This window comes from Bufo gargarizans, chromosome 2, assembly GCF_014858855.1.
Source record: "Bufo gargarizans isolate SCDJY-AF-19 chromosome 2, ASM1485885v1, whole genome shotgun sequence".
NCBI lineage: Eukaryota > Metazoa > Chordata > Amphibia > Anura > Bufonidae > Bufo > Bufo gargarizans.
Genome location: NC_058081.1, coordinates 387,758,230 through 387,809,471, shown reverse-complemented (window position 1 = coordinate 387,809,471; position 51,242 = coordinate 387,758,230). Strand labels below are relative to the sequence as shown.

Sequence of the window (51,242 nt, the reverse complement as noted above, 5' to 3'; positions counted from 1 at the left end):
TCCTGGGGGTCCTGTTAGATTCAGAAAAACTAACAACCTTTCTCCCAGCAGAAAGAATCCAGAACCTGCAGTCGGCTATCAGAGCCTTCCTAGGACGTCGATCCTTCTCGTGCAGAGAAGCGATAAGTCTCTTAGGTCAGATGACAGCCTGCATAGTAGCAGTCCCTTGGTGCCAGGCCCATTACAGTACCCTTCAGTCCTGGCTTCTCAGGAAGTGGGACAGGAACCTATCTTCTTTGGACAAGAAAATCCTGATCCCGGGCTACATAAAATCCTCAGTACGGTGGTGGCTTCAAACAAAAAACCTAACGAAGGGCATGGCCTGGTTCAGAACCCCAGCAGTGCTTATCCATACCGACGCCAGCGTAAAGGGGTGGGGCGCAAAAATTGCTTTCGACCTCTACCAGGGAGACTGGCCTCAAAGTATTGCAGCCCAGTCTTCAAACTACAGGGAGCTCAGGGCAGTTTGGGAGACAATACAGGTAGCCGCTCCAAAATTAAGAAACCAACATATAAAGGTCTATTCAGACAATGTAACGACCGTGTCCTACCTCAAACATCAGGGGGGCACACGATCTCAGAAGCTAGAAGGTCTGTCCAAAAAGATCTTCCTCTGGGGGGAAAAGAACGTAAAGTCGATATCTGCAATTCATTTAAAAGGAAGCCTAAACTGTGCAGCAGACTTCCTCAGTAGGACTACCATAGACCAGGGGGAATGGTCTTTAAACAGGGACGTCTTCAATCTGATTGTCCAGAGGTGGGGCCTCCCTCTGGTAGACCTATTTGCTACAAGAATAAACGCAAAGGTATCAACCTTTTGCTCCCTAAACCCAAGGGACAGGCCCCTAGCGATCGACGCCTTCTCCCTACACTGGAACTGGGACATTGCATATGCCTTCCGTTCCCATTAATCCCAAAAGTCCTCCAGAAAATCATCAGGGACAGAGCCAGAGTAATCTTGGTCACTCCGTACTGGCCCAAGAGGAGCTGGTTCTCAATTCTAACCAAACTCTCCTCTCAGGAAGCTTTTATTCTCCCAAGGAGGAAGGATATCCTGATCCAGGGGCCGGTTCTCCATCCCCATCCGGAAATCTTCAGTCTCTCGGCTTGGATCCTGAGTCCAACCTTCTAAGACGTAGAGGTCTCTCTGAGGGGGTTATTTCTACCTTGAAAGCCAGCAGAAAGAAGGTGACAAACGCCATTTATTTAAAGATCTGGAAGAGGTTCTGCACCTGGTCGGGCGACAAAGCCCCAGATCAAACCAGACCGAATATACTGATGATTTTGGATTTCCTGCAGAAGGGCCTAGAGTCGGGGTTAAGTCCTTCTACCCTTAGAGTCCAGGTCTCAGCACTTAGTGCATATTTTGATTCCGAACTAGCCAACCATAGATGGATCCAAAGATTCCTGAGATCTGCAGCCAGACTAAGACCTTCTCTCAAATCAAAGGTGCCTACCTGGGACTTAAACACCGTCCTTAACGGACTCACAGGTCCGCCTTACGAACCCCTGGACTCAAGTTCTCTGAAGCATCTTTCCCAGAAGGCGGCCTTTCTTATTGCTATAACATCAGCAAAAAGATTGAGCGAGATCCAAGCATTGTCAATAAGACAACCATACCTCACAATTCAGGACGACCGTGTCACCTTGAGGCTAGACCCGACGTTTTTACCAAAAGTAGTAACCGACTTCCATAGGAACCAGGAGCTCATTCTTCCCTCCTTCTGTGAAAACCCTAAGAATTCTGGAGAAGAACGCTTCCATACCCTGGACGTTAAACGAACAGTGCTAAAGTACCTAGAGGTCACTAGAAACCTGAGGAAAGTGGACAACTTACTAGTGCTATTTTGCGGTAAAAATAAGGGGAAGGCAGCTTCCAGATCTACCATTGCCCGGTGGGTAAAACAGACTATTACAGACTGCTACAGGATCGAGGGCATCAGTTGTCCAGAAGTCATTCGGGCTCACTCTACGAGAGCCATGTCGGCCTCTTTTGCTGAAAGAGCAGGAGCTTCCCTAGACCAAATATGCCGGGCTGCAACCTGGTCTAGTGTAAATACCTTCACTAAACATTACAGACTTGACTTATCCAGGTCCTCTGACCTGGCTTTTGGTCGCAAGGTCCTTCAGGCCGTTGCCCCACCCTAAGACGTATATAATTTGTTATGTCTCTCTGGGCCGTCATGGTGGTGAAGTGGAAAGCCGGAATTAGACTTACCGGTAATTCATTTTCCACGAATCCACCATGACGGCATGATATCCCACCCCGAAAATACATTTTACTCCAAAATTTGGTATGAACTGAATACCAAAAAAAAGAAGAAAAAAAAACACTTTGATTTTTCACTCATTAACTGGTGATTGTGGCACTATAATCTGGAACTCACTGGTGAATGGTGGTGGGAGGGGTCCTTTTAAACCTATCTCTGTTCCTGCCCCTACAGAGGTCAGGGGTCAATCTCTCTGGGCCGTCATGGTGGATTCGTGGAAAATGAATTACCGGTAAGTCTAATTCCGGCTTTTTAGTACCATAGTTTGTAAACGCTATAACTTTTACCCAAACCATTTTTTTTTTTTATATTTTTTTACCCAAACATTTTTTTTTATCAGAGACATGTAGAACAATAAATTTAGAGAAAAATGTATATATAGATGTCGTTTAAAAAATAAAAATAAAATTCCAACTGAAAGTGAAAAATGACATTTCGGTTAAGTGAAAAATTTCAGTAAATTTCGATTAATAACAAAAAAAGTAAAGATGTCGGCAGCAATGAAATACCACCAAATGAAAGCTCTATTAGTGAGAAGAAAAGGAGGTAAAATTCATTTGGGTGGTAAGTTGCATGACCGAGCAATAAACGGTGAAAGTAGTGTAGTGCAGAATTGTAAAAAGTGGTCTGGTCATTAAGGGGGTTTAAGCTAGGGGGGCTGAGGTGGTTAAACACGGACCGTAATTCTCGCAATGGACTTTCTGGTATAGATTGACACAAAACACATGGTATTTAATAGATGTTCACTTGTAGCAGAAAGGTGAGTCACAAAGTGTTCAGTTATTTGTTGAGGACTCGCACCCTTTCAAGAACTGCAGTCTCCATTTATGTTACCTGGTTATGGTTGCTAGATATGCGCAGCTTCAAACTGCTTATAACTTCACACAGAAGAAAGAGTTTTTTTAGGATCACCTCACTATTGAAATTAGAATATATTTTAGCATTTGGGAATAAGAAAGGCCTAGTGTCTGGAACGGATGGGGATCACTAGATAAGTCAAATCTGTCCTTCTCTTCCCAGTATAGATGGGGAAGATGATTAACTTTAGTGGGTCTGCAAAAAAACTGTGTGCATTCCATGTGTGTATGACAGTTCCGCAAAAAAAAACACGTCCTGTTATTGTTTACATTATGGACTAACATTGGACTGTTCTATTAGGGGTCGGCTGTTGCATTCTCCAAAATGCACACAGCTGGTATCCGTGTTTTGCTGATCTGCATTTTGCAGACCACAAAACATCCACTGGTCGTGTGCATGAGCCCCTAAAGTGGTTGTCCCACAGGATAGGGGTTAAGTGTCTGATCAGTGAGTTTCAAAAATCTGATTGTCCTGCAAAATACAAGCCCTCATATCGCTGCATTGACAAAAAAATAAAAGCCTAAATGGCTCTTTCCTTATGGGGTTAAACGCCGAAGCATTGTTTGACAACAGAAAAGCATACAGCTTTCCCTCATTGGTGGTTTCCATTTTAGGGTTCATGCAAAAATGCTCCATAGGAGTTCTGAAATGTGAAAGGTGGAATCTGGTTGCTATAGACAACTGAACCTGGTTTTGTTTGCACTAGTTGTGATAAATCGCCCCTGTCATCTGTATGGCCAGAGTTAAAGGGGTTGTGCCACTAAATTCCCTATCCACAGGAGAGAAGTGTTTGATCATTGAGTCTAACTGACCCAGTGTTCTCTAGAATGGGGGACTTGATCTAGATAACACCAGACTGGCATCTTGCCCACAGCCGGTCCGTGAGCGGGCCATATGTCCTAGAGCGGCATTGATCGTGCACACAGGAGCGCACAGCATCATAGATTACAATGATGCTGTGCACATCGGGCCGCCCGCAGGGATATTTTCCTGCACTCATATGATCATTTCATCCATTGTTCTTTTCAAAAGTCTTCCAGTTCTGTGAGATTTCTGGGCCGTCTTGCATGCACTGATCTTTTGAGGTCTATCCACAGATTGTCAATAATGTTCAGATCAGGGGCCTGTGAGGGCCATGGTAATACCTTCAGCTTGGGCTTTTTGAGGTGGTCTATTGTGGACTTTGAGGTGTGTTTAGTATCATTATCCATTTTAGAACCCATCCTCTTTTCAACTTCAGCTTTTTTTTTTTTTTTACTTGTGTGCTTCCAGAATTTGCTGGAATTTCATTGAATCCATTCTCCCCTCTACCCGTGAAATGTTCCCAGTGCCATTGGCTGCAACACAACTTCAAAGCATGATTGAGCTATCCCCAGGTGTGTTTTCCTCCAAACATTGGCCAAAGAGTTCTATTGTAACCTCATCGGTCCACAGGACATGTTTCCAAAATGCATCAGGGTTGTTTAGATGTTCTTTTTCAAATCTCTGTCGCAGAATTTTGTAGTGAGAAAATAAGTGAGATTTTCTTCTGATGAATCTTTCATAATGGCCATGTTTGTGCAGGTGTCACTGATCAGTAGATCTACCACAACTCGAGTCTGCTAAATCTTCCTGAAGGTCTTTTCTAGTCAAGTGGGGATTCTGATTTGACTTTCTAGCAATCCTACCAGCAGCTGTCTCTGGAAATTTGTATTGGTCTTCCAGACCTTCTCTTGACCTCCACTGTTCCTGCTAACTGCCATTTCTTAACCCTTAGGATACCGGAGGTTTTTTCGGTTTTCCCTATTTTTCTTGAGCCATAACTTTTTTTCTTTTTTTTTTTTCCGGTCACATAGCTGTATGAGGGCTTATTTTTTGTGGGACTGGTTGTACTTTTTCTAATGCCACCATTAATTATGGCATAAAATGTAGTGAGGTTTACGAGTTTTGTTCCCAGTGTTTCGTTTATGGCAAAACTGACCCATGCCCTTCATGATCTGGGTCAGTACGATTACACTGATACCCCATATGTATAGGTTATTTGTCGAAATGGTGTGAAAAAATAAAATTTAACTCCTGATAATTTTTTAAACACCATATTCTGACACCCATAACTTTTTTTATACTTATGTCTACTGAGCTGTTTAGGGGCTAATTTTTTGTGGAACAATCTGTAGTTTTTATTGATACCATTTTGGAGTGTTTGACTTTTTGATCACTTTTTTTATTACATTTTTTTGTGTAAGAGAAGAAATGAAAAAATGTCAAATGGGCCGTTTTTTCCCTTTTTTCCATTACGCCATTCGCCGCATTGGAATTTTTTTTTTCTAATTCGCGGTGATACCCATGATGTTTATATTGTTTAGTTTTTATTATTTATTATTATACAGAAATGGGGGCGATTTTAAACTTATACTAAATTTTTATATATTTTTTTGTGATGACTTTGTGGCTCATATGAGCCTATAAATTGTTTTTTAATTTTTTATTTTTTTTATTTTGGTCTATCAGGGATTTTTAAAATACCATTTAAACTCTATAGTTGTTGTTATTATTATTATTATTATATTTTTTTTTATTTTTTTATATCTTGGCCTACCATCTGGTGGCCAAAATAAGAATTGCAGCAGACGGGGCATCAGTAGGAAGCCCGGAAACACGAGCTTCCGGGTTTTTGGTACCAGGAAAAAAGGGCACCTTACATAATAAGTTTAATAGCAAGCGATCAAAAAGTCATATAGCCCCCAAAATAGTGCTAATAAAACCGTCCTCTCATCCCGCAAAAAAAATGAGCCTCCACATAAGATAATCGGATTAAAAAAAAACGGACTCTTAGACTTTAGAGATACAAAAATAAATTTTTTGTATCAAAACAGAAAATATTGTCAAAAACCTAAATAATTGTAAAAATTATTTAAAAAGTAGACTTATTAGGTATCGCCGCGTCTGTAAGAATCTCCTTTCTAAAAATACCCCATGACCCAACCCCCCCAGATTAACACGGTCCAAAAAAACTAACAAAAAAACTGCAAAAAAATCATTTTTTGTCACCTTACATAACAAAAAGTTTAATAGCAAGCGATCAAAAAGTCATATAGCCCCCAAAATAGTGCCAATAAAACTGTCCGCTCATCCCGCAAAAAATTTGCCCCCAAATAAGATATTCGGATAAAAAAAGACACTCTTATTTTTGTATCAAAAAGGAAAATAGTCAAAAACCTAAATAATTGTAACTTATATTGTATTTAATTGTAGACTTATTAGGTATCGCCGCGTCCGTAAGAATTTTCGCTATAAAAATATCCCATGACCTAACCCCCCAGATTAACACTGTCAAAAAAAAAAAATATATATATATATATATATATATATTGGGCACTTTTCCATTTCAATCCGTTTTTTCTGGTAACAAAACAAAGGTTAACAACCAAATAAAAGTTAATATATATTACCCTGATACTGCAGTTTACAGAAATGCCACATTTGTGGTCGTAAACTGCTGTATCAGTAAAAGGCAGGCAGCAAAAGGAAAGGATCGACATGGTTTCTGGAAGGCCGATTTTGATGGCCTTTTTTTTTTATTGACACCATGTCCCTTTTGAAGCCCCCCTGATGCCCCCTAGAGTAACAACTCCCTAAAAGTGACCCCATCTAAGAAACTACACCCCTCAAGGTATTCAAAACTGATTATACAAACTTTATTAACCCTTTAGGTGTTCCTCAACAGTTAATGGCAAATGGAGATGAAATTTCAGAATTTCAATTTTTGGTAACCTTGCCTCACAAAAATGTAATATAGAGCAACCAAAAATCATATGTACCCTAAAAATAGTCCCCCAAAAAATGCCACCTTATCCTGTTGTTTCCAAAATGGGGTCACTTTTAGGGAGTTTCTATTCCAGGGGTGCATCAGGGGGGTTGAAACAGGACACGGTGTAAATCGGTCCATAAAAATCAGCCCTCCAAAAAGCAAACGGCGCACCTTTCCCTCTACGCCCCGCTGTGTGGCCGTACAGTAGTTTACGGCCACATATTGGGTGTTTCTGTAAACGGCAGAGTCGGGGAAATAAAGATACAGTCTTGTTGGCTATTAACCCTTGCTTTGTTAGTGGAAAAAATGGGTTAAAATTGAAAATTAGGCAAAACAATTAAATTCTCTAATTTCATCCCCATTTGCCAATAACTCTTGTGCAACACCTAAAGGATTAACGACGTATGTAAAATCAGTTTTGAATACCTTGAGGGGTGTAGTTTCTTAGATGGGGTCACTTTTTTGGAGTTTCTACTCTAGGGGTGCATCAGGGGGGCTTCAAATGGGACACGGTGTAAATAAACCAGTCCAGTAAAATCTGCCTTCAAAAAAACAAACGGCGCACCTTTCACTCTACGCCCACATATGGGGTGTTTCTGTAAACGGCAGAGTCAGGGCAATAAAGATGGTCTTGTTTGGCTATGTAAGCCTCGCAAAGTGACTTCAGACCTGTAGTGGTCCCTAAAAATTGGGTTTTTGTAAATTTCAGAAAAATTTCAAGATTTGCTTCTAAACTTCTAAGCCTTGTAACATCCCCAAAATAATTCAAACATGAAGTAGACATATGGGGAATGTAAAGTCATCACAATTTTCGGGGGTATTACTATGTATTACAGAAGTAGAGAAATTGAAACTTGGAAATTTGCTAATTTTTAAAATTTTGGTAAATTAGGTATTTTTTTATGCAAAAAAAATATATTTTTTTTACTTCATTTTACCAGTGTCATGAAGTACAATATGTGACGAAAAAACATTCTCGGAATGGCCTGGATAAGTCAAAGCGTTTTATAGTTATCAGCACTTAAAGTGACACTAGTCAGATTTGCAAAAAATGGCCTGGTCCTTAAGGTGAAATAAGGCTATGTCCCTAAGGGGTTAAGGCTAGGGCTACACAGTGACGTGTCACGTGACAAAAAGGGTACAACTACATTGCAATGTGTTGCTCAACATTTTTTGTAATGATAGTCAAAGGTGTTGTACTGCGACATGCTGTGACGCAACAGTCGCACAAAAATCCAACTTGGATGGATTTAGTGAGATTCTTTTGACTATCATTATAAAAAATATTGCACTACTTTTCTGTGACAAGAGGTTGCCATGTAGCCCTAGCCTAAGCATCTAAGACCTCAGACAAAGTTATTTGAGCGCTTAAAGGCACCAAGTTTTGGGCTATAGAGCTGCGGACATGCACGGCTCGATCGCCGCTAGCATGTCCGCAATATATCTGTCCTATAGGGCTGTGTGGTTTTAATTTCTTAAAAAAGGATTGTTATAGATATGTAAATGAGTCTTGTATGTGTCCAAGGGGCTGTACTAACCTTTCTGGAGCCCAGCCACGCCCGCCTGTGAAGGGGCCCAGCACCGCACATGTCCTCCGAATCTCCTCCTTTCATCAATTATAGATTGCCCGTAATCTCGCAATGCGCAGTTCTTTCCCTGAGGCTGATGCCAGCACAGGGAAGGAACACTATACCGGCACTGCGAGCTCGCGCATAGCGAGATTACGGCAATCTATAGTTGATGAAAGGAGGAGATTTGGAGGACATAGGCGGTGCTGGGCCCCTTCACAGGCGGGCACGGCTGGGCGCCAGGAAGGTTAGTACAGCCCCTTGGACACATACAAGACTCCTTTACATATCTATAAAATCCTTTTTTAAAGAAATTATAACCATACAGCCCAATAGGACAGATATATTGCGGACATGCTAGTGGCGATCTAGCTGTGCATGTCCGCAGCTCTATAGCCCAAAACTTGGTGACAGAATCCCTTTAAATCTCCTTGGGTTCCCATACTTTTACAAGGTATTCCTTTCCTTTTTTCATTCTAAAATTGTACAAAACCAAAATAATACACTGATATTACTTAAAATGTTGAATAGTGTGTTTCATCTTCAAAGGTATGCCTTTTGGAGATCATTTAATCTTCAACTTGCTTAAAGGGAACCTGTCACCGGGATTTTGTGTATAAAGCTGAGGACATGGGCTGCTAGATGTCCGCTAGCACATACGCAATATCCAGTCCACGTAGCTCTGCGCTTTTATTGTGTCAAAAAACCTGATTTGATACATACCGGTATGCAAATTAACCTGAGATGACTCCTGTACATGAGATGAGTCAGGGAAAGGACTCATCTCAAGTTAATTTGCATATGTATCAAATCGGGTTTTTTGACACAATAAAAGCGCACAGAGCTATGGGGACTGGGTATTGCGGATGTGCTAGCGGCCATCTAGCAACCCATGTCCTCAGCTCTATACCCAAAATCCCGGTGACAGGTTCCCTTTAACTGTTCACAGTAACTTAATTTATGCTGGTGCCTCTTCATAAATGAAGTACATCCTCCAGCAGAGCAATGGGATATCAAGCCCAGTGTAGAAATGCCCCACATTGTGATTTAAAAAAAAGTCATCTGTTTTTTTACATTTTGGAAAAAAAATAGTTTGTGAAAATATCTTCCCTTGAAAGAATGGCCCAGACTTACTCATGTGTCTACGTCAAAAATCTCTACAAAAGTGGTGCAGGTTGACACAGCTAGGGTTTCTACACTTTTTTTTTTTTTTTTTTTCTAATGTGCTTAACATGTGGGCAGGCTTAACAGAAAGCCACAATTCTTGTGTAAATGTGTCAATAGTAAGCCAAGCAAAAGTTAGTACGGAGTCAAAGATCTGTCTGCCTAAGACCCTGTCATAAATCTGGTGCAGGCACTGGAAAAAACGAAAAGTGATTCCTATGGTGTAAGTGGGTCCAAATTGCAAACACAAGTAGATGGGGCCAGTAATACCGTAGTACAGAACAAAATACTATCACAGCTAAACCAATTACCACAGTGTGTGACACAATACTGCCTCCATAGAACCAAATACCACGAGCTGGACACAATACTGCCTCTGCAGAACCATATACCATGGTGTGGCACAAAATATTTCCTCAGAAGCTGCCCCTCTGTCCTGGCCATCAATATCTTCCACATTCTATCCTTTCTCTAATTGTCTCTAATGGCCTAGTCACACAACCGTATGGGCATTGGCCATGTGAACTGTTTCTCATCCGTGTCATTGGGGGACACAGGCTTGACCATGGGTATAGCTGTTGTCACTAGGAGGCGGACACTAAGCATGAAGGTGTGAGCTCTTTCCTTCAGCTATACCCTTCCTACAGGGACTAAGCCAAATCAGTTTTAGCTTAGTGTCTGTAGGAGGCAGACTTCTAGTGGGATTTCAGGCAGTCCTAGCTGCTTACATTCCCTCCCAGGAGCCGGGAGACCATGGGGTCCCCAAGCCCGCTGCTCCTTCCCGGTCCTTTGTGTCTTCTGACGCTTCTCTGGGGCATAGTTTTGCAGATGGCGGTTCTCTGATTGGCTAGAGGGTTATTTTTTTATGACCACCCTTGGGACTGCTCTGTAACATCCCATGGTCAAGCATGTGTCCCCCAATGATACGGATGAGAATACTAGATTTTTGTACTTACCGTAAAATCTGTTTCTCTTCTGTTCATTGGGACACACGGTTCCCCCCAACTGTTCTCTTGTTTAGGGGCCTTGTCTGGTCTGCGTGGTTCTGGGTTTGTACATAGTTTTGGTTTTCCTGTTTTTGTCTTGCTTCTCCTACTGCTTTTACAGTAACTGATTTAGCTTAGTGCCTGTACAAAGGGTATAGCTGAAGGAAGGAGCTCACACCTTTTGTGCTTAGTGTCTGCCTCCTAGCAGCAACAGTTATACCCATGGTCAAGCCCGTGTCCCTCTAAGATATGGCTTAGGAGTTCAGATGTGGACACAGCACCAAGCCAGTCCTATCTTCAGCATGCTGCCTGGACTTTCCTACTGATGACCCATATAGTATCTAATTAATTCCATTGCAGTCTGGCATCTTTTAATAGGTTCCTCTTCCAGCCTGTGTCCATGCACTATTTGTAAACTGCCTCATATAGTGGCCTGTGTTCTATGAGGGTGAACAGGCAGGCAGAGAGCCAAGGGCTCCCATGCCCTTCCACAATCTACAACTCTATCATCGGCCTGAGGGCAGCGGTACAATTGAATTCAGGAGAGTATCTGTGGCTGCTGGCCAAGTACTTAAGTACCTGATGCTCCCATTGCTAATTAATACTGAATGCTTCTGCTTATTATGTAGCGGGAGCGAGGAGGGCTCAGGCAGCCTCTTTGGCATCGGCCCACTGCTAAATTTCCCTCTAGGGGCTTTGTCTGTGAAACCATCAATCATTCAACTGATGTTCAAGAACCCAGTTTGAACAAGTTTTCCCCTATGAACAGGATAGGATAGGGGATAACTATCAGATTGGAGGGGGTCTTACCCGTGTAGCCCCCTGAAATGGATGGAGCAGATGTTCAGAAAAGTGTGCCGCTGCTCCATTAATTTCTATGGGAGAGCTGAGTACAGCACTCGGAAAGAATGGTCCGGTAGCGCACATTTCTGACCAGCAGCACAATGCATTTCAGGGTACGGAGCCCCCATTCTTGTGATCAGTGGGCCCCCCACCTAATCTAATGTGTACACATGTATGGGAAACCTGCAGCTTTTGCATCCCGATTTGTGTGGCGCTAACAGGAGTATCTCTTGTAACAGCAAAATTAATAAGTTTTTAACAAATCTAATCTACACACTATGGAAAAAAAACTTCCGAAACGGATGTGCAAGTGCAGATTTTAAATCCAAGTTTTTAGGGTACATCCACATAGCGATTTTGGGCTCAACATTTGTCACGCCCAAATATTGCAGTGTGTTGCAAGCCATAAATAGGGTTGAATCACAAAAAAATCCACCATTGTGCAGAACAACCTGAGGTGGAAATCTGGTGCGTGCAGTTACTGGTCTACGGTATTAAGGTACCTCTACATGATTGGTATGACTGAGCGATGAACAAGTCATTGCTAGGTGTAGTGAACATTTCAAAAATGACCCTTTAGATGCGCCAATTATTGTTGACAAAATTGTAATTTTGAATAAATGGTAATGGCATGTCTCACTCTCTATATACACGGATAGGTGACAATGTCCAAAATGAATCACCCCTTCAAAAACTGTAAAATTGAATTGAATTGGACCGGCACTCAAACATAAGGGTTAACTCAAAGAACCAATAAAGTAAAAGTGCAATTTATTAAAACCTAAAAACATACAAACACGTATTAGTGGGGATGGATGAGATAATGAATGGACTATCTCATGTACCAAGTCCGTAAGGTGCAGGTATATCTGTTAGGTTGGATCAAGCCTAGCTCGATGGAAAAAGTGGATAAAGTCCTGTTCTTATGCTAATAATTCCTATTGGGCAAAATCCATAGAAAACAGTCTCATAGCATGATAAGTAGAGTAAATACACAAATGCAATGGCACTCTGCAACCAGCACTCTGCCCTGCCCTGCCTCTATGCTGGATATTGAATGAGGCATTAGTGTACATTTTGGCCAAAGCGTAATAAGCCACTCACCACGTCAAGGTCGCCTCTATGAGTGGTTCCTAACACTAGTTCCTACCTGTTATGGGCCATGACAGCCACACAAAGTCCAGGGAACGCAGGTACAGCATGCATGCCAGGCACACTATGCTTTTAACCCTGTCCGGTGCCATAACAGCTTCCATTGGATCCAGGGATGCAAGTACCAACATGCATGCTGAGCCCACTATATATTTCTGCTGGAGCCAAATGGCTACTGCTAGGCGCTATAAAGCAGACTGAGTTTTATACTGGCTCCAGGGCAGACTAACTGGTCAGGTGTGCATGACTGCATGGAGATCGCTACGCCTCCAATATATACTACAAATAAAAAAAATGTGGGGGGTTCAGTCAGCACAACCCTGTATGCAGGTGCACATTGCTATGGCTAAATACACATACAAATGCAATCGCACTCTGCCCTGCCTCTATGCTGGATGTTAAATGAGGCATTAGTGTACATTTTGGCCAAAGCGTAAGAAGCCACTCACCACGTCAAGGTCGCCTCTATGAGTGGTCCCTAACACTAGTTCCTACCTGTTATGGGCCATGTCAGCCACACAAAGTCCAGGGAGTGCAGGCACACTATGCTTTTAACCCTGTCCGGTGCCATAACAGCTTCCATTGGATCCAGGGATGCAAGTACCAACATGCATGCTGAGCCCACTATATACTTCTCCTGGAGCCTCATTCCTCATTCAACATCCAGCATAGAGGCAGGGCAGAGTGCTGGTTGCAGAGTAGCATTGCATTTGTGTATTTGCTCTACTTATCATGCTATGAGACTGTTTGCTATGGATTTTGCCCAATAGGAATTATTAGCATAAGAACGGGACTTTATCCACTTTTTCCATCGAGCTAGGCTTGATCCAACCTAACAGATATACCTGCACCTTACGGACTTGGTACATGAGATAGTCCATTCATTATCTCATCCATCCCACTAATACGTGTTTGTATGTTTTAATAAATTGCACTATTTTATTTTATTGGTTCTTTGCGTTAACCCTTATGTTTGAGTGTTTGAATTGCGCATGCACTGACCGAGTCCTGTTTAAACGTATGAAATTGTTAACGTCCAGTTATTATTTTTATGCCCACACAAACGATTGAAGCAACGAGAAATCTACCGATTGTCGCTCTATCGTTCATTGCTTTTACACTCGATGGAACGATAATTTACACGATAATCGCCTCATGTAAAGGTAGCTTTAGTCCACAAGGGTTAGACCAGTAAACTGTGGATGTGCAAAGCCTGTGGTCCATGAGCCCCGATGCCACACAGGGTCACTGCACTAATCTATACAATAAGTGATGGCTGGAGGGGGCACACACACATATAGTAAAATGGTCTACATTTGTACTTGTAAAAACCTGTGTTCAGTCATAGAACTGTCATATATATGGCTGCCGTGTAATAGAGTGCAGGATACAATGGCTAGTGTATAACGCAGGCTCATAAACGCCGCTCGGCTCAGCTTGTCACCATTGTCCCTGAAATGGTAGATTTTGAAATTTGAAAGATTTCTTCGTTCCCGCCCAAATCTCTTTCTATCCCTAGTGACATCACACGTCAGTCCTCACCCACTGTTCCCTCAGCCAATCGCCGTCGCCATCCTGAATTCTCCGCCCTTTTCAGGAAGCTCCGTGTTAACGGAGTATATAGGGCCTTAAAAACCGAACAAAGCTGGGAGCGGGCCCGGGATTAGCCGGGCCTAAAGAACTACACAGAGTAGGCAGGCGGGCACGGGCAGGGGTCGCAAGCAGCGGGCATTTCTGGGGTGGGTGTGTGACTTGTGGGCGTGTTTAGGGTGGAGCCAGCTGACTGCTTGGTCTTAGTTACATTGTGTAGGAAAATAGTGTCTAGGTCTCTGGTAGAATCCGAACGAGCCCAGTTTCTCCAGGTCGCAGAGTGTCCCTGACTGGGCCTAGTGAGGTCAGAGCTTGGGATCACTCCGTGCAAAGGACGCGTCCATAGAGCAGTAAGAAGCTGGGTAGGCCAGGGCCCTTACGTGACAGCCAGAGTCTCTAGTGCCAGATCCCAGCCAGCCAGCTATGGAACAGCTGCCCACCAACCTGCAGGTCCTGCTCCAGGCCGCTGAGTATGTGGAGCGGAGGGAGAGAGGTAAGGAACAGGGGCCAAATCTGGTCCCCTCCCCCTCCCGTGTTTACTTCGCTATGGAGGCTTGCTGTCACCCAGTGCTGTGTCACATTACACACAGCTGATGCTCCACGGAAGGTGACTGCGCCTGGCAGGAGGTTACCCAGCTATGGCATCACTACCTGTTGTCCTATGCGGGTTCTGGAGGCCTTTGTCATTACCAGGCGCTCTCCCAGCTGCTACATCTTCATTGTCTAGGCCACATACCATGCATTTACCAGTGTATTATGTATATGTCGTTACAAGATGCATAAATAGACTTGACATAAGGCCGTGTTCACATCTGCATCGTTGGGGGCCTCCATAGTTGATTCTGTCAAAACATGGGATAACATAGCACCCTGCACGATATGGGAATTTTGTGCGATTGCGATTAGGGCCCTAAAAATTGCGATAACGATATGCGATATTTTAAGGGAATTGTGCTAGAGGTCTATTTGCTTGGATTTTCAAGGCAAAAGCACACAGAAATTACTGATAATGCTGAAATGTAGTTATGCTTAACTCAAGAACTGAAATGCACAGTGTTTTTCAAAATAAAACCTCTTTTGCTAAATTAAATAACATATTTGCATTACTGCAAAAGTACAAAATACAAAACTTGACATTTTCTTAATAGCACTGCACAGAACAGATAAACAGCATAAATAGGAGAACATTTGTTCATTAAAATAACAACTTGCCTCCAGCCCCTGCTCCCTCCCCGCACTGTAACTTATGTATCGCCGGCTGCGCTGTGCAACATAACGGCCGGCGATACATCCGTGTCAGCCACGTAAAAAGTCAAGACACTGCCATTTTCCCCTCACTTTTGGGGGGAAAAAAGTTTCTTATTTAGCGAAAACGATGGTAATACAATTGCAGTATTTTGGGGTCAGCCAATTGGCGATTGCTTTGGCGATATATTGTGCAGACCTAATAGCACAGATTGCTGGGCTATTTGTTAAATTGCAGAGCCATATGATTGGTCGCTTTGGGTAACTAACGCGGTTTTCCCTTACACCAGATTGATAAATCTTCCCCAGTGATTCCCAGTGTTCATAGTCCATATTTATGTTCTGCTGGAGGAGCCCTTCACCCACTGGGAGGCTTGATCAAAGATAGTTTCTCTCTTTTCAACACCCTTGGTCAACGATTCTAGCGCTGAATTCTAAAAAGCACCCCAAGACCAGGTTTCAGTAGGATAAAGTGAGAGCTTTGCGCTCTCATTTTTGGTTGGCACACCATTTTGGTTTCTCCACAAGAGAAGATGCTCTACGATGTTCACCTGTCATCTACAAGATATGCCGTGAATATCCAACAGATGCTGGTCAACCCTGCTGCTTCTGCAGCTATTTCCTTAACTCCCACAGAAGTGAATAGAAAGAGCTGTGCATGTGCCGCCACCTTGCCATTCACAACGGAGTCCCATTCTTGAGATAGGCGTCCCAGAAGTGGAACCCATGCCGATTGGACGTTTTATAGCATAGTCCATTTCCAGGACTGACAGGCTCCTCTGAGCCAGAATTGATCTGTGATGCTACGTGTTCCAGCCTGACCCCAGCTCTCATGACGCTGGGTGTACAGGACAGCAGACCTGCATTTGAGCTGTAACTCGCAGCATCATAACCTTGGGTGGTTGGGGAAATTTGGCAGCTTTCCTGACAACACACTAAGGCCTCATGCACACGACCGTTGTGTGCATCCGTGTCCGTTGTTCTGTTTTCTGTGATTTTCTGCGGACCCATTGACTTTCAATGGGTCCATTGAAAACTCGGAAAATGCACTGTTGTTCATCCGCGTCCGTGATCCGTGTTTCCTGTCCGTCAAAAAAATAGGACCTGTCCTATTTTTTTTGACGGTCAACGGTTCACGGACCCATTCAAGTCAATGGGTCCGTGAAAAAACACGGCTGCACACAAGATTGTCATCCGCGTCACTGATCCGTGTCCGTAGGCTACTTTCATACAGACGGATCCGAAGATCCGTCTGCATAAAAGCTTTTTCAGATCTAAGTTTTCACTTCGTGAAAACTCAGATCCGACAGTATATTCTACAATTGCTGTACTTCCCCTTTAAGAGCAGGGATATGGTGTGTTAACCAACATTCACTACTACTGATGTCCTTTTGGACTAAATTACACCCATTTTTCCTGCACCTACCTACTTAACTAAGACTTAACTTTTAATCACTATTATTTAATATTACTGGTGTAAATAGCTGGTTAGTTAAAACTTCCAGTGATCACTGGCCTTTATATGTCACTTAAACCACCTTGTCAGGATTGTCACCTGACTAGGTTAACCTTCTGCTGGGTTTGTACACACTTGTGCCAACCAGGCTGCGCGCTGCCTGTATGTTATATATGCACTGTGTGATTCATTTTTCATGTACTGCTAGGCCACAGTGATTAACTGTTTTAAAAATCAGAGCTTCACGCTGCCCCCCGAGATGTTTCGCCGTATCACAACGTCTTCAGGGGTTAGGGCAGAGTCTGCCGCACACTGCCACCAATGTATTAAAACAATAGAGGGAGGGCAGGGGGGCACACACTGCCACCAATGTATTAAAACAATAGAGGGAGAAGAAGGGGGGGCGCACACTGCCACCAATGTATTAAAACAATAGAGGGAGAAGGAGGGGGGGGGCGCACACTGCCACCAATGTTAATGCAATAGAGGGGGGGCCCGCACACTGGCCACCAATGATATTCAAACTGGGGATATTCAAACTGGGGAGGGGGGGGTCTGCCCCCTGCTGCCTGGCAGCCCTGATCTCTTACAGGGGGCTATGATACGCACAATTAACCCCTTTAGGAGCGGCACCTGACGGGTTAATTGTGCTGATCACGGCCCCCTGTAAGAGATTGGGTGCTGCCAGGCAGCAGGGGGCAGTCATGTACACAGTTTGTAGTATATTCTAACTAGAAGCGTCCCCATCACCATGGGAACGCCTCTGTGTTAGAATATACTGTCGGATATGAGTTGTCACGATGTAACTCATATCCGACAGTATATTCTAACATAGAGGCGTTCCCATGGTGATGGGGACGCTTCAAGTTAAAATATACCATCGGATTGGAGAAAACTCAGATCAGATGGTATAAAGGGACTCCAGACTTTACATTGAAAGTCAATGGGGGACGGATCCGTTTGCAATTGCACCATATTGTGTCAACGTCAAACAGATCCGTCCCCATTGACTTGCATTGTAATTCAGGACGGATCCGTTTGGCTCCGCACGGCCAGGCGGACACCAAAACGACTTTTTTTTCATGTCCGTGGATCCTCCAAAAATCAAGGAAGACCCACGGACGAAAAAACGGTCACGGACCAACGGAACCCCGTTTTGTGGACAGTGAAAAAATACTGTTGTGTGCATGAGGCCTTAAAGTTAAGTCTTAGTTAAGTAGGTAGGTGCAGGAAAAATTGGTGTAATTTAGACAGTATATTCTAACACAGAGGCGTTCCCATGGTGATGGGGACGCTTCAAGTTAGAATATACTATGAACTGTGTACATGACTCCTGCCTGGCAGCACCCGATCTCCTCTTACAGGGGGCTGTGATCAGCACGATTAACCCCCCACCCTCCCCAGTTTTAATTTCACTGGTGGCCAGTGGGACCCCCCCTCCCCTGTATTAATTTCATTGGTGGCCAGTGGGACCCCCCCCCCCCCCTCCCCTGTATTAATTTCACTGGTGGCCAGTGCGGCCCCCCTCCCTCCTACTGTATTAATTTCATTGGTGGCCAGTGCAGTCCCCCACCCGGCCCCCCCTCCCCTTTATTAATTTCATTGGTGGCCAGTGCGGCCTCCCCCCCCCCTCATCATTGGTGGCAGCAGAGAGTTCCGATCGGAGTCCCAGTTTAATCGCTGGGGCTCCGATCGGTAACCAGGACACTACTGCAGTCCTGGTTGCCATGGTTACTTAGAAATATTAGAAGCATTATACTTACCTGCTGCGATGTCTGTGATCGGCCGGGAGCTCCTCCTACTGGTAAGTGACAGGTCTGTGCTTTAAGCAATTTTAAGCAATGCGCCGCACAGACCTGTCACTTACCAGTAGGAGGAGCTCCCGGCCGGTCACAGACAGCGCAGCAGGTAAGTATAATGCTTCTAATATTGCTAAGTAACCATGGCAACCAGGACTGCAGTAGCGTCCTGGTTGCCATGGTTACCGATCAGAGCCCCAGCGATTAAAATGGGACTCCGATCGGAACTCTCCGCTGCCACCAATGATGGGGAGAGGGGGGCCGCACTGACCACCAATGAAATTAATACAGCGGAGGGAGGGAGGGGGTCTCTTACAGGGGGCTGTGATCCGCACAATTGACCCCTCAGGTGCCGCACCTGAGGGGTTAATTGTGCGGATCACAGCCCCCTGTAGGAGATTGGGTGCTGCCAGGCAGCAGGGGGCAGTCATGTACACAGTTCTTAGTATATTCTAACTTGTAGCGTCCCCATCACCATGGGAACGCCTCTGTGTTAGAATATACTGTCGGATCTGAGTTATCACAATCTAACTCAAATCCGATGGTATATTCTAACATAGAGCGTCCCGCTTCAAGTTAAAATATACCCTGACTTTACATTGAAAGTCAAGGGGGCCGGATCCGTTTGCAATTGCACCATATTGTGTCAACGTCAAACGGATCCGTCCCCATTGACTTGCATTGTAAGTCAGGACGGATCAGTTTGGCTCCACACGGCCAGGCGGACACCAAAACGACTTTTTCCTTCATGTCCGTGGATCCTCCAAAAATCAAGGAAGACCGACGGAAGAAAAAACGGACACTAATCACGGAACTATGGAACCCGTTTTTGCGGACCGCAAAAAAAAACGGTCGTGTGCATGAGGCCTAACTGTATGAAGCAGCAACAGAGTTTAAAGGGAACCTGACATCACCATAATGCCTCCTCAACCCCCCGCAGTACCTCCTAGCTATAGTCGTCAATGACAACTCGTCAGGTCTCCAATAATGTTTTTGCCAGTTTCATCCGATGAAAACCTTTGGCAAAAAACAACTTTATTCCTCCAGGTGGCGTATTCAAATTGGATGCTTAAAGTCAAAGGGGCAGCGTTCTTGGCTCTCAAAATCAAGCTAGCTGCGCCCCCGCCCTGGCTCTTTCGTCCTGATTGGGGGCTCAGTGTGTTTTTTTTTTTTTTTTTTTTTTTTTTTTTTTTTTTTTGTTTTTTTTTCTCTCTCCATCAGACGCGATATGCCTGAGATCCCACACACGTGCCATTCTGTTTCATTTTCAGTGTCTGCATGCTGAGCTGATCTTCCGTTTACCTGGCTTCAGAGGCTCACTGCGCAGGTGCCAGCTCCCCGGAGTGATCCTCTGAAGCCAAGTACACTGAAGATTGGCTCACCTCACAAATAAGGGGAAATAATTCTAAGCCATTATAAAGGAGTATGGCTGTCGGTCACCACCAGACTTCTACCATGATTGCACAGCTTGTACATATAAGCTTTCTATGACGTATGTGTGTGTGTCAGTTGGCACCAGGAGATTGAAATATAATTTTGGGGTGTACACTGTTACTTTCAATTATCTTTATTTACAAAGAGGACACCAATTGTACATGCAGGTTTGGACTGCAATAGAGGCTATAGCTCGGAATCAGTACAAGATAAAAAAAATATGATGGGTAGAATTGGGGCAGCTTACTTTCACATATACGTTATGTGCGGATCCGTCTGGTATCTGCACAGATGGATCCGCACCTATAAATGCCACAGATGGATCCGTCTGCATACACTTAGTTAAAAAAAATTCTAAGTCTAAGTGTATGCAGATGGATCCGTCCTGACTTTACATGGGATCCGTTTACAATTGCACCAATATTGTCAATGTAAACAGATCCATCCCCATTGACTTCCATTGTAACCCAGGACGGATCCGTTTGGCTCCGCACCGCCAGGCGGACACCAAAACGCTTCAGGCAGCGTTTTGGTGTCCTCCAGAGCGGAATGGAGGCGGAACGGAGCCAAACTGATACATTCTGAATGGATCCGCATCCATTCAGAATGCATTGGGGCTAAACTGATCCGTTTGGGGCCGCTTGTGAGATCCTTGAAACGGATCTCACAGGCGGACCACTAAATGGCAGTGTGAAAGTAGCCTTAATAGATGTTAGACCTTTTTACTATTTATTACCCCACCTCATGGCTGCTTTGTTCCTAAAAAATAAATAGTGCAAACAATAAATTTGTGTAATGTGTAACTCCATAGCTGATATATCATTTTCTAGTCACTTTTAAAAACTGTCAAAGGTGCAAGAATGATCAAAACACGTAATAAATATGGTGCAGGGATCCATTCTTCTGGTGTGGTGTTACAGAGTAATTCTGTATATAAATGGTAGTCATGTGTGGGCATCCAGTTATACACGTGCCCACCATGCACCATATTGTATGGTGGGTAAATAAATAGAAATGAGTTACTGTTTCTTTCATTACAGAAGCAGAACATGGCTATGCTTCAATACTGCCCTGTGACACTGCTACCCCCGGTAGGAGAAAACGCCAGAGGACCACCAGCAACCCTGACAGTGTTAGGTAAGAGTCGGATGACAGGGCAGTATCTATTGGCACACAGTGTTAAAGTGTACACTGATTTGCTCATTGAGGGGCATTTACTAATGTATTTACACCACAATAGTGGCGCATGTCACATGTGCACAATCATGTGTGACTTTTGAACCTTCTTGCTCCTTTTCTAAAGTGGCGAGAAAGGAGGCAGAGCTAAGCGCAGCCCTACGGATTTACTATAACTTGTGCCAGAAACTGGCGGAGACTTTAATTTATGATGCATCTAATTAATAAAGCTGCCTCTTAATAAATTAGGCGCATCTCACTCTATTGCAGAGAGATCAAGACTGACATATGGGAACACTGGGCTTGATAAGTGTCCCGGAGTCTACAGTTTAGTCATTGTCTCTTCTCAAGCTCAAGTGTCAGTCCCACATGGATGTGGGGTACATCCACAGGCTGCACTGTGTGAGCAAGGATGGATGGATAGATGCATGCAATGGATGGATAGTTTTCCTCCCATCCCGCTTTGCAAGGAACAGACCTGAAGTTTTTACTTTTTGGACTTCAGTACAGAAGTCCTGAAATGGAGGGAGTCATATGAATTTCACTGATGGAATCATCCGCCTGCCCGCTCTCTCAGGATGGCCGAGCGGTTTTTAGCAGAGTATCATCACATTGCATCATCACACAGATGTCAGCCGTTTAACCCCTGTATGGAAGAGGTTAACAGGGAGGGAGCTCCCTCCCTCTCCCATCAGAGGCTGCTGTACCTTTTCAGCCCCCGATTCTTGACGGGATCACAGAGGGAGGGGGTCCCCCTACCTCCTCATCACCCGCTGCTCTGTTGTGGCAGCGGGTGATGGTTACCCTGGCAACCGTACGCCTTCACAGACTTCCAGCTGTCCATGGTGCTGATCAGACTTCTGCTAAAGGCAGAAGTCTGATCAGACTAAGTAAAGTGAAAATACAGTACAGTACACTATATAGTGTACTGTATTATACAGACATCAGACGCACTGGATCTTCAAGAACCAAGTGGGTCTGGGTAAAAAAAAACAAAAAAAACCCCATTTATCACTGTTTTAAAAAATAAATAAAATCCCTACACATATTTGATATCACCACGTCCGTAACGACCTGATCTATAAAACGGTCATGTTACTTTTCCCGTACGGTGAACACCATAAAATAAAAATGCAAACTATGATGAAATAGAAATTTTGCCCACCTTCCCAAAAAAGGAAAAAAAAAAGTTGTATGTATGCCAAAATAGTACCAATCAAACCGTCACCTCATCCCACAAAAATTAGCCCCTACATGAGACAATGACCGTAAAAAAGAACTGTCAAAAAAGCCATTTTTTTATCCCCTTACATCACAAAAAGTGTAATAGCAAGCGATCAAAAAGTCGTATGCCCCCAAAAATAGTGCCAATCTAACCGTCATCTCATCCCAGAAAAATGATACCCTACCTAAGACAATCGCCCAAAAACTGAAAAAACTGACTCTCAGACTAAGGAGACACTAAAACATGATTATTATTTTTTTGTTTCAAAAATGATTATTGTGTAAAACTAAAAAAATAAAAGAAAGTATACGTATTAGGTATTGCCACGTCCGTAAGAACCTTCTCTATAAAAATACCACATGACCTAACCCCTCAGGTGAACCCAAAAAAATTATAATATAAACTGTGTCAAAAAAGCTATTTATTTTTTTTGTTACCTTACAACACAGAAAGTGTAATAGCAAGCGATCAAAATAGTGCTAATCTAACCGTCCTCTCGGTTCTGAAATTTCCTCTCCATTTGCCAATAACTCTTGTGGAACACCTCTAAAGGGTTAACAAAGATTGTAAAATCAGTTTTGAATACCTTGAGGGGTGAAGTTTCACTTTTATGGAGTTTCTACTCTAGGGGTGCATCGGGGGGCTTCCTATGGGACATGGTGTAAATAAACCAGTCCAGCAAAATCTACCTTGCAAAAACCATATGGATTTTCTTTCCTTTTGCGCCTTGCCGTATGCCCGTACAACAGTTTACGACCACATATGGGGTGTTTCTGCAAACTACAGAATCGGGGCAATAAATATTGAGTTTTATTTGGCTGTTAACCCTTGCTTTGTTACTGGAGAAAATTTATTAAAATGAAAATTCTGAAATTTCATCTCTATTTGCCATTAACTCTAGTGGAACGCCTAAAGGGTTAAAAACGTTTGTAAAATCAGTGTTGAATACGTTGAGGGGTGTAGTTTCTAGAATGGGGTCATTTTTGGGTGGTTTCTACTATGTAAGCCTCACAAAGTGACTTCAGACCTGAATTGGTCCTTTTTAACCCCTTAAGGACTTTAAATAGGCATTCCGGCGCCGCGGGGGTTAATCTCAACGGGATGCCGGCTGAAATCATTCAGCCGGCATCCTGTCACAATGCCCCTCCCCCCCCCCCCCCGTATCGGCGATCGCCGCAAACCGCAGGTCAATTCAGACCTGCGGTTTGCTGCGATTTCTGCAGTTTCTGATCGCTGGGATCAGAAACTTTAAAAATGCCAATTTGCACCCCTGCATGATTTATGTGGGCCGGTGGTGCAGGAGGGGGGCGTAGCGGGATCGTGATCCCCCGCCCGCCTCCCCTTGAAAATTTGTTGGCTTCTAGTGGTTATACCAAGGTGTCAGCACATTGCTGACACCCTGGTATAAACGGCTGACATCTGTGCAGATGTCAGCCGTTTAACCCTTTCCATACTGCGGTCCGTACGGACCGCGTTATGGAAAAGGTTAACTGTCATCGGTCAGGGAGCTCCCTCCCTCTCCCATCGGGGGGCTGCTGTGCCTTTGCAGCCCCTCGATGGAGAGGGAGAGAGCCCCCCGCAGCCCCGTGCTCACCCTTCCCCGTCTGCGAAGTTGTGGCAGACGGGGAATGTTCCCATGGCAACAGGACGCCTTCTCAGGCGTCCTGCTGTCCATGGTGCTGTACAGATCTATGCTAAAAGCATAGATCTGTTCAGTGTAATTAAAATACAGTACAGAACCCTATATAGTGTTCTGTACTGTATTATACAGACATCAGACCCACTGGATCTTCAAGAACCAAGTGGGTCTGGGTCAAAAAATTTTTTAAAAAAAAGTTAGGATTTTTTTTATTTTATAACTGAATAAAAATACACTACACATATTTGGTATCGCCGCGTCCGTAACGACCTGATCTATAAAACGGTCATGTTACTTTCCCCACACGGTGAACGCCATAAAAATAAAAACTATGAGAAAATTGAAATTTTGCCCACCTTACTTCCCAAAAAAGGTAATAAAAGTGATCAAAAAAGTCGCATGTACGCCAAAATAGTACCAATCAAACCATCATCTCATCGCGCAAAAATCGTACCCTACCCAAGTTATTCGCCTAAAAACTGAATAAACGATGGCTCTTAGACTATGGAAACACTAAAACATGATTTATTTATTTTTGTTTCAAAAATGAAATCATTGTGTAAAACTTACATAAATAAGAATAAAGTATGCATATTGGGTATCGCCGCGTCCGTATCGACCGGCTCTATAAAAAATATCACATGACCTAACCCCTCAGGTGACCACCGTAAAAAAATAAAAATAAAAACGGTGTAAAAAAGGCATTTTTTTGTCATCTTGCGTCACAAAAAGTGTAATAGCAAGCGATCAAAAAGTCATATGCACCCCAATGAAACCGTCAACTCATCACGCAAAAAATTAGACCCTACGTAAGATAATCGCCCAAAAACTGAAAAAACTGTGGCTCTTAGACTATGGAGACACTAAAACATTTTTTGGGTTTTAAAAATAAAGTCATTGTATAAAACTTACATAAATAAAAAAATTTGTATACATATTAGGTATCACTGCGTCCGTGACAACCTGCTCTATAAAATTACCACATGATCTAACCTGTCAGATGAATGTTGTAAATAACAAAAAAAAAAGTGCCAAAACATCTATTTCTTGTTACCTTGCCGCACTAAAAGTGTTATATAGAGCAACCGAAAATCATATGTATCCTAAACTAGTACCAAAAAAACTGCCGCCCTATCCCGTAGTTTCTGAAATGGGGTCACTTTTTTTGAGTTTCTACTCTAGGGGTGGATCAGGGGGGCTTCAAATGGTGTATAAAAAAAAAAAAAAAAAAAAAAAAAAACAGTCCAGCAAAATCTGCCTTCCAAAAACCGTATGGCATTCCTTTCCTTCTGCGCTCTGCTGTGTGCCCGTATAGCGGTTTACGACCACATATGGGGTGTTTCTGTAAACTACAGAATTAGTCCCATAAATAATGAGTTTTGTTTCGCTGTTAACCCTTGCTTTGTAACTGGAAAAAAAAATATTAAAATGGAAAATCTGCCAAAAAAGTGAAATTTTGAAATTGTATCTCTATTTTCCATTAAATCTTGTGCAACACCTAAAGGGTTAACAAAGTTTGTAAAATCTGTTTTGTATACCTTGAGGGGTGTAGTTTCTTAGATGGGGTCACTTTTTATGGAGTTTCTACTCTAGGGGTGCATCAGGGGGCTTCAAATGGGACATGGTGTCAAAAAACCAGTCCAGCAAAACCTGCCTTCCAAAAACCAAACGGCGCACCTTTCACTCTACGCCCCGCTGTGTGGCCGTACAGTAGTTTACGGCCACATATGGGGTGTTTCTGTAAACGGCAGAGTCAGGGCAATAAAGATACAGTCTTGTTTGGCTGTTAACCCTTGCTTTGTTAGTGGAAAAAATGGGTTAAAATGGAAAATTAGGCAAAAAAATGAAATTCTCAAATTTCATCCCCATTTGCCAATAACTCTTGTGCAACACCTAAAGGGTTAACAACGTATGTCAAATCAGTTTTGAATACCTTGAGGGGTGTAGTTTATAGAATGGGGTCATTTGTGGGTGGTTTCTATTATGTAAGCCTTGCAAAGTGACTTCAGAGCTGTAGTGGTCCCTAAAAATTGGGTTTTTAGAACAAATGTTTTTTTATTGCATTTTCCTTCAAAATACAAGAGTACATTAACATACAGAAAAGAAAAGAAACAAAACTAAGAAAAGCTGTTAAACAACTGTAAGCTGTTCTAAGAGAGTTCCAGCAGTGTGAGTATAAAATAGGAGCATCAACTACTTGGGATGATTGCATGGCTCGAAGCTAACCAAAGTTTCCAATGGGTTACATAAGAGCTATAAGAGCAGTTCATATATGCCATCGTTTTTTCGTACTCACAAGAAGTGTTCAGCAGTGTAACCACTTCCTGAGTGGGGGGGATAGCAGGGGATTTCCAATACCGCGTTAACACCAATTTGGTAGAGATTAGGATATGTCCCATTAGATATCTATCTTGTAACGGATAATCCGTTATACCCAGAAAAAGTTACGCTAGTTCAGGGGAAGGTTTTACGCTTCTTCCCAAAACAGAGGTAATGAGAGCAAAGCTTTCACTCCAAAAACGTGTAATTTTGGGGCAGGACCCCCTCCAGCAGAGGTGAGACGTTCCTGGATAAATGTGACTCAATCTATCCGGGGTTAAATACCATCTTAACATGGTTTTGATAGCTGCCTCGTAATGTGAAACACATATGAAAGTTTTGGAGATAAAAGAAAGCGAGGCGGACCAGTTTGGGGCGGTGAATTCCTGGCCTAATTCTTTCTCCCAGGATAAGAACGGAGCTGATTTCACAAATTCCTGTTTGGAATTAAGTGCGGCATATATAGGACGCAGGCCAGACGTGGCGTGGGATGGTGTGTTCCAAAGGTCAATAACCTCTTTACATGCATGCACCCGAAACGGGTCCTTAGAGTTCAGCAGGTGGCGTATTCTAAGATATTTATAAAATTCTCTATGTGAAATGGAATACTGCGAAGTCAAGGAGGAGAATTGCTTCAAATGGGGGCCATCAAAGAGAGACGATATGCAGGAAAGTCCGCTGAGCTGCCATTTAGTTAAATTTAGATCGGGGACAAAGAAATCTAGTGTCTCTAAGGGAGCGAAGTTCTTAGTCGAGAATTCCACCTTGGCGGCTCTGGGGTGAAATGACCTCCACGCAGATACCGAGGAGGATGGGAGACTTGGTAGAGATCCCAAAGAGAGTGAGGGGTAAAAATTGGGTTTTTGTAAATTTCTGAAAAATTTCAAGATTTGCTTCTAAACTTCTAAGCCTTGTAACATCCCCAAAAAATAAAATATAATTCCCAAAATAATTCAAACATGAAGTAGACATATGGGGAATGTAAAGTCATCACAATTTTTAGGGGTATTACTATGTATTACAGAAGTAGAGAAACTGAAACTTTGAAAATTTTCCCAATTTTTGGTAAATTTGGCATTTTTTTTATGCAAAAAAAAAATATTTTTTATTTTACCAGTGTCATGAAGTACAATATGTGACGAAAAAACAATCTCAGAATGGCCTGGATAAGTCAAAGCGTTTTAAAGTTATCACCACTTAAAGTGACACTGGTCAGATTTGCAAAAATGGCCTGGTCCTAAGGTGTAATAAGGCTGTGTCCTTAAGGGGTTAATGTACATGCCATACTGGGCCAGTGAATCCCTTTAATGTACATGCCAGTATGGGGAAGTCCCCCCCCCTAATCATGGAGGGTGAGTGGCTGGAAGCAGGGCCGGCCTTTGGGGTGTGCGGGCTGTGCGGCCGCACAGGGCGCCATAGCAACAGGGGCGCCGGGCGGCCGACAGCCCGCAATGTAATATGGGCAGGCGAGGCGGCACTTATGTTTTCTCCCCCCCCCCCCCTCCTATATTCAGCAGGGGGCGCCCGGCGCCCGTTGCGGTTTAAAAAAAAAAAAGTTGCTTATATAAGTTGGGGGCGGCTGGCGGCGCCCCTCATTCTGCGCCGCCTGAGTGGCTGAGACTGAGCGCTTGCCGCTCTAGTCTAAAGAATCCTGCTCCTGTTAATGTAGCGTGGCCGAGCTCTGTTAGGTCCGCGGTACAGGAGCTTTTGTTTCCTGTACCCGGCCGGACTGACAGGAAGTGCTCACTTAGTGTGCACTTCCTGTCAGTCCGGCCGGGTACAGGAAACAAATGCTCCTGTACCGCGGACCTAACAGAGCTCGGCCACGCTACACTAGAGGTGGAGGTGGGAGTAGAAAGAGAGTGACAAGGGGGGAGGGGGGAGGAAAGAAAGAGAGTGACAAGGGGGGAGGAAAGAAAGAGAGTGGGGAGGGGGGAGGAAAGAAAGAGAGTGACATGGGGGGGGGAAATAATGAGAGTGATGGGGGGGGGGAATAATGAGAGTGATGGGGGGGGGGGAAATAATGAGAGTGATGGGGGGGGGAATAATGAGAGTGATGGGGGGGGGGGAATAATGAGAGTGATGGGGGGGGGGAATAATGAGAGTGATGGGGGGGGGGAATAATGAGAGTGATGGGGGGGGGGAATAATGAGAGTGATGGGGGGGGGAAATAATGAGAGTGATGGGGGGGGGGAAATAATGAGAGTGATGGGGGGGGGGAAATAATGAGAGTGATGGGGGGGGGAAATAATGAGAGTGATGGGGGGGGGGGGGAATAATGAGAGTGATGGGGGGGAAATAATGAGAGTGATGGGGGGGGAAATAATGAGAGTGATGGGGGGGGGAAATAATGAGAGTGATGGGGGGGGGAAATAATGAGAGTGATGGGGGGGGAATAATGAGAGTGATGGGGGGGGAATAATGAGAGTGATGGGGGGGAAATAATGAGAGTGATGGGGGGGGAAATAATGAGAGTGATGGGGGGGGAAATAATGAGAGTGATGGGGGGGGGAAATAATGAGCGTGACAAGGGAGGGCGGGGATAATGAGAGTGACAAGGGAAGGGGGGGGGGAAAGAGTGACAAGAGAGGGAGGGGGGGGGGGGGAAGAGAGTGACAATGGAGTCCCCAGAGCCAGACTGCAGCCAGAGTCCAGATCATCTAATTGTCCTGGCGGTAAGTAGACAATGCAATATGTTTATTATTTAATTGTTTAGTTATTAATACTACATTGGAAACGAATTTTCTCAGCTGGACACCGGCCGACACTGCGCATGCGCTGGGAGCCTCACCAGCGGTTAGGGTAGGGAAAAAGCACTGGCCCGTACGTAATTTTTCCCTTCCCTAACCGCTGGTGAGGCTCCCGATGCATGCGCAGTGTCGGCCGGTGTTCAGCTGAGAACATCCATCCGATCACTGCGCCTGCGCATTGGCCCATAGTTTTTCCCTACCCTAACCGCCGGCGAGGCTCCTGGCGCATGCGCACTCTGCTGTGAAATTTCCCTAACCTGTCGTTGTGCGCCTGCGCGGCACACCTCCTCACGTCATGTCCTGTGCGACCGGAAGTGACGAGGGTAGGGAAATCTCACGAACTAGGGAAGTATAACATTACACCGGCCTTTGGGGTGTGAGGGCTGGTAACTACTTGGTTGGATAGTCAGCCAGCCTATGCCATGATGCCAGCAACAAGCAGTGTTTTTTTTTTTTTTGGGGGGGGGGGGGGGGGCGCCACAAGGTTATCTCGCACAGGGCGCCTGAACACCTAAGGCCGGCCCTGGCTGGAAGTTGGAACCTGGCAGCACTCCTATTGACACTTCAATGCCAGGGAGAAGAAGCAGAGCGGCAGCCTGACAGCAGAGCATAGCTGACCCAGAGCAGTCACCACACACACTACCTGCTGGGCTATCTATCACGGCACGGGCTACCACCATGTCAGGAGCTCCTACTACAGCCGCTGACTAACGTGTGCCTCCGCTGGGAGCTGACTTCCGGCCCGTGGCGCCCGACTTCTGGCCTGCACAGGAGCGCTGATAACTAGTGATGGGAAGTTCGGATCTTTTAGGTGAATCGGTTCATTTGAATCAGCTCATTCAAATGAACCGATTCATGAATCGGATCTTCGGTTCACTTGGTGAGTCAGACTGCTGAGCTGACTCGCAAGTGAACCGAAGACTCTAGGTGCCGGTGCCCATGCGCAGATGCTATACATTCGATTCACTTGCTGCTGCAGACTCAGTGCAGTCGGCTCTTCAGCTCTCTGAACTCTGATTAGTATTGAGTGAGTCAGGAAGAGTGATTTATTATAGTAAAGGGAAGCTGAGGCTGACTCAGGACAGGAGGGCTCGGGACAGGAGGACAATAGACTTGTATTATGGCGTAAAGCAAAATGGAAGGCTTTAAAAGGCATTCCATTTGCTTTCCGTCCTCATAGAAGTCTATGCAAATCAAAATGGATCCGTCTGGGTCCCGTTATGCAAGACGGAAAACTAAGTCCTGTCGACACGACAGGACCCAGACGGATCTGTTATGATTTTCATAGACTTTTACGATGACGGAAAGCAAAACGGAATGCCTCTTAAAGGTTTCCGTTTTGCATTCCATTTTATGGATTACGTTATTTTCTGTTTATAACCCTTTTATAATGGAAAGCCATAACGGAATCCATAAAGGTGATGTGAACCCACCCTTAGTTATATAGCTACTGAATGAGATGCCTTTAACATATATATCTCCTGAGAAGCCAATTTGATTCTAAAGGGTTAGTTAATTTAATTCAACCTGTAATCTAAACTCTTGTGTCATCTGTCACTTCTCCTGTCCCTTAATCTTATCACTGCTGCAACAAAAGCAGCCTCAGCCTCAGTGTTCTACAGCCTGACTCACAGCTCTTTTAACTCAATGAATCGAATGAGTCACTAAGGGTACTTTCACACTTGCGTTTTTCTTTTCCGGCATAGAGTTCCGTCACAGGGGCTCTATACCGGAAAATAACTGATCAGGCATATCCCCATGCATTCTGAATGGAGAGTAATCCGTTCAGTTTGCATCAGGATGTCTTCAGTTCAGTCGTTTTGACTGATCAGGCAAAAGAGAAAACCGTAGCATGCTACGGTTTTATCTCCGGCGAAAAAAACTGAAGAAATGCCTGAACGCCGGATCCGGCATTTTTTTCCATAGGAATGTATTAGTGCCGGATCCGGCATTCAAAATACCGGAATGCCGGATCCGTCCTTCCGGTCTGCGCATGCGCAGACCTTTAAAAATGAAAAAAAAAAAAAAAACGGATCCGTTTTGCCTGATGACACCGGAAAAACGGATACGGTATTTCAATGCATTTTTCTGACTGATCAGGCATTTTTCTGACTGATCAGGCATTTTTCTGACTGATCAGGATCCTGATCAGTCAGAAAAATGCCTGATCAGTCAGAAAAAATGACATCCGTTTGCATACAGTTTGCCTGATCAGGCAGTCAGTTCAGGCAACGGAACTGCCTGCCGGAATCAAGCAACGCAAGTGTGAAAGTAGCCTAAGTCGGATCTTTAGATTCTTTTAACTTGTGACTCATTCGATTCCTTTCTATTCTTAGACTCCCTGCACTTGTGCGACTCAGACGACTCAGACCTGCTAGTGTGCTGTGCTTGCCTTGCCCCCTCAGCTCTGGTCGGTGATTGGTTGGTGGGAGGGGAGGGGCTGGCAGAAGCCAGCTTCCACTCTAAGATCATATTACGCTCCTCCCCGTCCCTCCCTCAGGCTCCCTGCTGCCAGCGTGAGGTGAGCTGCTCTGTCTGCATTGTCTGTGTGACTGAGCTGTTTCAAACGGATCGGATCAGTCAAGTGAACCGGACATCACTACAAAACACTGCGTTAAGCAGCCCGGACTTGCTGCATCGGGCTGTGTATTAGAGGAAAACACGGCGCAACCCTAGCCCTGCTACTTGCCCGCAGGGCTAAGCTGCCTGCACAAACTACCTGCCCGGCGCCCGGAACTGCATGTCCCGGGCGTCGGGCGATAGGAATTCCACACCCCTGGGTATTACTATGTATTATAGAAGTAGAGAAATTGAAACTTGGAAATTTGATAATTTTTCCAAATTTTTTGTAAATTTGGTATTTTTTATATATATTTTTATAATAAACCCATTAAATCGCACACATATTGTATAACTTGATCTTTTATTAATTGAGAATAAATAAGTACATAATACAGCAAAATGTGTTAATACGCCCCCTGAAGAAGCGAGGCGAAACTCGTGTCGGGTTGGTGCCATCATCCTCTCTCCTCTCCTGGTCAGTATTGGCTGCTTCATGTCCTCTTTTTCACCCATTTCCCCTTGCATTTTGGTTGCATTTATGTCCGTACACTGTTGATGTATTGGGATTTCATGTATAGACCCCATACTGACTTTCATGCAGAAGCACTGCAATGGACAGGATGAAATGATGACATGAGGTCAGGTATTGTTCTGACTTTCATGCAGAAGCACTGCAATGGACAGGATGAAATGATGACATGAGGTCAGGTATTGAATTGCTTATCACCTGTCTCGGTATACATGTATTATACAATAATATCGCAGTATTGTAGGTGTGCAATTTTCTTGACAGCGCTCAACTTCCCATAGGAGTTGATATTATTAGGAGGGATGGTGGTCTTTATACTTGTCGCAGTATCCTTCTGCATTGCCACTACTATATGAAATTGTATTTTGCTGTATTACCGTATGTACTTATTTATTCTCTTTTAATTAATAAAGATCGAGTTATACTATGTGTGCGATTTAATGGGTTTACTGTCAGTTTAACACACATTTTTCCTTTGACATGTATTTATTGGTTATGTAAAAAAAAAGAAAAAAAATGTTTATACTTTTTTTTTTTTTTTTTTTTTACTCCATTTTACCAGTGTCATGAAGTACAATATGTGACGAAAAACAAATCTCAGAATGGCTTGGAGAAATCAAAGCGTTTTAAAGTTACGACCACATAAAGTGACACGTCAGATTTGCAAAAAATGGCCTGGTCCTTAAGGTGAAAATGAGCCGGGTCCTTAACCGCCTCCGGACCGCCTAACGCAGGATCGCGTTCCGGAGGCGGCTCACTCAGGCACAGTCACGCATCTACGTGTCATCTCGCGAGATGCGAGAATTCCTGTGAACGAGCGCACACAGGCGTGTGCGTTCACAGGAACTGCAGGTGAGCGAGTGGATGGCCAGCCTGCCAGCGGCGATCGTTCACTGGCAGGCTGTAGATGCGTTTTTTGTTTTTTTTTAACCCCTAACAGGTATATTAGACGCTGTTTTGATAACAGCGTCTGATATACCTGCTACCTGGTCCTCTGGTGGTCCTTTTTGCTTGGATCGACCACCAGAGGACACAGGAAGCTCTGTAATAGGTAGCACCACACTACACTACACTACACCCCCCCCTGGTCAATTATTAACCCCTGATCACCCCATATAGACTCCCTGATCACCCCCCTGTAAGGCTCTATTCAGACGTCTGTATGTGTTTTACAGATCCACGGATCGGATCCGCAAAACACATACGGACGTCTGAATGGAGCCTTACAGGGGGGTGATCACTGACAGGGTGGTGATCTCCCCATATAGACTCCCTGATCACCCCCCTATCATTGATCACCCCCCTGTAAGGCTCCATTCAGACAAGTTAGCGGAAATTAGTTTTTTAGTTTTTTCTTACAAAGTCTCATATTCCACTAACTTGTGATAAAAAATAAAATCTCACATGAACTCGCCATACCCCTCACGGAATCCAAATGCGTAAATTTTTTTAGACATTTATATTCCAGACTTCTTCTCACGCTTTAGGGCCCCTAAAATGCCCAGGCAGTATAAATACCCCACATGTGACCCCATTTCGGAAAGAAGACACCCCAAGGTATTCGCTGAGGGGCATATTGAGTCCATGAAAGATTTAACTTTTTGTCCCAAGTTAGCGGAAAGGGAGACTTTGTGAGAAAAAACAAAAAAAATATCAATTTCTGCTAACTTGTGCCAAAAAAAAAAAAAATCTTCTATGAACTCGCCATCCCCCTCATTGAATACCTTGGGGTGTCTTCTTTCCAAAATGGGGTCACATGTGGGGTATTTATACTGCCCTGGCATTTTAGGGGCCCTAAAGCGTGAGAAAAAGCCTGGGATCCAAATGTCTAAAAATGCCCTCCTAAAAGGAATTTGGGCCCCTTTGCGCATCTAGGCTGCAAAAAAGTGTCACACGTGGTATCGCCGTACTCAGGAGAAGTTGGGCAATGTCTTTTGGGGTGTCTTTTTACATATACCCATGCTGGGTGAGATAAATCTCTCTCTATAATGACAACTTTGTATAAAAAAATTTTGGAAAAGTTGACTTTTAGAGATATATTTCTCTCACCCAGCATGGGTATATGCAAAAATACACCCCAAAACACATTGCCCTACTTCTTCCGAGTACGGAGATACCACATGTGTGACACTTGTTTGCAGCCTAGGTGGGCAAAGGGGCCCACATTCTAAAGAGCACCTTTAGGATTTCACAGGGCATTTTTAACACATTTGGATTTTAAACTACTTCTCACGCATTAGGGCCCCTAAAATGCCAGGGCAGTATAACTACCCCACAAGTGACCCCATTTTGGAAAGAAGACACCCCAAGGTATTTTATGATGGGCATAGTGAGTTCATGGAAGTTTTTATTTTTTGTCACTAGTTAGTGGAATATGAGACTTTGTAAGGGAAAAAATAAAAATAAAATCATCATTTTCCGCTAACTTGTGACAAAAAATAAAAAGTTCTATGAACTCACTAATGCCAATCAGCGAATACCTTAGGGTGTCTACTTTCCGAAATGGGGTCATTTGTGGGGGTTTTCTACTGTCTGGGCATTGTAGACCCTCAGGAAACATGACAGGTGCTCAGAAAGTCAGAGCTGCTTCAAAAAGCGGAAATTCACATTTTTGTACCATAGTTTGTAAACGCTATAAACTTTTACCCAAACCAATAAATATACATTTTATTTTTATTTATTTTTTTATCAAAGAAATGTAGAACAATAAATTTAGAGAAAAATGTATATAGAAATGTAGTTTCATTAGAAAAATTTTACAACTGAAAGTGAAAAATGTCATTTTTTTGCAAAAAATTCGGTACATTTCGATTAATAACAAAAAAGTAAAAATGTCAGCAGCAATGAAATACCACCAAATGAAAGCTCTATTAGTGAGAAGAAAAGGAGGTAAAATTCATTTGGGTGGTAAGTTGCATGACCGAGCAATAAACCGTGAAAGTAGTGTAGTGCAGAATTGTAAAAAGTGGTCTGGTCATTAAGGGTGTTTTAAGCTAGGGGAGCTGAGGTGGTTAAAGGGTTAAAGCTGACCTTCATCACTGGGGCTGAATTGTTATGGAAACCTGGTGTAAAACGGTGTGTTTGTGGAGACTAAGGACCTACTAGCTTCTATTGGCTGATAAGGGACATGTGACCGTGTTTATGGCAGTTGGGATATGAAGAGAAAGACCTGGCTTCTATTGGCTAATGTAGGTCATGTGATGTGCCTTATTTGCAGTTTTTGGGGAATATTTCAGGAACTGTATGTGCTAGAGAGCTGTGACCCTGACTTACTTTACAACATAATTTTTCACTAGCGTTTTCATTCCCCGTTTCTGTTAAGCCAATGTGTCTTTCTAAAACTAGATGCCTCAGTTTACTACATCTAGGTGCACTCACATTAGTAAATATGGGCCTATCTGCTTGTGTGACGTCCCTCTTAGCCAATGCCTGAATGGTAGTTTCAACCTTTTCCCTAATCTTCTATTGCCTAGAAACCAGGGCTGTGGAGTCGGAGTCGGAGTCAATTTTGGGTACCTGGAGTCGGAGTCGGCAAAAAATGAACCGACTCCGACTCCTACTAAATTTAAATTGGAATAAAAAAATAAAAAAGCAAGTTTAAATGTCCGAATTCATAAACAGTTATAATTAATGACTTCTCTACTGTAAGAATAAAGGTCAATGCATGCAGTGCCTCACGTAACCGCAAAACAAACGCGTTCAGTGATGTGAAGAAGCATGCTTTTCATATGCTTCACTATATGGCACGCAATGCACAATTAGGAGCGGCAATACATATACTTTCCATTGTGTTGTGTTCTGATGTTACAGGGAACACAATGCCCATGGTTTGCCTCGCCTCTCACTGATAAGGGATTAAGTAAATATGTGTTTTGCAGGACTAGAGACACTTGTATAAGTGAAGGGAATGGAGGGTCAATAGTTCAAGACTGAAGCTGTAAACCATGGATGTCAAACTCATGGCCCTCCAGATGTTGCAAAACTACAACTCCTATCATTCCCTGATAGCTGTAGTATGCCCAGGCATGATGGGAGTTGTAGTTTTGCAACAGCTGGAGGGCCACGAGTTTGACATCCCTGCTGTAAACCATTGGAAAAACTGCTGTCATTCAGCTAAGGCTATAAAACGTGTAAACTCAGAATGTTATCTTAAACTTTAAACATGACTATGGGATTCTTCTAGGGAAATCATGTTTTAAAATAAATGTCCCTTCCTGGATCCTCCCACTGCCCTATCTTCAGCAGAAGATCAGCACACAAAGGAGAAGGCAGCAGCTTCTGCCCAACTACCTCTCTGTGCTAGAAGAGCTTAGAAGAACTTCTTTCTTTCCTTCAAGGAATGTATAAAATACATTTGCATATTAAATACAGAGGAGTCGGAGTCGGGGAGTCGGAGTCGGAGTCGGAAGTACAAAAAACTGAGGAGTCGGAGTCGGAGCATTTATCTACCGACTCCACAGCCCTGCTAGAAACACATTTTTGTCTACGATACTTCTGCTCAATAGTTTAAGGCCTCGTGCCCATGAACGTATTTTCTTTCCGTGCCCGTTCCATTTTTATTTTATTTTTTTCGGCCCATTCATGTCAATGGGTCCGCAAAAAAACTGAAGGTACTCTGTGTGCATTCCATTTCCTTTCCGCAAAAATATAGAACATGTCCTATTATTGTCTGCATTACAGACAAGGATAGTACTGTTCTATTAGGGGCCACCTGTTCCGTTCCACAAAATACGGAATGCACACAGATGTCATCCGTGTTTTTTGCGGACCGCAAAATACATACGGTTGTGTGCAAGAGGCCTGACAGTTTTTCTTTCATGTACTTTCAGGTCTGTCCACAATGAGCTAGAGAAACACCGGTGAGTGACTCAATCGTTTTATATTTGTTTCATTTCTTAAATTATAATACGCAGAATGGAAGTCCCGTGTTAAAGTAATCCACTGGATCCAAAATTCTGCCAAAAAGTAATATCAGGCGTATAGCCTTGGTGAGAAAAGAGTTGTAGGGCATTTCGTCTTCAATATTCTTGATTATCCCCTAAAAGTGGTTGTCCGTGATACTGTTACGGTATATCAGTGCTTACTTAGTATGTCGTAAGTGTGATTGGTGGAGATCAAACTACTGGGAACCCACCACCACCACTGTACTTGGGAATGTATTCCCAGTATGGTAGGTACTGAAACAACCAGGTAACTGCTTTTAAGGCTCATGCTCTCAACCATGTTGCCCCGCCCCGCCCCGCATCTGGTCTGCATTTTTTGTTGGTCGAATCAGAACTATTCACTTCAATGGGGCAGCACCATGAGCTGTCCACATCCTTATATCCGTTCAGCAGCCCTGCAAAAAAAAAAAAAACATGTCCTATTCTTAGTTTTGCGGACAGGGATAGGACATTTGTAAAGCAGTGAAGAAAAAAAAAAGACTGCAGGATGTTGGCCGGTGTCGATGTTTTGCGGACAGCAAAAACAGCTACAGCCGTGTGTGTAAGCCCTTAGTAAATAGTGGCAACACAGAGATTGGTGGCGTTCTAGCAGTCCGACCATCCTCAGAACCTCTTTTATGTATGTTGCTATTTTGTAAGATGTCTGAAGTACAAACCATTAATTCAGCAATTCTGTTTCTAGGAGAGCTCAGCTGCGGAGATGTCTGGAACAATTGAAGCAGCAAGTTCCTCTAAGTGTGGATACGTCCCGTCATACAACTCTAAGCCTCCTGCACAGAGCCAGACAGCACATCAAAGTGAGTCAATGCACATGGAAAATAAACTGAATCACTTTATTAGGGTTTGTTCACACGGCCGTTGCCGTATTGCGGACCCGCAATAAACGGACATCGTTCTGTGTGCATTCTGCATCGAGGATGTGGACCCATTGACGGAGTGCTTCTGAGGGGTTCCGTTCCGTAATTCCGTTGCGCACAAAAATAGAACATGTCCTATCTTTTTGCAGAATGGGGGGGATGCGGACCCATTCAAGTTGAATGGGTCTGGATCTGTCCCGGAGGCCTCATAAACGTTCTCCGTGCATTGCGGACCGCAAATTGCGTCCCCAATGCACGAAACGGAACCCATACCAAAAGTCTGAAAGGGCTGTTTCACACGAGCGGATGCCGTGCGTGACATCCGCTCCGTGAATGACAGCCAAGACCCGATGCAGACAGCAGAAGCACGGAGCATTAACATCATTTATATTGCTCTGTGCCTCTCTGTGACCTCTTTACTACGAAATCACAATGACAACTTTCTCACTGTGATTTCGTAGTAAAGAGATCACAGAGAGGCACGGAGCATTATCAATCATGTTAATGCTCCGTGCTTCTGCTGTTTGCATCGGGTCTTGGCTGTCATTCACGCAGCGGATGTCACGCACGGCATCCGCTCGTGTGAAACAGCCCTTAGGGTACTTTCAGACTTTTGTCTTTGCGTGTTTTTTAATGCAGTGAGATATTACTTTCAAATTCATTACAGATGAGGGCTTTTTATTTCATAGGTTTTGCTCTAGTAACGCTTTTCCCTTGGGCATCTCTATACGAATTGAAAATGCAGGTTAAAATGTTATAATAAAATAAATGTCTATATAGTACAGGCCTTCAGGTTTGTGCATAGATTTAAAGGGGTTGTCCCCTCCCCCGAAGTGAATCTCCGTACAGTATTATTCCGAAGTTTTGAACAAAGTGACTTTGGATGAAGGATCCGAAGCTCGCTTCGCTGAACACTAATTGCAATGTTTTCTTTAAAATCCCATATTCAAGTGGACCATATAGCTACACTCTTTGTGTTTTCAGGCAAGCAATCGAATTATGTTACAGTAATATGTGATTGTTTCTAATCCATCACAGAAACTGGAGGATCAGGAACTGAGAGCCAAAAATCTGAAAGAAAAACTGAGGTCAGAACAACAGAAGCTACGACAGAGACTAAAACAGCTACTACCCTCTAGTAGTACTGAACGCATAAGAGCTGACAGTCTAGACTCCTCCACCCTGTCATCTGAGCGGTCAGACTCTGACCAAGGTGGGTCCCAGTGTTGTGGATGAGGTTGGATTCTGGTAAAAATCCTGGATGCTGAATTGAATCTTTTTTTTTTTTTTTTTTTTTGCAGAGGATTTGGAAGTAGATGTGGAAGGAGTCATCTTGGGAGCCAATGATGGGGACCTGTTTGTTTCATTTAGTGCTGGCATGGAGCACAGTTACTCTACTCCAGCTCATGCCTGGCTATGACAACAATGATGAAAATGTGAACAGCAATAACAGCTTTATGAAGAATTTTAACTAGCATATTTAACTTCCAAAATGCCATATCCCTTCAAGGATCTTCCCATGAAGGTGGAGTCAATTCACTATTTGGATCACACTTTCCTTCTTGTGGAAAGATAAAATCCAGTTTGTTTTTGTTTTTTGTTTTTTAACCCATCCCCCCCCCCCCCCCAAAAAAAAAATTTTTTTGCATGGTGGTGATCTACAAATTATACCAAACTTTACATCCTCCATAAGCATAACTACGTGGATAAACTGCAGCCACGCGCTATGCTGTAGATGGTACACCTGGATGGGATTCTCTTAAGGCCTCAGCAGAAGTCTTGGTGCTATGTAACCAGCACCTCACGTGTTCACATAATTTATTGTACATACATAGCTGCTGTGCACTGGTTGCACTGCGCTCCTGGACTTATCAGAAGCACTTTGTTATGCGTGCACTTAAAGGACCACCATGTAAAGAACTATAAATATATTTTTTATTCTTCATAAAGATCTAGGACCCCCTGCTGTAGGACTTAAAAGAAGAAAGCATTTTGTGAGATTTCAATCAATGGATTCTCCAGTCTCCTATGTCCAGTAATATAACAAAATGGATGCTTTCATCTGAAACAATTGCAGAAATATATCTCTGGGAGGTTTAATGTTTACATGACTATTACATTGTAAAAAGTCAGAACTCGCATGCACTTGCTGAAGAAGAGAAGCTTCTCGATCGAGCGGCCTTAGCTGATCTTCTCTTGGCACAGCACAAGCTTTTAGTTAGAAGCTCCTCCACTTCTGACAGCAGTAGGGTCTGGTCGTTACAGCCCCTGATTTAAGATGAGCAGCTTTCTTACATTCCTAAGCCCAAGCACTACTTGTAATGTGAGTTTTGACTTGGGCAGAGGTGAACCCCTCAGACTAAGCATTATTTTATATTGTAACTTCTATTTTAGTAAATGTGGTTTTTGTTCTGTAGAAATGCTTGTCCTTTCTCTTTCCTATTGCAAAATTAGATTTCACACAGAGGTTGTACTAAATAATAGTTGGAAAAACACAGGCACTATGTAAGGGATCTACAATGTGCAGCATAATCTATAGATGTGAAAATACAACAGTATTAGCGTTGACTCATCGCCTGTCTCGGGTACTACAAAGGTTGTGCTCACATGAACAGGAAATGTGAGTGAGGCCTTTTTAGGGCCCAGCTATATGTGGCAAGTATGCATTGCAAAGGGTGAAATCTGCAGGATAAAATGACATGCTGCAGATTTAGGGTTCAGCAACATGGTGATCTTAGTTGGGCAACAGCAGTCGCGCCCACGGATTGCAGTCTAGTAGTGCTAGCAAAGAAATATATGGAGTCGCTGCGCAGTTCGCATATTTACTGCGACCCCAGAATTGCAAAAAATCCAGGAGTGTTGCTTGCTGAAACACTACTGCAAGCAGCTTAGATTATAAGTTAAATGGCAATTTAATGTTTATAATACAGAAAACAAACTAACAGCATCGTAGATCCTGATGACACTGTTGTGTTTGGTCAGTGATTTCCATCAGACATGAGGTAGAAGGGAAAGATCTGCACCTGTTCTGCATTTAAAAACCTACAGCTGGTTTTGGCTCAAAATCTCTGCCCGAACACTGACTGTGAAAGTGGCCTAACAGTGTCATCAGGATCTACGATGCTGTTAGTTTAGGTCTGTATTACAAACATTAAAATGCCATATAATGGCCTCATAGGAAATTGATCATACAAACTACTTGGGGTATTGTGCTTCAGCAAGCAGCATTGCAACTGCTGTTCAAAAATGTACACTGTATGTCAATGAGGGTGGTGGTTCTTGGACTGACTTGCCTAGAAGACAATTAGTGAATGAATTTACCATGTTTCAGATTAAATTTGCTAAAAGTGATCAGGAAAAATAGCTTCATCTATTCTCCAATTACCGTAATTCTTTTAAAGGGTCTCTATCATCAGAAATTCTGTTATGTGGCTGACTGACATTAGCGATGTGCTAATGTCAGCAGTACATAACAGTATTCTTTTTACATTTGTCCCTGCCGACGTTCTCCTAAAAAACACACTTTTAAAATATGCTAATGAGCCTCTAGGTGCTATGAGGGCGTTGATTCAGCACGTAGAGCAGGCATCCTTAAACTGCGGCCCTCCAGCTGTTGCAAAACGACAACTCCCAGCATGCCCAGACAGCCTACAGCAGGGCATTGTGGGAGTTGTAGTTTTACAACAGCTGGAGGGCCGTAACTTGAGGATGCCTGACCTAGAGGCTCAGTCTACTAACTCTTTATCCCGCCCAGGTCCTCTTGAGTGATGTCCGCGTTCTCCTGATCGGTGAAGAAATCCCGCGCCGTCCGTTCTGTGATCGGCGCAGGCGCATTGAGGAAGCCGGCACCAGGAGCGCGTCCTTCACTCACTGCGCCGAATACAGAAGTGGACAGCGCAGGCGCAGGATTTCTTCACCGATCAGGAGAACTCGGACATCGCTCAAGAGGACCTGGGCGGGATAAAGGGTTAGTAGACCGAGCCTCTAGGTGCTGAATCAACGCCCTCATAGCACCTAGAGGCTCATTAGCATATTTTAAAAGTGTGTTTTTTAGAAGAATGGCGGCAGGGACAAAAGTATAAAGAACACGGTTATGTACTGCTGACATTAGCACATTGCTAATGCCAGTCAGCTACATAACAGAATTTCTGATGATAGAAACCCTTTAACCAGAAAACTGACTGTGAAATAGGAATGCTCTCACCTGTACGTCTGGCCAGATCCTACCACAAAGTTCTAGTCTGATGATATAGTAGAAGTAGCAAGCAGAAATATTGAAAAATGTGGTGAATTCAGATTAGACTAAACATTTTCATGACAGAAAAACCCTTTAAAGTAGTTATTCAGGAAATGATGACCTATCCTCAGGACTGGTCATCATTATCATATTGGTGGAGGTTAAAGTCCCAGCAGCCCCACCGAGCAGCTGCGCTCACTGGAGCTCTGGTGAGTACCGCCAGCTCCCTGCAGCTCATCAAGCGCATCGCCGTACATAGTATAGCGGCTGTGCTTGGTATTGCAGCTCAGCCCCATTCACATCTACAACTAGGCTGTGTGACTTCACAGAGCGGCCGGCCTCTCCTAACGGCTAATTGGCAGGGGCGTCGGACCGCTGCTGATCTGATATTGATGACCTATCCTGAGGATAACCAATGTTTCAATACCTAAACAGGCAGGTACTTCCTATTTTACTTGTAAGACTACATGAAATTCACATTGTTTGTGACAATTTATTTCTGTAAAAAAAGGGCATTGAAAAACAACCCCTTTTTAGGGAGAAACTGTATAAAAAGATTTTTTAGCTGTTTAGATTTTTGCAGTCACAATTTTTATTTTTAACCTGGTGAAAGCTATTTTAGGTAATTTTTTTTTTTTTTTTTTTAAATATAACTTTCTGATGATCAGTGTGGACTCATGAAGGGGGAAATTCCCATCTGGGACATTTTTGGCATATCCACAGGATCTGATCCTATTTCCAGAACAGGGTGCTGTTGCTCCTAGCCAGGAATAGAGAAGTAACTGCACATGCTTTGCTCTCTCTCCATTCAGTTCAATAGTACAGTTACCTCTCTATTCCTGGTTGAGCAGAAAAGGGCTCTGTTCTCAATGTCTCAGTCAGATCCAACCCATCAAGGCCACTTCTTACTACTAGTAAGATAGCTGGATTAGTTGCTTGTTAGCAGCTATTCCAGACTGTTATATTTAAGGACTTGCTTTATCGGTCTTATTTATTTGCTTATTTTTCTTAAATCTTCGCTTTCTCTTATCTGGGATGACATTTTGCGGGTTTGGAACCAATTACTCTAGCTACATTGGAAAAATTGAATATGTAGTGTTTTTTATGAATGTACATTGGACCAGGTTGCAGCTCTGCAAATCTCGTCCAGTGAAGCACCTGCTCTCAGCCTGACAGGAGGACATCGCCCTAGTGGAGTGCGCCTTTATATTATTAGGACATGAAAGACCTTGAATCTCATAGCAATAAGAAATGGTACTTTTTATCCCTCTAGCAATTGGTGATCTGGAAACCTTCTGCCCTTTATTCCTTCCTATAAACTGAATAAGGTTATCTGCCTTTCTGAAACATTTAGTGGATTATATGTACTGCAGAACTATACACCTAACATCCAGAGTGTGAATAATCATATATCTTCTTATTCTTAGGATTATTGCAGAAAGAGGGAAGAATGATTTCCTGACACCTATGAAAATCCGACACCGCTTTAGGGAGGAACCCTGGGTCCAATTTAAGGACTATTCTATCCTCCTAAAATTTTTAGGTAAGGCTCCCTGAAGGAAATAGCCTGAATCTCCCCCAACCTTCTTGCTGATGTGATTGCTATTAAAAAGTCTATGACAGATAGAAATTTGATTGAACGATCCTCTAGAGGTTCGAACAGACTCAAGAGTTAGGCCATTTAGGACTGTGTTAATGTCCCAGGAGGGAACACGTGACTTTAACATGGTTCTTAATCTAGATGCTGCCCTAATAAATCTTGATCCACTGATGACTGGCTAGGTGCTGAGACCTGGACTTTTAAAGTGGATGGTTTGAGACCAAGATCCAGACCTTGTTGCAGAAAATCTAGGATTTTCTGAATCTTTGGTTTCTCAATATTTGGAGATGGCTCCCCCAACCAGGTACAAACATTTTTCAAAATTTGTATGAAAATGGCAGAGGTCACTTTCTTTCTACAGGATTTGAGTGTCAATATCACCTTATCAGATCCAAGCTGTAAGTTTTAGGAACTTTGGGTAAGGATGTAGAATGGGTCCCTGATCAAGAAGGTCCTTCCTGAGAGGAAGAATCCAAGGGTCGGAAACAGAGAGCCTTTTGAGTGGGGAGAACCAGCTCCTTTTTGACCAGAAGGGGGTTATCGGACTAATGGTCAAATTTTCCTGTGTACTCTTCTGAATCACTTGGGATTAGTGAAAGAGGCAGGAAGGTGTAACTTAGATTCTAATTCTATGTTAGGGTAACAGTCGCCCAAGGATTGTCCCTGGGATTCAGGGAACAAAATTGTGACACTTTCGTGTTTTCTCTTAAGGCGAACAAATCTATGTCCGGAGTCCCCCATTTGTCTACAATCCTTCTGAATTTAAGGGACATTCCATTTGGTCTAATTTCTGTTTGCTCAGATAGTCTGCCTTCGGATTCTGAGAACCCTTGAGATGAGTTGCTGAAATGGCCATGTTCCTTTTTGCCCAGAAGATCCTGCTTGATAGATTTATGAGCTTTTTTGATTTTGTCCCTCCCTGGTGTGACAGGTAGGCAATCATCGTGGCATTGTCTGAAAGACTTCTTAAGTGGTGGTCCTGAAGAATTTCTCTTGCCGAGGTTAAGGTCTCCCACACTGCTCTTAACTTCCTAAAATTCAAGGACTGACTGTTTACAGGTGCTAGGAACCTTGGTAGTAATAGTCGCCAATCTTCGCTCTCCAGCCCGACTTGCTTGCGTCGGTTTTCATCTGAATATAGGGAGATTTCTTCCAGACTACCCCCTCTGAAAGGTTCCTTGGAATCATCCACCAGGACAGGGATGATTTTACTGGCCCTGGCATAGGAACTTTCCGATCCAGAGATGTTTGTTGTCTGTTCCAGACTTGCAGAATCCAAGATTGCATGGTGCGGAAGTGTGACTGGCTCCATGTTACCGAAGTAATGCATGAGGTCAACAGACCTAAGATACTCATAGCTTTTCTTATGGAACAATTTTTCCTTTTCTGAAAGATTATGACTTTTCCCCCTAAAGCTTGAATCTTGTCCTGAGGAAGAAAGGTGGATTGTATCTGAGAGTCCAGGATCACTCCTAGGAATCTTGCTTTCATCGATGGCTGTAGAAATGATTTTTTGTGATTCAATATCCAACCTAGATCTTTCAGCGTGGATACAAATCTGTTTTAGGTCGATCAATAAACTGTCTATTGTATCACCGACAAGTAAAAAGTCATCTAGGTATGGAACTAAGATCAGATCTTCCTGTCTTAGATGTGCTACCATTTCTACCACTAGTTTGCTAAACACTCTGGAAGTGGAGGAGATTCCAAATGGAAGGAATGTGAATTGAAAACGGAAAAACCTTTCAGATTTTTGGGAGTTGTAATGAATCGGGATGTGGTAGTATGCGTCCTTCAAGTCCAGTGTGCACAGTAATACATCTTTTTATCAAAGTAATTATGAACCCCAGGGATTCCATTCTTAACTTCCTGTAGGTTATATACAGTCGGGTCCATAAATATTGGGACATCAACACAATTCTAAATTTTTTGGCTCTATACACCACCACAAATGGATTTGAAATGAAACTAACAAGATGTGCTTTAACTGCAGAGTGTCAGCTCTAATTTGAGGGTATTTACATCCAAATCAGGTGAACGGTGTAGGAATTGCATCAGTTTGCATATGTGCCTCCCACTTGTTACGGGACCAAAAGTAATCGGACAATTGGCTTCTCAGCTGTTCCATGTGTGTTATTCTCTCATTATCCCAATTACAATGAGCAGATAAAAGGTCCAGAGTTCATTTCAAGTATTTGCATTTGGAATCTGTTGCTGTCAACTTTCGAGATGAGATCCAAAGAGCTGTCACTATCAGTGAAGCAGGCCATCATTAGGTTTGAAAAAAAACAACAAACCCAGAGAGATAGCAAAAACATTAGGCGTGGCCAAAACAACTGTTTGGAACATTCTTAAAAAGAAGGAACGCATCGGTGAGCTCAGCAACACCAAAAGACCCGGAAGACCACGGAAAACTGGCAGATGACCAAATAATTATTTCCCTGGTGAAGAAAACACCCTTCACAACAGTTGGCCAGATCAAGAACACTCTCCAGGAGGTAGGTGTACGTGTGTCAACAATCAAAAGACAACTTCACCAGAGTGAATACAGAGGGTTCACCACAAGATGTAAACCATTTGTGAGCCTCAAAAACAGGAAGGCCATATTAGAGTTTGCCAAACGACATCTAAAAAAGTCTTCACAGTTCTGGAACAACATCCTATGGACAGATGAGACCAAGATCAACTTGTACCAGAGTGATGGGAAGAGTATGGAGAAGGAAAGGAACTGCTCATGATCCTAAGCATACCACCTCATCAGTGAAGCGTGGTGGTAGTGTCATGGCGTGGGCATGTATGGCTGCCAATGGAACTGGTTCTCTTGTATTTATTGATGATGTGACTGCTGACAAAAGCAGCAGGATGAATTCTGAAGTGTTTCGGGCAATATTATCTGCTCATATTCAGCCAAATGCTTCAGATCTCATTGGACGGCGCTTCACAGTGCAGATGGACAATAACTTAAAGCATACTGCAAAAGCAACCAAAGAGTTTTTTAAGGGAAAGAAGTGGCATGTTATGCAATGGCCAAGTCAATCACCTGACCAGTATCCGATTGAGCATGCATTTCACTTGCTGAAGACAAAAGTGAAAGGGAAAATGCCCCAAGAACAGGCAGTTGCAGTAGAGGCCTGGCAGAGCATTACCAAGGATTTGCAACTAAGTATTAAAAAGTGAAAGTTAGATTTTATGATTACTATTCTGTCCCATTATTTTTGGCAAACTTCCAATTCCTACACTGTTCACCTGATTTGGATGTAAATACCCTGACATTAACGCTGACAGTCTGCAGTTAAAACGCATCTTGTTTGTTTAATTTCAAATCCATTGTGGTGGTGTATAGAGCCAAAAATGTTAGAATTGTGTTGATGTCCCAATATTTATGGACCTGGCTGTATCTGTTCAGGAATGTTAGATTTATTATGGGATGGTATAAACCTTTATTTTTTTGCTTATGCACATTACTCATGTATATTCTTTTCTTTCGTGTCCGTTCAGTTTTTTTGTGGACCGTATGCGGAACCATTTACTTCAATGGCTCCGCAAAAAAAAAACAATAGTTACTGTGTGCATTCAATTTCCGTTCCGCAAAAAAAAATTGAACATGTCCTATTATCCACATTACGGAGAAGGATAGTATTGTTCTATGAAGGGCCAGCTGTTCCGTTCTGCAAAATACGGAATGTACATGGATGTGTATTTTTTGCGGATCAGTTTTTCTCAGACCGCAAAATACATAGTGTTGTGTGCATGAGCCCTTTTACTAAGAAAAAGCTTGAATAGTATCCTTGCCCTTTGTCCTGATATTGGGACTTGAATAACCACTCCTAACTTTACTAGGGCTTGAACCCCCTGCCAGATGATGTTCTGGGCTTTTATTGATCCTAGATTTGTCACTAAAAATCTTTTCTGGGGGACCGAGGAAAATTTTATAATATATTTTCTCACTTGTGTCATTGGGGGAATCACAGGACCGTGGGTATAGCTGCTTGCTGCCACTAGGAGGTGATACTAGGCTGAAAAGTGATAACTCCTCCCCTGCAGGCTATACCCCCTCCAGCCTGGAGAGAGCATATCAGTTTTTAGCTTAGTGTTGTAGGAGGCAGACCTCCCTGCCTTTGCAGGGCGGCTTACTTTTATTATTTTATCTTTTTCCTTTTTAGGTTTGGGGAAACAGTCGCCTAGCCACTCTGTCTACCCCGGGAGCAAGACCGGTGTCGGAATCCCTCACTGCTCGCCCTCCCCAAGAAACAAAGGTGGACCAGGGCAGCCCAGCTCCCCTGCTTCCCGCCAGCCAAGGGGTCACCTGAATCCGGCGAGACTTCCTGCCATTTCAGCCTCCTGCCACTTCAGGTGCCAGCGGCTGAAGAGGTGACCCTGCTGGTACTCTGAGAAGGAGTGAAGAGAAGAGGGTGAAGATGGGGAAAGTAGTCCAGATTGGGTAAGTATCCTCAGCCCCCCCCTCCCCCTGGTCACCTCATCACAAAATGGAGGACATTTTTCTTCCCTGGGAGGGCCCCACATTACCTCAGCCCCCACTGTAGGTTTTGGGCTTCTGTCATTATCTGGGGGCCTGGGTTCCCCTATCTAGTTATCTAATTTCGGATATTCATTCCGGCCTGCGAGCTCTGCGTCCGCTATCTAAAGGGCGCATTTCTAACATTCTGCAGCTTAACGTTATCCGACCTGCGGGGTGAGCTCCCGCGGCAGGTATGCAACCAGGGCGCTTGAGAGCGCCGCTCTGGACACTCCGCTTCCCGTTCGTCCGAGCGGCAAAAATGTAGGCTCCAGCTTCTCTTCGAGCCTACCGGTACTCGGCCCGTTCTGTTTTTTCCGGCCACTGGATGGGTTCCCGCGGCATGTGGACACATCCGCCCACTGATCCAAGTCCCTCTGTGGTAGCCGGCCGGCAGTACCGCTCAGTTGGCCATGCGCCGAACTTTATGTCCCAGCTTTGCGGCCTACTAGGCTGCAACTTTCATTCCGGTTATGGAGGGGGCGGGTTTGTCCTTTAGGCGCAAATTCTCCCTGACTAGCTTCCCCCTGAGCTCCGCCTCCGGTCCTCTGAGCTGGGTTAACCCTTCATGGCAAGTCGCATTTTGGCAGCCGGACCTGGATTATCCAGTGTCTCCTTTCTACAGGCCAAATACCTTTTAAGTTTAGGAAATTTAACCCCTTCCTGTCTATTATTCATTTAGCGGGGGCATCACAGGTAGTCCTGCCCCCCCTTAGTCCACATCACCGCAGGTCCACCCTGATGGTGGGGTACGGGACAGGGCCCATGTCCTATCCAGACAGTGGAGGATTGCTCACAGTTTCCCAATCCGCCCTCCGGGGCAGTTTGGTTGATAAAGGACACATGAAGAATTCCCAGACCACCCTTCTGGCTCGTCTGGTTTACATGCTGCCTCCTGCACAAATCCAGGGGAGCACATCTGAAGAATTCCCAATCCGCCCCACGGGGCCGTTTGGTTGATAATACTCCACCTGCAAAAATCCAGGGGAGCACATCTGAAGGATTCCCAATCCGCCCGCTGAGGCCGTTTGGTTGATTATACTCCACCTGCGCAAATCCAGGGGAGCACATGTGAAGGATTCCCAATCCGCCCGCTGAGGCAGTTTGGTTGATTATACTCCACATGCACAAATCCAGGGGAGCACATCTGAAGGATTCCCAACCCACCCTTCTGGGTCATTTGGTTGATAATCCACCTGCGCAATCCAATGGAGGACCTCTGGAAGTTCCCAAACCACCCTCCTGGGTCGTGGGTTGATTAAGTACCGCCGACACAATCCAGTGAGCGGTCATGTAGAGGTGCCGATTCCACCTCCTGGGTGGTTTGATTGTTATATCACCACCGCCACAGCCTGCAACTGCCATGGCTAGATGCTGAGAGGTAGAGCTGTGCATGAGCGGGCCAGAGCAAGACACTCATTAGGGTTATATTCAGAACCCTCCCTTCTGGCAGGGGTTGGTTCTGAGGGAACGGGGGATCAGTTCTGCGGACTCTGATATGAATCCAGTTTAATCTTTTATGATTGCATCCATACTAACAGCAGTACTGATTGTATGCATTACCCCCTTCCTTAGGCAGCATTTGCACTACTACTGGATACAGTACTTACCTTTTGTATTCCCTCCTTCCACAGATGAACTGACTGCACTAGCACTGGTCAGTGCCAGCCATTTGCGTCCCCCCTTTCCGTAGTTTACGGATTTGCTGTTCCACTGGGTACAGTACTGGCATTATGCATTAGCTTCTCTCATAGGAGGCATTATGGCATTATCACGGGTGGCAGTGTTTACCGTGAGCATTACCCCCTTACATAGGTGGAGAAATTTCTTGTCCCACCGGGTACAGGACTAATCATATGCATTACCCCCTTCCATAGGGGTGTAATTCTCTACCATTGGGGTCAATTCCTGCTGGGTGCATTACTCCCTGCCATAGGTTAGGTACTGGCGCTAACTCGGGATACAGTACTTCCTATATATTTTTCTCCCCTTCATAGGTGGAGTAATTGCACTTCCATTGAGTGCAGTGCTTACAGTAGGTGTTACCCCCTCCATAGGAGGGGTTATTACACTACCTTTGGATACAGTTCTAATTATCTCGCTACCTCCCTTCTTGACGGAGGATTGCGCTACCACTGAATACTATTCAACAGTCGTGCCATTGCCCCTTTTACAACTAACAGGAAATCACTGAGCATCTATGCATGCTTTAGCTCAACTAACGACACTAGATACCTTGGCTTCCTTCACAGTTGGTGCCTGGTACTCTTCATCTAGTGGTATATGGATACTGGGTCTACTCCCATATTGTATCCTCCCTTTTCTTCTTATACTGGTTGGGGGCGCAGATATGTCTACCTTTTGTTCTTTCAGGGGGGTCACTCAGCAACAGTCAGGTGCCCTAGAGACCCCCCATCCCCATGGGCCTTCACCATTCAGGTCGGTCAGGAATTGGTCCTCTACATCGTGTGGTGTGCACGCCATTATACAAATATTGTGATTACGATCCAGCGAACCCGAGGTTGCACTGACTCTGTATTCTGGGCAACCACTCTTCCTTATTTAGATGAGGGTGTTTTGCTGGCACTCTGCAATGGCTACTACGGCATGTTCTTCTAAGCAGCGGAAGTTTTCACATTAGGGCCGGAGATCGAACTCGCGGCAGTGGGACAGCCCCCCTCAGATAGGGGTTCTACCCTGGCACTGCTTCGGCGGTTGCTTCTGTGCCTCACGA

General features: G+C 43.9%; 1 protein-coding gene across 1 annotated transcript; it reads left to right on the top strand.

Annotated features, from left to right (window-relative positions):
• The first annotated feature begins 14,331 nt into the window (after positions 1 to 14,331).
• On the top strand, positions 14,332 to 40,895 carry MXD3 (MAX dimerization protein 3). The gene is made up of 6 exons (XM_044277715.1): positions 14,332 to 14,714; positions 21,196 to 21,292; positions 37,185 to 37,214; positions 37,981 to 38,095; positions 39,194 to 39,368; positions 39,457 to 40,895. Exons 1-6 carry the CDS (start codon positions 14,645 to 14,647, stop codon positions 39,573 to 39,575), a joined length of 606 nt encoding a protein of 201 aa, XP_044133650.1. The 5' UTR covers positions 14,332 to 14,644; the 3' UTR covers positions 39,576 to 40,895.
• Positions 40,896 to 51,242: the final 10,347 nt, after the last annotated feature.

Coding starts and splice junctions, on each gene's coding strand:
- MXD3 (XM_044277715.1), top strand. CDS start 14,645: ATGGAACAGCTGCCCACCAACCTGCAGGTCCTGCTCCAGGCCGCTGAG. Junction 37,215..37,980: donor AATGAGCTAGAGAAACACCG/GTGAGTGACTCA, acceptor TTCTGTTTCTAG/GAGAGCTCAGCTGCGGAGAT. Junction 38,096..39,193: donor GAGCCAGACAGCACATCAAA/GTGAGTCAATGC, acceptor AATCCATCACAG/AAACTGGAGGATCAGGAACT.